Source organism: Heterocephalus glaber, unplaced genomic scaffold (assembly GCF_053883595.1).
Source record: "Heterocephalus glaber isolate CG9 unplaced genomic scaffold, H.glaber_assembly_v1.0 deba00001673, whole genome shotgun sequence".
NCBI lineage: Eukaryota > Metazoa > Chordata > Mammalia > Rodentia > Bathyergidae > Heterocephalus > Heterocephalus glaber.
In genome coordinates this window covers 8,021,660-8,082,607 of record NW_028258410.1, presented here as the reverse complement: position 1 = coordinate 8,082,607, position 60,948 = coordinate 8,021,660, and the positions used below count along the sequence as shown (strand labels likewise).

The 60,948-nt window shown below is 55.3% G+C and overlaps 1 protein-coding gene across 3 annotated transcripts; it reads right to left on the bottom strand.

The window, feature by feature from the left end:
* Positions 1 to 359: 359 nt before the first annotated feature.
* Bhlhe23 (basic helix-loop-helix family member e23) lies at positions 360 to 12,796 on the bottom strand. 3 transcript variants are annotated; one of them, XM_087197607.1, is made up of 3 exons: positions 9,268 to 12,796; positions 6,489 to 8,809; positions 360 to 4,244 (listed from the first exon to the last, which is right to left on the bottom strand). In XM_087197607.1, exon 1 carries the CDS (start codon positions 12,748 to 12,750, stop codon positions 12,133 to 12,135), a length of 618 nt encoding a protein of 205 aa, XP_087053733.1. In that variant the 5' UTR covers positions 12,751 to 12,796; the 3' UTR covers positions 360 to 4,244; positions 6,489 to 8,809; positions 9,268 to 12,132. The 3 variants fall into 3 exon arrangements, with proteins under 3 accessions (XP_087053733.1, XP_004841228.1, XP_087053734.1); XM_004841171.3 differs by having other exon boundaries at positions 11,579 to 12,796; XM_087197608.1 differs by lacking the exon at positions 6,489 to 8,809 and having other exon boundaries at positions 11,579 to 12,796.
* Positions 12,797 to 60,948: the final 48,152 nt, after the last annotated feature.

The window sequence follows — 60,948 nt, the reverse complement described above, 5'->3', positions numbered from 1 at the left end:
CCAGTGTCTCTGGAGGCAGAGGTCTCAATCAGGGAGGAAGAGGCAGAGGCTCCTTGCCTCTTCCTGATCCTGGCAGGGCCTGTCAGCTCTTGGCTTCTGGCCACATCTGTCTTTGCTTGGTCTTCACATCACTGGCGCTTGTGTGGCTCTGTCTCCACAGTCCTGCAGCCACTTTCTTACTGGGCTGTATGTACAGGATGACCCAGGGCAACCACCTCCTGGATCTTCAGCTTGATCACATATTTCACTGTACTTGGTAACAGGCACAGGTTTTGGAGATCAGGATCTGGACCTTGTTCGGGGACAACCAGCCCCAGGGTAGGACTCATGAGACTGAAGAAAGAGGCGGACAGGTCCAGGACTGTACAGGGTATAATTTATTGGAGACTCAGTGACCAAAGTGTGGTCCTGGACAGCAAAGACCAAGTGGGCCCCAATATATTGGTGACGCCATCCAAGCTGAAATGCACCTGGTTTATCTCAAGCACCCCCGGTGCCATGGCCGAGTGGTGAAGCTGCATATTCTACTCTAAGGTTCTGTCTGTTCATGGTTTGTTTGGGAACCATGCAGGAAAAGCCAGCCAGGTCCCTCAGCAGCAGTCCTGGTGATTACCACTCAGATGGCTGCACTTGGGTCCACTCAGGTCCTTATACAACTACCCTTTGGGGGCCACCATTCAGCCCACAACAGCATTTTCTTGTTTTATTAAAATACTCATGGTGGAGGGAGGACCATGCAGAGAATAGAAGCAGCACATGGGGCAGGCACGTAGGCTTCCCCCTTGTCCCACCGGCTGCCCCTTCCCTGAGCCCCACAGTGGCCAGCTCTTCATCCTCCTCTGGAGAGGCGGTGTATGTGACCGTCCTAAAGCAGAGGCTGTGCCTGGTGCCAACAGTGCATCTCCTGCTTGCTCATGTAGGTCTTTGGAGCTGTCCCTCTCGGAGCATGGGACACGGCTGGGTTCCTCCAATGGCGGCAGTGTCTCACCTGGTGGGTGTGGCCATGAGGCTGGTGACTGCCCAGTGCCCAGTAACAGACAGTGCTGCTCAAGCCTCATGCAGGGGTCTGGTTGGGGTTGGCGGGCAGAGTCCCTCAGCAGAACCTCCAGTCAGTGCTCAGTGCCTTCCCAGGAGGACAGGACAGAAATCACTGCATTGCTCTGCACACTGAGACTGAATGGACTCTGCTCCTGTGCACAGCGACCAGGGTGGTGCCCACCACGGAGACCTGTCTCCACTTCCCAAAGTCAACACTGTTCAGATGGAAGTATGCGTGAGCAAGCGTGCACATGGGTGCTGAAGCAAGGGTGCCTGTGCATGTGTGAGTGTGTGTGAACACACACTGCATGTGGGTGTGGCTCTGGGTTCTGGTCCCAGCCTGACTCACCATCATAGGCCCCCACCCCACCCGGGCACAGCCAGCTTCACAGATATGCAACCTGAGCTGACCCGGCTGTGACTCCTGGGGACCCGAGCTTGGTCTAGCACTCCCTGTCGCATCCTAAAACCCTTAATGATTTCGGAACAAGGGCTCACAGTCTTTGGTGCAGAGAGTGCGAATTCCACAGCCAGTCCTGGCCCCGGCAGGCTGGACAGGCGTGTGCCTTGTCCTCTGGAGGCGGGGACGCCGGGCAGGGCTCCACTGGGAGCTGCAGCTACTCGAGCTTTCCTGGTTAATGTGGTTTAGGGAGGCTGGGGACAAAGGCCATGTGTGTATGTGGCCCAGTGGCCAAAACAGTTGCAAGTAAAAACGCAGGATGGCAGGTTACATTTGAATTTCAGTAAAAATGTGTCCCATGCAGCTCTTAGAGTTATTTGCTGTTTTTTAGTTTCTTATTTTCTGTTACTCCTAGCTGAGCATATCTGGCCAGAGGGAGGAACCCAGCCTCCTCCAGGTGAGACCGGTCAGTAGACACCGCTGTGCCCCCACAGCCTTGCCCATGCAGCTGCTCGGTGTGGCGCAGGCTCCCTTGCCATGACGTCTGCAGGCAGAGGACTGCCAGGCCGGCTCCTTCCAGCAGTGTCTGGGAAGAGCTTCTGAGGACCTTGCCACTGGGGAATTTTGGTTGCATTTAATATGTGTGATGTGCACAGAAGCAGGTCAGCATTTCAGATCAGCGCCTGGCACGTAACGAGGGCAGCTGCTTCTGTCCATCTGGACCCTGCTCCATAGCTCTGTCCATGGCTCACAGGTCTCACCCACTGACGTCTGCTGGGGTCCATTTAATGAGTGATTTTGGATTAAAGTGAGAGCCCACAAGAGGGCACCGATCTATATTAATTCTCGGCAAAATGAAAATTGCAAAGATTTACTTAGGGTCATTACAGGAGGGAATTTAATCACAGCCTCATCCATAACATCCGGGAGGGGATTACGAACCCCTCGAGCCGTGTCCTCTGGCCCAGGAAGAGGCCCCCGCCCGGCCGCGCTGGAGGCTCCTTGAGGTGTTCTCCTCCTGACACCTTTGACTAGCTCCTGGGGGCTGGCTTTGCTGATTAAAGACTTCTCCATTAAAGAAACACAAAAAGAGAAAGGTAGAGCAAGACACGTTTTGTGTGTGGTAGTAGACAGCTTCATCCCTGGCTCTATTTTACTTGAGAAAGGTTCTCCCTGAGTTATCCAGGCTGGGCTTGGACTTGCGATCCCCCTGCTTCATCCTCCTGAGTAGCTGGGAGTACAGGCCATGGTCCCTGTTGAGACAAGATATGAGTAAGAAAAAGCCTGCCTTTATTCCCAGGTTCTGGAGGCAACAGTGAAATGGCCTCTTTCCCTGGCTCGGTTTTATCTCGTGAGCTGTGATTTAGATGCAACCACTTGTTTGCACCCTTTGTCATCTTGCAGACATATTTCCTGCTTCCTCACAGGATTCTCCTAGGAGTCTTCGTGAAAGGCTTATGTTCTTCGGTCTCTTCAGTTTTTGACAGGGCCTGGGCTCATTACCACTCAGCAGCAGCCTTGGGTGCTGAGGCCCGAGGACCACATCCCAAGTGTCCCCAGGCCGCTGTGGTCATTTCTGCTGGGTAGAGGCTCTCGGGGCTCACACTCAGACCTTTCCACAGGTAGGGTGCATGGGTCCCTACATCAGCTACAGGGCCCGACCCTTTCGCTCCTCTGTGCTCCCTGCCAGTGAGTCGCTGCCACGTTGATTCAGAGGCGTCTTTAGTATACGGGAGACTTGCGGGCTTGAGACTGTTCAGCGAGGTCCTGCTGGGCCTTCTCTGTGTCTCACTGCTCAGCCGGCCCAGAATTGCAGGCAGAGTTGTCTGTGGAAATCTCACACAGACCGGCTGGATCTTTCCAGTAGGACTGAGGTGGGTCGGTCACTTTCTCCCCCGAACGTCTGTCATGCTGCAGAGGCTCACACCTGCTTCTCCTGCAGAAGTCAAGGCGACACAGCGCTCTCAGAGTCTGCTGGGGCCACTGTGGGTCACAGATGATGGCGCCAGCATCGCTTGTGCCGCAGGAGCAGGGTTCGGACTCCCAGAGTTGCGGCATGGCCCTCTCAACACCTGGATGCAACGCTGATGGGCTAAGCACGAAGAGGAACCCTGCAGTTCCTGCAGAGCAGGAAGCCAGGTCGAAAACCTCCACTCCACTTCCAGGCTCCACCGTGGCGACCTGAAAAGCAGCCAGCAACGGGGAGCAGTGTGGTCGTCACAGGGCTAGGGTGTGGGAGGGCTTTTGGGGGCTGACAGCAACACTCTATAGCTGTCGTGCTGGTGGCCTCATGGCTGTGCATATTACCAGCATTCATGGACTGCATCTCAGAGGGTGCATTTTATTGTATGTGAATTATACCTCAATAAGTGTGACTTTAAAAATTGAATTGTAGGGAGCTCAAGTTGGAGCCCAGCCTGGGCAACTTAACAACTTAGGGAGACCCTGTCTTAAAATTAAAAAGTAAATAAGTAAATGGGCTGGGGATGTAGCTCAGTGCGAAGGCTCTGGGTTCAATTCTCAGTGTGCAAAAGAAAAAGAAAGAAAAAAATCAAACTGTAGGCTTTAAAAAATGTTCTGAAGGGGCCAGGGATTTAGCTCAGTGGTTCTGCCGCCTGCCTCGCAAGTGCAAGGATCCGAGTTTGATCCCCCCTACCAAAAAAAAGTTCTGAAGATGGACAGTGGTTGCCCAGAGCTGGGAATGTCTTCAATGCCATGGCTTATCACCTTAGGAAGAGCTGCAGTGGAACTACAGCTCAGTGGTAGGACACTTCTCTGTCACGCACAAAGCCCTGAGTTTGTTTCTCTGAAAAAAAAAGAAGAAAGAAAGGGTCAAAATGGTAGCTGTCATATAATTTTATCACAATAAAAAAAAGGAAAAAAAAATCACATCACAGAGTGAGCTGCCCTTAGAAGAGTGGTCCCCCTGCATGTCCTCCGGGCAGATAACCCTGTATCTGATGATCAGGATTCTTCAGTGGGCACCGAGCCACTGTGCCTGGCCCTCCCCGGGGTCTTCAGCAAACAGCTACACGTCCGGTCACTGACGTCACCATGTAGCCACTGGCTCGCATCTCCCTGGAGCATGACCTTCACCCGGGGCCTGCAGCGGCCTGGAATGTGCACATGTCCCACTCAGCCTTCAGTGCACGCAGCTCTGTCACTGTCCTTCCTCAGAAGAGGGAGAAGCCTGGTTTCCTGTGCAGCATGTGCTGAGGACGGAGCTACACTGTGGGGTCGGAGCCCAGGCCCCGACTCACTCTAACGGTCCAGGCTGCGCTCAGAAGTAGCTCGCTGCCCTCCCGTGTTCAGGGTGGAGTGGGGAGGAGCCTGCCCCTTGGGGCCTTTGACCTTCTTGTTCATTTGCCATCATTTAGGAAACACTAGCAGCTTCGTGGTGGAGGCAGCAGCCTGGGGAAGAGGGCAGTTAGCTGTAAGCCACCCGCTCCCTCTATGCAAGTCTGCAGGCTGTAATGAGGCTGCTTAACGGAGACAGTACCCTTGAGAGTTCGTCCATCTCCCTCATCTGTCAGCACAGCCACTTCCCAGTGAGATATTAATTAACCACAACGTCCCCTGCAGTGCCAGAGACAGGCCTATCAATGATAATGAGCAGGTTTAGGGAGCCACGCTCCTCAGAACTATGCTCTAAACCAGCCTGATTAAGCACAAAACCAGAGACAGCCTGGCTGCCCCGCGGCCCCTCCCTCTCCTGGGCTCCTTATCTGCGGGAAGGGTCTCCGTCTGCCTCATGTGAAGCCCAGTGGACCAAGAGGCCAGGGCCTGGCTGAGTGGGGAGGGGCTGGCACCTGGGTGAGAAATCAGGGCCCAGGAAGAGACCTGAGCTCAGAGAACGGGCCCTGCCTGTGGAGCCCATGCTGACTATGGCCAAATCCGGCTGGTCTCAGTCCTGTCTTCTGTCTGCACAGGAAGGCGGAGCCTGTCTTTAGCAACAGCCCACAGAAGCAGCAAAGAACCCCCTTCTTCGAGGTTATTCTGGGAGGACATTCATTTCCTCTAGGCCTTAGCTCTCTGGCCACACTTTTGTGGCGTGGGTCTGGGACTAGGTGTACAGGGTGCTGCTGTGGCCACTGGAGGAAAGCAGGCTTGAGCTCGGAACCTGAGCCTTGCTGCTTTTCAAAGAATAATCTTTCCAGAGCTGGGCTTCCTCATCTGGGAACACGGCCCATGTAATCTCATCATCCCTAGTCCACAGCTCCCGATTCCAGAAGTCTCTGAAACAGAAACCTTAAAAAGCTTGTCGGGGATTTAGCTCAGTGGTTTCACTGCCTGCTGTGCAAGCGCAAGGACCCGAGTTTGATCCTGTACCAAAAAAAAAGCTCACTTGTCAGCAAAGATGGAGTGTGGCTAGTGTCCGACTGTCCGTGGGGGGTCCATGTCAGGAAAACTCAGGTGAGCTTGGGCACTGCTATGGCCCTAGAACTGCATGCCATGCCTTTTGGACCACGTCCTCAGGGTTTACTCAGGGCCGGTTCCTCCAAAGGCCAAGGGAGAAGTCAGCAGCTGGCTGGACTCCCAAGGCCTCCTGGGATCAGGGTCCCGGCCAGGTTCTGTCTTTGGTCTGTCTTTGACCTTAGGACCAATCTGCTTGGGTGACCTGTTCATCCGGGTTCACCAACACTTCCTGGGTTTTAGAATGGAGAGGGCTGCCTCCTGGGAAACCAGGGCAGTGAGTCCCCATGGAACCTCCGTAAAACACACAAGCCCCCCGCCCCCCAACAGGAGACTCCAGGGCCGTCAGTGCCAGGCGAGGGCTTAGAAGGCAGACAGGGTCCTTGAGAGCTGGGCCTGTGCCGGGTCTGGACCGGGGCCCAGATCCCAGGGGCCTCACGGGAGAAAGCTATGTGCAGCTCCACACACCTACATGCACACACATGTACACATACCACACACATGCATGTACAGTACACACAAACACTATCCATGCATATGACGTACACATACATATCACAGACACACAAATAGCTATACTACATGGGAATCACACACGCACACACACAGACCACATGGACACACATATTCCACACACGTGTTCAGGTAGCACTGAGGCAGACAGGAGACCATGCCCAGCCTCGCTCTTGTCTGGTGTCCCCCAGCGAGAGGCCAGGCCGATGACTGCCGGTCAGTCCTTTGCTTGCCAGCATATTCTTCCAAACCAGCCAGGTCTTCCCCCAAGATGCAACTGGCACCTCAGATAGAGCAGCACCGAGCCACAAGAGGGACGTTTTAGGGAACGGGGATGCCCAGGGAGGAGGGGTCAGGATGCGGGCTGAGGCTGGGGAGGGAGGCCTGGCCTGGGCCCTGCTCCTGGACACAGCCCCTTCGGAGCAGGGCCCATGAATTCTGGGCCGATGCGTTTCCCCATCTGGTGCCGAATGGCAGGGAGGTGGAGGCAAAGAACAGAAAGCTGGGAAGTGGCTGCTTTTCTCCAAGTCATGGCCAGCTCCATGTTCAGAGAAAGATCCCAGGACAAAGGAAGAGGATTCTTCTCCAGCCCCGCAGTGGTGAAAGGCATTGACTTCAGAGATTCAGATGCTCAAATGTGAGATGAACACCTTCCCGTTTGTCCGTGGTGTTTGAGGTGGAAGAAGTGACTTCGTGGAACTCTCCACGGAGACGGGGGGAACACACTGCTGGGGGATGCGTGTGCTGTGCTCTGCCAGAAGGGCAGTCGGTGTCCCCACCCGGGGGACTGCTCTTCTGTCAGCAGCCACTGGGCACCAGACTCGGCTTCGCCCTCGAGGGTGCCCCACACTGAGCACTCGAAGTGGCACCTGCTACCAGCCTGCTGCACACAAAACCACGCAGAGGCTCTGGGAGGCTCGTCTTGGTCCCCGCTTGCACCGTGCCAGCCACGTGGAGGTTGCCGCTTGCCCCTGGTCATCATCATCTCTGCTCCTTCTCAGACTGTGGTGTGGAGCCCCAGGCAGAGGCAGGCTGCGAATGATCCCTGACTCACTGCCCAGTGTGGCCAGGGCTCCGAGAGGCAGTTGTCCCCGGCACGGGAGGCACAGCGAGCATCTGCTCCTGGGGATTTTGTGACATCGGTCCCGTGTGGCCGCAAAGCAGGAAGCTCTGAGGGTCAGGCATGCAGCTCTGATGCCACAAGCACTGAGGCTGCAGATTTCGAAATGTAAATCCATCCTGTCAGACGCCTTGTGGCCATGAGGGAGCCTTGTCTCAGGTCCTGTGTGTGTCTCCGGTGGTGGCCAAATATGCAGACTGCCCAAAGCCTCATTAGGACAGCCAGAACCATCTCCATGGAACTGGGGGACGGGCCTCACGTCAGGGCAAATCAGGGTCCCTGGGAGGGCGACTGAGTGTAGGCTCATTGCTTTGGACAAAGTGAGACCCAGGGGCAGAACGAGGCTGAGCAGACAGGGGCTGCTCCTGTGAACGCCTTGAGCCAGGTCAGGCTCCGTCACCGTGGCCCTTGGTGGGGTGAGCACGCCAGGTGGCTGAGTGTTTGGCGGAAAGAAGCTAGGGGCGGGTGCACCGTGCCTGGCTCAGCCTGCGTTCTGATAGCTGTGCCTCTCAGAGGTGCAGGCTGTGGCTGCTGGACCAGGGAGGCAGCCTGTGCTCTGGCTCTCACAAGCCGGGCACGCTTCCCTGGGACGTCCAGGGACGCTGAACCACAGCCGCAAGCATGGATGAAAGAGCCAGGGACACAGGCAGTGCAGTTTGTTCAGGGACCTTTTCAGTGTGTGCACCTCACAAGTGCTCCTCTGCTTTACGTTAGCTTCAGGAATATTTCTGATCTCACTCAGAGGGCTGCTCAACAGCAGCCTCTCTCCATTACACGGGGAAATATACCTGGGGCACTTCAGACTGCAAAGGACCAGCACAAATCACTTTCTACCACAGGGAAGAGCTGCCACGAAAGGTCGTTTTGCTAATCATTTGAACCTTTCTGCATTCATGGTAAATGGGTTTTATTCCTTTGGGGTTAAATTCGCAAATGTGTATTAACTTTGACTACATGGAACAGACTTTCCCTGGGATATTGGAGCCCCGTGGCCAGGGCTCCAAGTCCGAAGAGACAATTGTTAGAGAATGACTTAATACATTGCAAATCCCTCTATCTCCATCCCTTCAAATGGGATGCCAAAGTGATTAGACTAAAAACATATCACAAACAAATTTACATTACAAAATTGCTGTAATCATTCTGTGCCAGATTAAGCAAGGCTTAGAAGCTGCTACTTGGTTACACTCGGAGTTCTTTCAAACAGCTGATGGAGCGGCCGTGCTGGCTTTGGGGCTGGGATGGTTTGTGCATTTTACCCAACCCTTTAGGAAAACAGTATGTGTCCTTTATGAAGAGGCGCCTCTTCTATTAACGTTCCCAGCCTGCAAGGAAAACAGACATGCATATTTGGCAAAGCTTGCCTGTGCTGGGATGTTCTTTAACTTAATCATATGGTGAAACAGGCTTCCCAGTGACTGAACATCTGCATAAGTGAGAGGGAAAAATCTCATCTTTAGGATGAAATGAACAACAAAACAAACAGCTGGAAACCACCCTGCCTAATAGGAGCATCATGGGCGGAAGGAGGAGGGGTTGCTGGGGAGAGGCATGGCAAACTCAGGCCCCTGGAGTCGAAGATGGGCAGCGACCACTCTGCCCTGCCATGGCCTGGGTCTACAGGTCAGGCACGCGTCTTAGGCGAGTGCATTTCTTAGCTGTGGGCAAATGAAAGGCCTTTGGGTATGAAGTACCTTGGGCACCATCGAACCAAAAGCACTACAAACCTATTGCGTAGGTGGGAAAATCCTGTGTGGGGCAAGGCGGCAGGGTTGGGCCATACCTGCTTTAGTTACAGTGACCACAGGGCATCAGAACATGGGAAGAGAAATAGTCTGAGTGTTTTAAGGAAAGGAGAAGCCACAAGTCTCCGCTTTTTGTCTTCTGACCTATTCAGCACTCTGCTTCTGCTTGGCGAGCCATCGGGTGCCAGGGGTGAGCCGTAGGCCGGCAGCAGGCTGCTGTGGATATGGCAGACAGTGAATGAAGATGGTGTAGGACCTAGCTGGGCAGTCTGCTTTTCCTGCTTCAACAGTGGCCCCCGGGAGCTCAGAGAAGCCTCAAGCTCTCAGCCCCCATGAACTGGGCTTCGTTAAGGAGCCCCTTCTCTAATCAAGGCCAACCCAGGGAATCTTGACCTGAGATTTTAGGAGTCCACTCTACAGATTTGTCAAGCAGGCTGACTTCCACTTGTGTGTTGAGCAGGGGAAGAAGATGCTTCCGTTCAAGACTAACCCCTACTCAAGGTCAAGGAGGACTCAGGGTCCTCACCAATGGTGGTGATAATGTTTCCACCTATTAATCGGCTGCTCCTGACAGCTCCCAGGACTCGGTGTGGTTGGCCAATGCAAGGCTGGAGGGCATGGGGAAGCAGACGCGCGCTGGACATGCGGCCACCGACTCTTGGCAGAAAGCTGACAGTGGCATCTTCGTGCCACCTGCCCTGGCCCTGCTGTACTTTGGAGGGAGACTCAGTGACTCAGGATGAGAAAAGAAACAAGGCTCCAGAACTTATCCCCCAAATCAGCAGACATTTCTTGGTTATTATTAAGCAAAAAGGGGACACAAAGGGCTTGTAGGGCTCTGCGTGTGCAGATCTGGGGCTGCCCTATCCCACACAGCAGCCATGGCCACCTGAGGCCACTGAGCACTGGAGACAGGGCCGGGCTGACAAGAGGAGAGCTCTGCAGCAAGACTGCAGTCGGAGGACTGGGCACCGAAGTGTAAAAGATGGCACTAATAGCTGAAAGGCATTGATTAGACGTGGAGATATTATTTTGGATACATGGGGTTGGATAATATTTATCAATACAATCGACTTCATCTGCTTTTGCTCACTTTTTCTGTGGCCACTTGAGAATGTGCACTTCACAGAGTCTGAATTCTCCCTCGGCACGGACGCTGGCCCAAAGCGCTGGTGCGGGCGTCCCAGCCCCGGGGCGGGCTCACTACGGGACCTCAGCAGCGCTGCACGGCTTGCTGAGAGCCTAGAATCAAGCTGGTCTGGGTCCAGGTTAGCACACCCTTTCCCTACTTCACTCCTCCGCCCAGCTCCCAGGGAGCCCCAGCCCTACGGCCTGGCCTCGCAGGGTGAAGACTCACGGCACGCTCTGCTTACTGCAGGAGCCAGAGCCACCCCAGAGAGCCGCGGCCCCAGGCCTGCCCTTGCCGACTGGATGTGGCTGCTCTGCACTTGGCTCTGGGGGTGGTCTGGGACTGGGAAACCTATGTCTTTCATTTTGATAGATGGGACTGCTTTATCAGTGGCTGAGAAAGCTACTGAATTTCACTTTGAAAAACTATACCCCACTCAACCCCAGAGAAAGGCTTGCTGACATTTTAGGGGAACAATAGATAAACAGCTTGGCAATTTACAAAATGTTTAAATTTAACTTGAACTTTTATTCAAGTTAATTATTGGAGAAAATTTAGATTAATGAAGTAATGTTTTTGGAAACCTGTTTTTCACCCAAAGGGGGAAGACAAGATTTTTCTCTTTCACCTTTTTCTTATAATTTCACATATCTGCTATGAGTAGTAGCTTGGCGATCAGCGACTTTTTGGGCCCTAAAAGCAGGGCTACCAAACACGCACAGTTGTGTGAAAATCGAAATTATTAATTCAGTCACAGATGGACACTACATAATTAGATATTAAAATTTAATCATACTATTTCTGCAAAAGAAACTGAAATCCAATACTTTATTTTGGACCACACATCTCCGGTATTAAATGAAATACACAACTATCTCAAATTACCATACGAAAGTAATTTATCAAGTTGATGTGAACCTGCTTTGAAATGACCCCAGAACATCTGGGTTTCCAGTTTTCCTGCCCTGGCTTATCGATAGTCTTAACACTCAGCTTTTTGAATGCGCAGAACTGATAAACTAATGTGGGGGGTGGGGGGTGGGCAGAAATAAAAATGGAAATGAGCAGAAACCGGTATTCAGCATAAGTTTTATAAGTAAGACTTCATCACACACTTCGTTTTGCAAATACAAAAGGGCCGCTTGAAACGTATTAAAGTTAAGCGCCACGGACAGGCGCTCCGCCGCCCGAGCTGTCGCCAGGCGCCCGCAGCTACTCACCCAGCCCGGCCTCGGCCTCGGCCTCGGCCTCGCTCGGGGGCCTTCGGAGTTGCGGCGCTAGTCTCGACCGGAAGCGCCCTCCGCGGGTCGTCCGGATGAGTGCGGGCGGGGGCGCCAGGCCGGCTCCGGCCAGGCCGGCGGGGAGTCCGGGGCTTTAGGGTCCACCGCAGGCTTCACCGAGCCTCCAGCCCGACGAGGATAAACAAGCGCGGGCTCGGGCAACTCGCGCCCCGCCCGGCGTTTCCGGAGTTCGCCTCCAGCTCCGCGTCCGCCCGGCAGGAAGGTGCGGCTGGGGGGGCTGGGGCCGGCCTGAGCCGCCGCAGCCCCCGGGCCGGCCGCTCACTCAAGGGCCCAGGGACTCCGTCTGCGCCCGGCCCCGCGGCGGCCGCTCTGGGAAGCGATCGGAGGGAGCCCGGTGCCTCCCGCCACCGTGGCCCGCCCGACGACGCTCTCGGGGGATCCCAGCTCCGCCCCGCGCCCCACCGTGCCGCGGCGGTCGGCGGCGGGCCCGCACCCGCGCAAGCGGGGAGTCACGGGCGGCCGGCGGGTGGCGCTCACGGCTTCTCGCCGCAGTGCTTGCAGAACGCGGCGCACTTGTCCGGGCAGGGCCCCAGGGCGGCGCCAGCCGAGAAGGGGTACGCGGCGGTCGGGCCGAAGGGTGTCAGCGGCGCCGGGGCCACGGGCGCTGCCAGGCCCTGGCCCTGGTTGAGGTAGGCCACGAGGCGCCGCATCTCGTCCAGGGCCTGCGCCTGCATGAGGATGTAGTTCTTGGCCAGCAGCAGCGTGGCGATCTTGGAGAGCTTACGCACCGACGGGCTGTGCGCGTAGGGGATGACGGCGCGCAGCCCGTCCAGCGCGTCGTTCAGGTCGTGCATGCGCCGCCGCTCGCGCGCGTTGATGCTAAGCCGCAGCGAGCGCTGCTCCCGCGGCCGCCGCCGCCCGTCCACCACGCCCCCGGGCCCGCGCCGCCGCCGCCGCCGCTCGAAGGCGTCGTCCTCGTCGCAGCTCTGCTCGCCGCTGCTTTCCGGGGCGCGGGACGGGGGAGCCAAGGGGAGGTCGCCGCCCGGGCCCGGCGCGCAGTAGTCGCGGGCCGCCTCGGGCCCCCGAGCCGCCGCGTAGCTGGGGCTCAGCGCCAGGTACGCGTCCGCCGATAGCGACTTGAGCTCGGCCATGCCCACCCGCGCCTCCCTTCTCGGCTCCGGCCGCGCGCCGGCCCGGCAGCTCGCTCGCCCCGCTTCGCTTTTTAGGGGAGGCACCGGCTGGGTTTGGCGCCGTCCAATCAGAGGGGCCCTGGGGGCCGCCCCTTCCGAGTCCGCTCACCCGGGGCGCACAATCCGCAGGCCGGGCCGCAGGCGGCGGGACCCGGGTGCCTGCCTGCGTCCTCGGCGCCCCCGGGAGCCCGCGCGGACCTTCTCTGCGCCTCCGAACAGCGCCGCAGGGGCAGACGCCCGGCTCCCGAGGTCTGGGGCCAGGGGGCCCGTCTGGCCGCGAGCGCCTGCCTACGGCGGTCCTTTCCTGGACCAGCAGCCTGGACGGGTGCGTCCTGAGGCGGTCGTCCTCACCGAAACGCACGCAGGGATCGGGAGCTTAGGGTCAGACCTCTGGCTTCGGTTTGGTGTCTGGGGGAAAGTTCTCGGGCTGTCCTGCAATTCAGTTCTCCTCTCGGAGGGGAGGAGCGAGGCGCCGTCGGACAACAGAGCGGGGAGCGGGCGGGTGCCCGGACTCCTGCCCGCCACCCTCGGCGGCGAGGGGTGGGGTCGGGGGCTCGCCTGTCCCTGTTCCTTGAAGACCAGCAGGTGGCTTCTGACCAAGGGTGCTGCCTGGGCCCCTACAGGGGGGAAGCGAGTCCGGGTGCCCAGTTCTGAGCTGCCCGCACCCAGACAGGCCTGAGGCTGAACTGATCTCCCTGAGGGCCAGGGGCGGGCCAGGGGCATTTTAATCAGGGAAGGGGGTGTGGCCGAGGCGCCCCCTCCTGTCGGGGACTGAGGAGCTGGGCTTCCTGCCAGCCTCCCTCTCAGATCCAGCTTCGCTGCGTGGGAATCTGGCCGGCCTGAACGCCCACCTTCCCATCCTGCCCACGGGGGCGCAGGCCGGGACTCCGGGCTGCTCAGCTGGGAGGTGGTGCGGGGGGTCCGTGCCCCAGCAGGCCGAGATGCTGGGAGCAGTCAGGCGGGTCCAGGACACAGGCTGCGAGATTCGGAGCGTGGGGGTGGCTGTGCTCAGGGCAGGCGCTGGCGAGGCGGGCGTCCGAGCCTTTACCCGAGCCGGTTCCGGCTGAGGCTGTGTGCGGCACCACCGGGGGTTACACGAAACCAGGGGTTCTGAAGTGGGCGGCCCAGCCAGGCATGGAGCTTTAGGCTGGTTAATCAAGAACCTTTCCTCCAGCCCCCATCTCAGAAGGGCTAGAGGCAAGGAACAGGGGACAGGGCGGGGCTCCAGTCAGGCAGTTGAAGGACGCCCGTGGAAGGCCACCTGCTGCCCCAGGGTTGGATGGCCGGCCAGCATTGTGCCGAAGATAAACCCCCCTGCGGGCAGGGCAGCGTTTTCAGGCTGATGGTGCCATCTACTGGCGCCCAGGGAGATTTCACCCCAGCTATCGGGGTGGAGCCCCACTTTCTCTGACCCCTCCGGATTTCTGCTCCCCGGCTGCTGGTCCTGCTTCCCGGGGGTGTCAGATGTGCAGGGGATCTGTGGGGCTGAAGGCTCCCGGCCGCAGCCGAGGCGCAGAGCCCTTGCCAGCCTTGGGAGAGAGCGTGTGGAGCAGCTCCGCATTGAGGAAGGGGCTGTTGGTCAGTTGCTCAGCTCCTTTGTGCCTGTTTCTGCGTCGGTGAAGTGGGCGCTGTGTCCCTGGTCGGCCCCCGCAGGCTCTTCTGGACCAAGGTCTCCTGGCCCCCCTGTGGCCCCAGCTGGCCAATGCATCTGCCCCGGGCTCAGGTGAGCTCCCAGTGACGAGCAGCTGGGTTTTTGTTGTTTGTTTTTTTTTTTTTTTTTTTTTTTTTGGTACCGGGCATCGAACTCGGGTCCTTGCGCTTGCGCAGCGGGCTTCCAAACCAATGAGCTAAATCCCCGGCCCTAGCAGCTGCGTTTTGGTGGCCATGTCTTGGGGAAGGGAAGGCTGGCGGGGTGGCAGAGCACCAGCTGGAGCTGAGGGGACTCACTGAGCAACTCCTAAGTGTGGGGAGCAGGCCCTGAGAGGCCTGAGCTGGCTGCCGCTGGTGACCACCCCACCCCACCCGACCCGCCCACACGCCATGCATCATCGGCCTGCGCGGCTGGAAAACAACCCCTAGCAACTAGGAGGCGGAAGACCACCCGCACAGAAGGCAGCACCTGCAGAGTGCTCCTGCTTCCACAACACGCGTCTCCTGGAGAATTAAATAAGAGAAGGAACAAACCCCGGAAGAGGCCGCCGTGGTTTCCCAGGCTGCAGGCCGCCACCCAGGTTTGGACCCCTAGAATGAGAGCCGGTTGCTGGTTCCCACAGCACAGGGAGGCCTCAGCGCTGCTGTGTTATCTGAAACATCTTAGCCATTTTCTTGTAAAACATCCCATAAGGATAGCTCATTTTACACAAAAAGCCACACCGGCCAGTATTGGAATCGGAGAGTTAAACTCAGACACTGAAAGATGCCTACAGGGTATTTATTTTGAGCTTCTTTTTTTTTGTTTTTGGTACCGGGGGTCAAACTCGGGACCTCGCACTTGCGAGGCAGGCGCTGGAACCACTGAGCTAAGTCTCCAGCCATATTTTGAGCTTCTTTATGTTTTTATTGATTTTGTTTTACACCTCTAAACTTGCTTTTGAGTTATTTTTTCCTGTGATATTTCCTAATCATGAGAGGTTAAAAAGTTTGCAGCTCCTTTGCCCTCTGGCGAGGCAAATTCTGCACGGGTGAGCACCCTGGGCGGGGGAGGACAGATGGGACAGCAGCTGCGCCGCCACCTTGGCCCAAGAGCATGGCTGGCTTGGCTGTTCTGGGCGCTGAAGTGGACCTGAGACCTTGGGTGAGACTCTGCCCTTCCCCCCGTTATTTGAATGGGTGCCAGAGATGGGGCTTGGCCTCAGCACGAAGGCACTGCTCGGTAGCTCATTTTAGGGAAGCCTTCTAGTACCTTATCTCTTCCCAGAGCTGCTGAAGACTCCAGGCGGTGGCCCCTGGGGCGGACCTTTAGAATCGCCTCGCAGTGCCGCCTGCCGGCGTCGGGGGGCTGTCCCAGAGGCCAGGGCAGCACATGCCAGCACGGGCTAGTGGTCTCCCCGAACTGCCGGGCTGTGGCACAAACGTGACCTAGAGTAATAAACATCACCCGAGCGACAGAGGAGGGAGCTGAGGGGCCGAGGTGAGGATCCGGCTGCCATCTCAGCCCTGGTGGTTGCCATGTTTCTGACGGACAAGGTTTCTTTCCACCTAAACACCTGCCAGCTCCTGGGCACCAGGAGGGCTCAGTCCCCGCTTTAGGGTCCCTCACCCACACTCCCATACCTCACGCGCTGCCCTGGCACAGTGACACACACCTACACACTGGGGACCTTCTCCTTGCCACTTGGCCAGGGCTCACGCTTATTTCTGAGAACACTGCTAGCCCCAGGTTCATGTTCCCCTAAATGGTCTTAGCAGACTTCACTGAGAGAAAGCAGTTCTGGATTCTGTAAATAAATCTTGGGTAAATATGCAGACACATGAGCACGTTTTAAGTTTTATTTCTGATTTCTAATATTATCACATTATGGTCAAAGAACGATGTTCTGAGAGGGTAATTTTATTGGATATAGTTGAAACTTTCCATTTCAATATGTGGTTAATTGTGGAAAATATTCCACATGTATTTTAACCAAAGGACGGGTGTGGGATGTGGGGGGAAACAGCCACCCCTGTCCAATCAAGCGCATTTGTTCAGTCCTTTGGTCTACATTTTTGTGATTATGAGGGAGCTGTGATAATTCCCTTACTATAGAACTGACCTGTAACACACAAAAGCTGACAGACTACAGGGAAAATGTACAGCAATGCCCCCCCCGCCCCCATCACGATTATTCTGGAAAACTTACTCCCTGAAAACACTCACATGGTCACTCACTTTCTCTGCTAGGTTGTGCTTTAGGTCCAGCATGTGGTCAGTTAAAAGAAATTAATACACTTTACTGTTTTCAGAGAAGTTTTAGGTTTACAGAAAAATTGGTCTATGTGATATTTAAGTTTGTGTCTGATTTGTTTCACTTAACGTTATGGTCTCAAGGTGCATCCATTTCCTACAGATGACTTGAGTTTACCTTTCTTTATGGAAGAGCAGTACTCCATGGTGTGTAATGCCACATTTTCTTTTCCCGGTCGTTTGTTGATGGACATATAGGCCACTTTGAAGATTTAGCTATTATGAACGATGCTGCTATAAATATGAATGTGTATGTATCACTTGTATGATGTCATTAGCTCCTTCAGGAAGATACCTAGAAGGGGAATAGCTGGATCAAATGGAATTTCTAGTTTTAGCTTTTTGAGGACTCTCCATACTGATTTCCACGGTGGGTATACTAGTTTACGTTCCCACCAACAGTGGAGAAGGGTTCCTCTTTCCCCAAAGCCTGTCCAGCATGTGTTACTATTTGCTTTCTTGATGATGGCCATTCTTTCTGGGGTTAGAGGGAATCTCAGTGCTGTTTCAATTTGCATTTCTCTAAGGCCCAGTGATGCTGAGCATTTCTTTGTGTGTTTATTGGCCATTTTCTTTCTTCTGTCATTGTCTGTTCATTTCATGTGCCCATCTTTTGATTGGGTCTTTTATGTTGGGGGCCTAATTTCTCAAGTTCTTTATGTATTCTGGATATGAGTCCTTTGTTTGAGAAATTGCTAAGAATCCAAGAGTAAAAATAAAGGGCAAAATAAAAGATTCATCGTAGGAAGTATGGAGATAGATCGTTCTCAGAGGGCAAAGAGGTCAAGAGATGCGGGAGGGGAGGCAGGAAGGGAACGGGGCGCAAGAGGTGCTGGGCTGTGTTATGTGCATGTACTGAGTGCCCACGAGGAGTGTGATCATTATGTACACGCATGCCCTAAACTGAAACATAAGTGCAAAGAAACCTGGTCAGAAAGTACAGAGAATCTCTGTGTGCTCCTTCTTTGCTCCAGTTTCCGCTACGTCGGCCTCTTGTATTGGTGTGGCACATTTGAGGGAGTTGATTACCGGTACCCACACATTGTTGACTGCAGTCCATGGTTACATCTCTTTGGCTTGCTCTTTTTGCTGCATGTTTTGTGGGTTTTACAAATGTGCATGACGTGAGTCCTTCTTCAGAAGTGAGACTGCTCTGAAAGTAGCCTTTGCGCGGTACCCTTTGTCCCTCCCCCTTCCTGTGACTGCTGTGATGCCGCGTATGGTTAGGTTTTGCCAACAGTTTGCTCTGGGTGAAAAATATGTGCATACTTCCACATTTTATTATAGGATAGTACTGTCACTGCATCATGCATAGCATTGTGTAGCTGTGTATAGTGGCATAGTATTGCATAATATATAGTAATACCCTATAATAAATAGTCTCTATATGTTCTGTAGTATAGGAATATATTTTCTAGTATTCTATTGTATGTATTTACATTTATTATGGCACACTGCATTTGCTAGGTGTAGAGGTTCTATACACGTTAATCTGGCCCAAATTTACTGATGATACTGTTAAAATGTGTGTATATTTACACACATATCCCATTGCTTTCTTCTGTTAATTGGGGTGGTCTCTGATCTCCTTGCGGCTAGTGTCATCTCTTTGTCTTTACATACCTGCCAGCTTTTGCTGTATGTTTTAAAAATCTACATTATTAGGTGCATATAGATTTGCATGTACTGATTTTCCTGGAGAATTGAGACTTCTGCCATTATGCAGTGTCCCTGCTTCAAGCACAAAGCATCATTAGCAGTAAGATGTACTTTGACCCTAATGTGCTTGTGGCATTCTCTTTTGGCTCGTTTGCATGGTTATCTGTTTTCATCTTTGGAGAGTCAGTCTTCCTACATCTGTACTTTGAAACACATATCTAGTAAAGAATATGTGGTGTTGATTATTTTAAAGCCCAGTCAGGCAAAAAATAAAAGATTTTAAAAAGCTGAGCATGGAGGCACACACTTGTAATCCCAGCACGTGGGAGGCTGAGGCAGAAGGACTGCTGTGAGTTCAAGGCCACCCTGAGCTACATAGTGAGAGCTTGTCTAAAAAAGAGATGAAGGAAGGAAGGAGGGAGGGAGGGAGCAAAGCCCCGTTAGAAATCTTTGCCTTTTTGCCTTTTAGTTGGGGATTTCCCATTGATGTCTTGTGTAGTCACTGATGAACTTGGGTTTAAATCTGTCACCTAAGAACTTTGTTCTGCCTGCTCTGTGGTCCTTCCTCTCCTCTACTCCCCGCTTTAGATTGCCTGAATGCTGAATATTTTCTCTTACCACCTGAGAAGTGCCGTGCTGCACAATGCAGGGCCTGGCTTCCTGAAGCCTTCCGCTCATGGACCCTTTGGCTTCTTAGCCACTGGTGCACGAGATAGAGCCCTCTCTGCAGTGTGGGAGGGCTCCGCTGCCACCCACACTGTGCCCTCATCTGTTCAGATAATCCTCAATTCTGTGGCCGTTTGTGTGAGTACTTCAGAGTGGATTACAATGACCAGGGTCCTTTAAAAAGCCATGACACCATTATCACATGTAAAAACTAGGGATAGTCATAGCTTGATAGTTCCTATTTTTGTCTCATGATGCAAATATTTTGTCTTTTGAAAGGTCAGCATCCAAGTGAGACTCATGTGTAGAGACCGATTGCTGAGCCTTTACATTTTCCTTTCACTCCATCAGTTCTGCTCCATTTCTAGATCTGTAAAGTATGCTGTAGGTATTTTGATCAGGACCATATTAAATCTATTTAACAGTTTTGAGAATATGGTCATTTTGACAATATAGATTCTGCCTATCTGGGAGCAGGGGACATCTTTCCATTTTCTGATGTCCTCTTCAGTCTCCTTTTTTGTTTTTTGGGGTTTTTTTTTTGGTACCGGGGATCGAACTTGGGACCTTGTGCTTGTGAGGCAGGCGCCATTCAATCTCCTTTTTAAGAATGCTGTAGTTTTCTTTTTTTTTTTTGGTATCGGGGATCGAACTTGGACCTTGTGTTTGCAAGGCAGGCGGCAGAACCACTGAGCTAAATCCTAGGCCCAAGTTTTCTTTTTTTTAATTCCTAGGTATTTAGTTTTTCTTGAAGCTGCTGTGAATGCTATCATTTTCATAATTTCCTTCTCACCCTGTTCATTGGTGTACACAGGATAATGATTTTTGTGTGTTGATATTGTATCCTGCTACATTGCTGAAGTTTATTATTAATTTTAAAAGCTTTTTGGTAGAGTTCTTTGGGACTTCTATATAGAGTATCATGTCATCTGCAATTAATGATAATTTGAGTTCTTCTTTTCCCAGATGTATCCTTTTTTTTTTTTTTTTTTTTTTGGTACCGGGGATGGAACTTGGGTCCTTGTGCTTGTGCAGCAGGCGGTGAAACCACTGAGCTAAATCCCCGGCCCATATGTATCCTTTTTATTTCTTTCTCTTGCCTAACTGCTCTGACTAACATTTTAAGTGCTATGTTAAAAAGAAGAGTTGATAGTGGAAATCCTTGTCTTGTTCCCGATTTTAGTTTTTCTGCATTTAGTTTGATGCTGGATATTGGTTTGTCATACAGAGCTTTTATCATTCAAGTATGATCCTTCTATACCTGTTTATATCCTTTTTTTTTTTTTTGGTACCGGGGATCAAACTCGAGTCCTTGCGGTTGTGCAGCAGGCAGCAAAATATACCTGTTTTCTTTAGGGTATTTTTTTTTTATCAAGAAGGGTGTTGGAGTTTGTCAAAAGAATTTTATGCATCTATTGATGTGATCACATGTTTTTTACCTTGCTCCTGTTTATGGGATGCATTACATTTATTGACATATGTATGTTGACCCATCCTTGCATCTCTGGGATGAAACCTACTTGATCATAATGTATGATCTTCTTGATAATGTGCTGCAGTCTATTTGCTATTTGCTAATACCTTATTGAGGATTTTTTCATCCATGTTCATTAAGGAGATTGGCCTAGCCAGGCGTGGTGACAATGCCTATGATTCCCTGTGCTGAGGCAGGAGGATCCTGGGCTAAATAGTGAATTCAAAGCCAGCCTAAATTAGAGCAAGACCATGCCCCCCCCCCCCCCCCCGCCAAAAAAAATTCTTAAAAAAAGAGACTGGCCTATAATTTTCTTTTTTAGTTGGGTCTTCTGTTGGTTTTGAGATCAGGATGATACTGGCTTCTATAAATGAGTTTGGGAGTACTCCATCCCTTTCAATTTCTTGAAGAGCTTGAGGAGTACTGGTGATACAACATCCTTAAAGGTTTTGTGGAATTCAGCAGTGAATCCATTAGGTCCTGTGCTTTTATTTCATTGGTAGATTCTTTATTACTGTGTCAATTTCATTGCTTGTTCTTGAGTTGTTAAGCATCTTTACGTCTCCTGGGGTTAGTTTCAATAGTTTGTATGTGTCTAGGAATTTGTCCATTTCTTCAGCATTTGCTAATTTGTTGGCATGTAATTTTTCAAAGTAGTTACTATCTTTTGGATTTCCACAGTGGCTGTTGTGATTTCAGTTTTTAAAAAATTTCTAATTGCATTGATGTGAGTCTTTTCTCTGGCTATGGGCTTATCTATTTTATTGATTCTTCCAAAGAACCAGCTCTTCAATTCATTAATTTCTTTTTTCTTTTTAGTCTCAATTTCATTGATTTCCACTCTCATCTTTAGAGTTTCCCTCATTAATTTTGGTTTAGGGCTGGTTTGTTGTTGTTTCTCAAGTATCTTAAGATTTCTCATAAGGTTGTCTATTTGAGCTTGTCTTGTTTTCCTAATGTGAGGACTGATTGCAATGAATTTTCCTCTTCGAACTGCTTCCATAGTCTCCCAGAGGTTTCCACAAGTTGTACTGTCATTGTCATTAATGTCCAGAAATTTAAAAATTTCTTCTCTGACCCATTGGTCGTTTAGGGGTTCAATGTAAATTTTGTAGGATCTTTTGCGTTTTCTGAAGTTTCTTCCGTTGATTTCTATTTTCGTTGCAGAGTGATCTGATAGTATGCATGGGGTAATTTCTATTCTTCTGTATTTACTGAAGCAAGCTTTGTGGGCTCGTATGTGATCTGTTTTGGAAAAAGTACCATGTGCTGCTGCCAAGAACGTATGCTCTGTTGTACGGGGTGAAGCACTGTATAGCTCCATTAAGTCCATATGTTCAGGGTGTGGTTCAGCTCTGAAGTTTCTGTATTGGTTTTTTGTTTAGTTGCTCTATCTCTTTGCAAACGTGGGCGTTAAAAGCCCCTGCTGTGCTTGTGTTAGTGAGCCCCGGGTTCAGACGCCCAGGCCTCCCTGCAGTGGCAACCTGCCAGCTCCTGCTCCGTGACTGTGGCACTGTACCGAGGTCACTGTGGCCTGTGGAAGGCCGCTGTGAAGCAGCGTCTCTCATTTTACTGCTGCTTCCAACTGCTGGTCACCCTTTTGGTCCCAATGCAGTTCTGTAGTTCTTCCTGAGCAAAAGAGTTGTAATTTTACTGGCCTCCCAGCAGCACTGCGTGGTGCCTCCACCGTGTGACACTTAATCCTGTCTTCTCCTCTGTCAGTTCCCTCGTGGTTCCAGAATAACCTCCACTCACTGCAGTTCCTCTCCGGGCTGTTGTTTTCCAGACTCCAGACACCCTGTCCTGGAGAAGCTGAGTTGCTGGTACCCACTGCCTGGCCATTTGGGGACTCAAGCTCTGGGTGCTCTAATATTTCCTCCATGGTTTTCAGCCATTTTACTCTGACGTGCCAGAGTCTGTGTGTTTTTATTAATTTCAGATTTAAGTCTTACATCTACAGAAAAACAGAGTGGAACATGTAGAGAGCTCTGTGGCACCCTCTAAGCCTCCTCACACTTTGTTGTTGGCATTGTGCGTTGGTTTGTTGCTGTTAGAACTGAGGGGTCAGCACTGCAGCCTTGTTATTTTTTTTTTTTAACTTTTATTTCCATTTATTTTATGCCTAATTTATGCCCGTGCCTTGTTTTTGATTCTTCAGTTTCTTCTGGGATATCTTTTTCTTCTGTGCAACTTCCTCCTCTGGTTTAGGAACAGTTTGTTCCTTTTCAGTAAGGATCATCTCAGTGTGGCAGGGGGAGATCATGTATGGGTTAATCTGGCCATGAGGTCTATAAGCATGGCGGTGCATCTTGGGTGCTTTGTTCACCTGGATATGTTCAATGACCAGAGAATCGACATCTAAACCCTTAAGCTCTCTGCATTTTTAAGCATGTGCAGCAAAAATTCAGCACTCTTTTTGGGCCACTAGCCCTGTGTCCAGCCCCACTGTTTGACCATTGTCACGCCTGAATGGCACACATTGTTTCTTTAACGTGACATCCTTCAGATACTTGGTGGCCTTTCGGATATGCATACTCTTGATGGCCTGGGCAGTTTCACGGGTGTTCTTAAAGTGAACACGAAGATTCGAGCCTCTTGATTTGCATGATTTTGTGGGGTTTTCTGGGTCAAGAGAGCATGGAACCATTTTCACAGGTCAGCTCGAGACACTAGACCTCCACAGACAGAGGCAAGACAGACCATAGGGTACCAGGCCCACACGAGCGGATAAGCCCTGCCTTTCCTATTCCTGCTCATTACGTTCTTCTGTAGGCCGCCACAGCCTTGTTATTAAGTCTGTAGTTTGCACAGGCTGGAGTCTGAGGGCCACTCAGGGATGCACACTCTGGAGGCTTGGAAACATCTGTGAGATGATGTATCAGCCAGCACGGGGTCAGATACAGCGGCTTCCCTCCCCCTGGAGACTGAGCTCTGCTTGTTCACCTCCAGCCCCTGGCAACCACTGATCTTTGTACTTCATAGGGTTTATTTCACAAGGATTCCTGTAGTGGGAAACACACTGAACATTCTCATCAGATTGGCTTCTCCCGATTAATAATGTGCATTTACGTCTTCTCTGTGTCTCCTCATGACTTGATAGCTCATTTCTCTTCGTCACTAGCACCCCTGCCTCCCAGGCCCCACGAGTGTCAGTGACCCTCCTCAGACCTTCGATTCCACCCAGCCCCTGCCTGGATGTGGCCACATGCTCAGCGCAGCCCACACACGGGAACCACGAGCCACCCCCTGAGCCCATCCCCCATTCTGGCCTCCTAGAGTTGTGAGCAATGCATTGGCAGCTGTTTTAAGCCACCAAGTCTGGGGGCTGTTGTGGCAGTAGGTGATGGAGACACTCTCAGCTGGTCTCCCCATAATTCATTATCCCTGGACCATGACGTTGAAACGCATCATCCCTTGGCAGCGGCCACCCTGCCCTCTGCGGTGGCTCCCATGCTACTCTGAGCTGGGCAGATGCTTCATCCCACACAGGGGGCACCTGAGAACCTGCTCAGCCATCCTTGGCACCTGCATTCGGTCCCCCAGGTTCCAGAGCAGAGAGCAGCTCCCCAGATTCACCTGTGCAGGCAGCACTCGCCTTAGGGGAGTAGAGGGTCTCTGCCAGAGCCTGTGGGGTGGCTCTCGGGGAGTGGCAAGGGAGAGCTCTGCCCAGGCCCTCCAGCTGTCTGGGGTCAGCCTGCTGTAGTGTGGGACTGTCCTGCCAGGAAGCTGTTGACTGGGGCTGGGGCAGTGGATCTGGGCAGTTCTCCTCCTGGCCTCCAGGGGGCAGCAAGCCCCCTGGGTCTGCATCCCAAGGCCAGTTTCAGGAGAGGCTTTGGGGACAGCAGGAGGCAGTGACCGAGTGTGTCTTTGCAGGCCCTGGGTCCCCCAGAATAGCTGGGATGCAGCCAGGAGGGCAGCTGGTCTGTGCGGAGTGGGTCAGAAAGAGGAGGAGGATGGGTGGGCCTGGTGCCCACAGCCCCAGCCCCTCTGGGTGCAGCCACCCTGTGTGGGTGAGCTCTTGGGGGTGGCAAAGGGTGCTCCTCGGGGAGAGAGGCTCATGCAGTGCCTGCTGTCCAGGGCTGGGTGGGGTGCAGGACCCAGGAGGGTCTGTGCTGACCAGGCCGGCACGGGACACAGGAAAGACTGGCTGCAGGGACAGCCAGGGCCCACATCCGTGCTGGGTGGGCCCCCACCTCTCCCTCACCCATTAAATGAGAAAGCCAAGACCCAGCACCGCACGTGACTTGGTATGCACAGGTGAGTGAGGTCTGCCGAGCACTCAGGCCTCCATGGACACCCTGTGGGGCACCCCCGCAGCAGGTAGGGTTCACTAGGGGAACGGATTTACATATAAAGGGTTTACAAAGTAGGCTTACAGTGGCCACCTGCAGAGTCCGGGTGGAAGAATGCCGCAGGGCCATCTGTGCCCAGAGAGTGGAGGATCTGGTCAAGAAAGGAAGGCCTGGAGCCCACAGCAGAGCCTGGTGAGTGTCAGTGTCTGGAAGTTGAGGAATCTGCACTAGAAGCCTGGAGGACTGGAAGGCCCGAAGGCAATGGCAAAGCCTGGACCTTCTCCTCCGAAGCAAAAATGGGAGTCTTCCTCCTTCTTTCTCTGTTTACTACAGCCAGCTGCTACAAGCCTATTGGTTGGCATCGGTGTGGTCCAGGGCGGGTCAGCCAGCGTGGGCCTGGTCCTTCCTCCTCAGGTTGTGGCTTCCATACCCAGAGCTGTGATCCACAGCTCTCTCAGCCCCTGCCGAGATGACCACAGTGTGGACCGAGAGGCCCTGCTCCTCTCTGGCCCCTCGAGTGTCCCCTCAGAAGCTCTGCAGGCTGACAGAGCCCCTTGTAGAGTGTGGAGCTCTATGGCACCCAGAGGACAGGCAGGCTTCTTGGTCTGTTAGTCCCTGGTTGTGCTGCTATGGACTCTGACTGAGCCCTGCCACACTGTTCCCAGCACCACAGAGCTCACCCCAGGGGCCTTGGACAGGAGCCTGTCCCTCACCTCACCTCTGAGGGCCACAAGATGCTTAGCCCTGGGCCAGGTCAGTCTCTGCTGCCTGCTGACAGTGTCCCTGGCCAGGCAGGAGGTGAGCGGTGGTCACCAGCACTGCTGCTGTGGGAGTGGCTCACTGTGCTGCACAGGTGATGTGGACCTGGGGTCCTCAGCCGTGGCACGTCCTCATCAGCGCTGTGGGCATTCCTGCCTTGTGGATGTGCCTGCTGTCGGCTGGCTTCGGGTTCTGTCCCATGTGTCACTGTCTCCTCTCAGCACCTGTGGAACCTGCAGGTGTCCCTTGCTGTCCTCCATGAGAAAACAGAGATCCGTTGGAGAGCCGACATCTTGCTGTCTTAGTGACGCTGGATCTTCGCATACCTCTTTCTGTTTATTAACGTCTCAGTCACTTTCTCATTGCTGGGACACAACACCGAACACCCACAGCTCAAAGGCAGAGAGGTTTCTTGGCTCACATTTTTAGTCCATAGCCAGCTGGCTCCACGGCAGGAAGGCCTGGCCAAGGTTCTGGCAGAGGAAGGCCGCCCCGCAGGCAGGAAACCGGGCATGAAGGAGGAGCCGGGAGGAAGCCTCATTCCCTGGGTCATGCCCCTAGGGACCTGTGCCTTCCAACCAGGCCCCACACTCAGTCAGCGCCCCATGATCCCGTCACCCCAGACACCCTCCTGTGAGCACTGGAGGCCATGGCAGCAGCTAGAGCTGAACCACAACATTGAGGTCTTCGGTCTTCTCACTGGCTTGAAGTTTCGGAGCCCATCCCTTCCACTGCTGTTGCTGCTCCTTCCCCTCCCTTCTGTATCAGTTTGAATTAATTGAGCTTTTAGATAATTCTATTTTTGTCTTCACTACTGGAATTGCTGTGTGTCTTACTGTTCTAGAGCCTGCTTGGTCACAGCGGGCCCGCTCACCACATGAATCTTTTTCTTGCCGCACTTTGAGGAGGGATGTGTGTCCCAGGCTGGGCGTGCGAACACTGCAGTAGCTGCCATTGTCTCTGGGCTCCTCCTGGGGCTGTTGCTGCATGCTTCACGAAGTTTTCCTTGTCTGGGTCCGCCCTTTAGTCTTTCATGTAGTCTCTTCTACACGGGCTACACGGTTTTCCTTTTTCTTCTTGTAATGGGGCTCAAACTCAGGACCTCACGCTTGCCAGGCAGGCACAGTGCTGCTGAGCTACATCCCTGGCCCTACACGGTTTTTCTTCCGTCTGGACTTTCTTGTAGTGCATGTTTGCTGGTAAACAGTTCTCTCAGCCTTTTGTTTGTTTAAAGAAGTCTTCATCTGCTACATTTGTGAGGATATTTTCCCTGCATGCAGAGTGAGCACGCAGGTGGTCATGGTCGCCCTGCTGCAGGAGTGCATAGCAGTTTCCTTTCGAGGACTATGACGCCCCCTGCTGGAGGGTGCAGCCCAGCCCAGCCCAGTGCTGGCATTGTCCTGCTGTCTCTTCTGGCCTCCCGACTTGGGCAGCCATACTCCCTGTGTGTGAAAATCGGCAGGTGAAAGCCTGAGGGGCCTGCTGCTGACTCGACTCCTTTCTGGGTGGTGCTGTCTGCTCTTCAGCCTCCCTGGACCCTTCCTCTGTCTTCTCAGCCCAGAGCCCTCTGGGTTGTGTGCAGAGCCTCTCTGAGCTGCTCCAGAGGTGGCTGGGGCTCCCTTCTCCGTCCTGCACTGCCTGGCGCCTGTGTCCGGAAGCTTCTACTCCATGTGTGACCTGGGTTCCTGGTCCTCGAGTGGGGCCATTGCGTCCCTCTTCTCTCTGGAGCGTGCTGGACTCAGTCTGCACTTCCTCAGTCCTCCACCCTCCAGCTCGGGACTGGGAAGGGGACCGAGACGTTTAGTGAACCATGGCAAGGTGAGCTCTGAAAGGCACACGGCACCCTCCTCTCTTCGCCTTTCACGGCTGGGGGAACTGGCCTGCTGGGCAGGGTGGGCCTCCCGGGTTTCCCAGGGGCAGAGCCAGAGTGTGTGCCACACCTGGCTACAGACCGAATCAGGTGCTGGCCTTGAACCTGGTGCATGGGGAGGAGCAGTCCACGGAGGTGGGCATTGTGCTGTTGTGCGTGTGGGGTCTCAGGGAGCCGCGCTCGGGCCTGGCCGGTGTCCATCTCCGCCACCGAGCCTGGAGCACAGACGTGGCCTCTGTCCGATCCTGAGCTGTGGAGGGCAGGAAGCTGGGAGGGGCACAGGCGGGGCCGAATCTGAGCCCCTCGCTGCACCAGGCGATGAGGATGGAGACCAGGCACCTGAGGCCGGGAGAGGCTGGGCCTCCACCCTCCCCTCCTCAGTTGGTGCTGCGTGGGAGGCGCCGGGCAGGTGATCCCGCGCCGGAAGCTGCCTGGCGGCTTCGCTCCCTGCAGTGTTAGGGCTGCAGCACCCGGGGCGCGAATGCCCCGAGAAGCCCGGGGCTCAGGCGGCACCGACAGGGAGTGAACGTGTCTGATATTGATTCTTTCCCCATGGCTCCCATCTTGGTAGGCAAATGATTTTGTACTTCGCTGAGATTAAATATTAATACATAGGAAAAGAACTTAAAAGAGAGATTCCAGGCCTCTAAATAATTACTTACAATTCATTTTAAAAGCAAATTAAACCCCGGGCCCCTGGGAGGCTGAGGCAGGAAGGAAGATTGCAAGTTTGAGCCCAGCCTGGTCAGCCTAGCAAGGCCCTGTCTCAGAATAAAAAATAAAACGGGCTGGGGGCATGGCGGGAGCAGGTCTGCATCATTTTGGGGAAAAATCATTTGATCAGGCCTAGTTCTTCTGCCTAGAGGCCAGCCTTTGGGGTTTCCAGACAAAACTCCATTTTGGTCTCCGGTCACAGCTGAGACCTCAGTGGTCCGGTGATGCTGTGATGCTCCAGGACAAGAAACATCCTGGGAGGAACAAAATCTTCATCTACTCAGTTCCTCATTGTTCTTGGATTGTTACACCTTGTTTATCCTGATGTACTGAACTCTTGGCAAGTCATTTGTTACATCTGTTTCTCCCGATGTACTGAATAAAGGTGCGGTAAGCTTGTGGGCATCTGTCTTTGCCGGCCAGAGCAGCACTGATCAGGCCCAAAGCTCAGCTGCTCCAAGTCTCATTTTTCTACCTTCCCTGTATGATGTTAATTCGCCTTGTGCTGCTGTGGCTCGCAGGAGACTAGGACTCACTGCAGAGGTTCTGGTAACGTGCCCTGTCCCTGGCCCCTACAGGAATACAGCTCAGTGTGAAGGCCCCAGGTTCAATCCCCAGTACTGAAGGAAAAAAAGAAAACGGTGTTTGTCAGGTATGCGTTTGAGTTTGAGTTGCACAGTGCAGGGGGTCTTGGTGGGGTCCACTTTCTCCCCAAGTGGAGGTGTGTTCTGCTTCAAGGGGCTGTCCACATCCACAGCTAGGACAGCAGGCTGAGGTGAGGCCGCAGGAAGTGCTTTTCCCCGGCTGGGACTTAGTCCTGTGCAGCTGCAGGGATCCCCACTGGTTCAAGCTGCAGTTTTGGCTTCTTCGAACCAAGGATGGCTTCAGGCACAGCTGGACCCAGGTATCCAGATGAAGGACAGGCCGGGGGTCCTGCCCTGTTCTGGCAGGTGTGATCCTCGGGTGGCAGAGCTGGTGACCACTTCAGGCTGACGGCCTCTGCTCGGCGAACCTCTTTCCCTTCTGGCTCCGGCTTGGCCCGGGTCTCTCCCCGATCTCGGTCCTGGCTGCCCCCAGCCCCCTGGACCAACAATCAGAATCCCCTCCTGCCTCAGAAACACAGCTCAGCGTGAGGGGTGCCAGCCCTTGGCCGGTGTCGCGACCACCACAAAGGCCACTGGGCGGGGTCGCCCAGTCCACTGGCAGTGGTGCCCCGCCCCATCCTTCTGGGCTGGAAGGAGACCCAGGCCGGCAGGAGGGCTTCCTGGAGGAGGCTGCGTCTGGGCAGCGACCTGGGCGGAGCGGGACTAGATCTTCCCAAGCTTCTGGGCCAGCGGGGCCGAGCTAGGGAGCAGCGTCTCGCCTCCCTCTGCACTCCTCAGGCCTCTCAGGGCTCTGGCTCGCCTTGCTCAGCCTCTCGTGGGACAAAGGCCAGTGCTCTTGTCAGCCTGCATCGCCACCTGGTGGCGACAGCGTGGGCGGTGCAGGCCTCAGACAAAGGTTTGAAATGAGGCGAAGTAATATTTTTTATTACTTTTTTCTCTTTCAAGTGTTAGTTTTGGGGTTTTTGTTGTTTGTTAAATTAATTCTTGGTACACTTGATATACATAAAGATCACATTCATAATAGGGAATTGTACCTGTTCATAATATATCTTGATGATTATTTTTTCCCCATTCCTCTCCTTTCCCAAGGAAAAGGAAAAAAAAGAATGGAAGGAAAAAATAGAAACAAAGCTTTTGTAAATAAGGAGGGGGACAAGGGTTGAGGGGTGAGATCAGAATTACTTCACATTTTCCACGTGAGGTGAAACTAAAGGATGTGAAGACGGAAGACTCAGCCCAGCGCCCAGCGGTGTAAGGTAGCCGGCCTGCGCGCGCACACACACTGCCGTCCAGTTGAGTGCCGGTGCTGGGTGCTGTCGTGCGCTGCACACCACTGCCCTCCGGGCCGCCTGTGGGCCCCGTGCTTCACTGAGGCGCTGCACTAAGGGCCCCGGAGAGAGCCACTCGCCCTGCACAGAAGATGGGCTCCCTGCACACCCCGCCCTCTTGTCCACCGGGGTGAACCCAGCTACTTGGCTCCTTCCACAGCTGCTTGTGGCCCTGGAGGCCGGCCTCGGTGGTGTCTGCCCGGATTTGTGTCCCATCCGCGGAAGGGGCTTCTCGGGAGCAGGCGGGCTGGTGGCGTCTGTCCTCAGGATCTAGTGTGGCCTTTGGGGCCTGAGCGAGGGTCGGGAGGGCTCCCTGCCGTTTGTCTACCGGGCGCCAGAGGCTGGGAAGGGGCACTGTGTGTTCTGCAGCGGGTCCTTCTGGGGCCCCAGCACGAGCCTCCTCCTGAGCGGCTCCTCCACCTCCTGCAGCGCGCAGGCTGGTGCCGGCCTCCGAGTTTCAAGTCGGGTTAGCGGCGGGGCAGGGGTGACAGGCTTGGGTCGGTGGGTGGCGTGTTGCCTGTTGTATTTCTCACACTCCAAGCGTTTCCCTCCCACTGAGAGCTGGGAAAAAATAACACGTGACCTTGGCAAGATCTTTATTTTCCACATGAAAACAACAACCACCTCCAAGCAACCAGCTGAAATATTTGACGGAGAAGCGCAGGGGGCCAGGGACAGCGTGCGCTCCGATTGCCCTGCCGCCAGGTGGGTCAGGGCCCTGCAGCCAGGCGACAGCCCAGCCGCCAGGTCTCTTTCTTGGGTTTGGAGGAAGCTGCGTTGAGCGCCCAAGGCTGGCCCCACCCGCTCGGCTTTGAACATTCACCACTTCGAAGATCACACAATGTGGGCCCATCAAAATAGGTCAAGGTGTCTGTTTTAAAAGTGAGTGTACACAGTCCACTTAGAAATCCACCTCCCTGAGTTGTCAGTAATACGGCACCTTCCTGGCTCTCAGCAAACACTCACACAGGGCTGCAGGTCTCCCCGCAGCTGTGATGAAACTCCTGGGCCCAGGGGCCTTGAGGGTGACAGTGACAGAGCACTGGGAGCAGGAGAGACCTTTGTGGCCGCTCAGCTCTCACCATGGGGACCCGAGGGGCGTGGGCCGGGCTGAGAACGCACTGGGCTGCCAGTCTATGTCCCCCAGAGCAGCCCTGCTGACCGCAGGCACTTTTAACAGCAGGAAGTCCTTGTCTCCCAGCTCTAGAGCAGAGCCTGAAGCCAGGGCACGGGAGCTGGCTGCCGCGCTGCGGGTCTGCCCTGGGCTCTCGGGCGCCTGGTGGCTGCTGGCGAGGTTCAGTGCACGCATCACCCTGACCTCTGCCTCCACCTCCACTGGCGCTCTGCCTGTGTCTGTGCCTAATCCCCTCTCACAGGACACTCACTGGATCGGGACCCACCCTATTCTGCCATGACCCCGTCTCTGCCAGCGGTGTCTCGAGTGACCCTGCCCAAGCACGGTCATCCCTGGGGCCTGAGGTCAGGTAGAACCAGGAGGCCTGTGTTGCAGCAGAGCAGGCACTGGTGGAGCTCTGTCCTGGGCTTCCTTTCCGCCCTCATGCCTGACATATGGGCACGGCCTGGGGGCTGAAGCTCATCCTGCAGCCTTGGAGACCCTGCCCAGTGGTGCCTGCTCTCTGCCCAGCTTCTTCCCTGAGGTCAGACAGCCCTCACCCACGCCTCACTCGTCCCGAACCCTGGGCTGTGCCACCCAGCGACCCTGCACAGCTGTGGAGCCAGACGGTGGATGTCAGTGCCGGGCCCAGTGTGAGTCCTGGGGGGCTGGTGCCTGGCCCAGCGGGGTTCTCCTCCCCCTGTCCTGGTCCCGGGCATCCTGGAGCCTCGCTGGGACTGGGGTGGATTGTGGGAGGCCTCACTCTGGGCACATGCAGGAGCCTACGCAGGTCAACGTTTATCCCCCGGGGAGGCAGAATGTTTGGTGCCTCTTACAAAATAAAAATGCAGGAACACTTGCTCAAAGCTCAAGAACTTTTGTAGTAGCTGCAGAGGAGTGAACCTCCCGAGTGGAGACAGGGCGGCTGTCCAGGTCCCCGCCCTGTGACACCAGTGGGGGGCAGAGGAATGCTCAGAAAGCCACTGCATTCCCTGTCGCTGCCTGCTGAGCCGCACTGCCTGTGGGATGTCTGGACAAGCAGTTGAGACCCGTCACTGCTCCGCCAGCCCAGAACACAGATGGTCTCGGGGGCCAGGCGAGCGGGTGCAGGGTGCCTGCTTTCCCTGCTACCCAACACGGGGTTTGTGCAGCCAGCTCACCAGTTCAGAGGGCTGTCCGGTGCTGTTCAGCAGCTCACTACCTGTGCAGCCATCACCAGCAACCCCAGAACATCTCTAGCCCCAGAAGAAGGCCCTGCCCACTGGCTGTTCACCCCAGTCTCTTCTTCCCAGGGCCTGGCAACCATGTGCCTCCTTTTGGTCTCCGGGTTTGCCTGTTCTGGATGTTTCATAGACACGGATTCATGCTGGGGAAGCAGCTCAGTGGTAGACCACTTGCCTGGCATTCATGTCACTAATTTATTGATTAGTGTCTCTGGGGACAGAGCTCTGGAGGGGACTAGGTTCAATCACCAGTACTGGGGAAAAAGGCCCATGCTACACATGGTCTTTTGGGTGTAGATGACATACTTTTGAGCAGTCGCATCTAGGTCACCTTTACCCAAACAGTGACATCCAGGACTGGGAATTCCGGGGACCCCACCTCAGTCAGCAGCTCATTCTATGGTAATTTGTGTAGGTGACACAGAGCCACTAATGGGCACCTCCTTACTGTGCCTTTCCCCGTGAGGGCAGTTGGATATGCCCCGTGCGTTCCCCAACTCCAAAAGGCACAGTCACGTGTTAGGGCCTCCCTGCCCCGACCCCTTGAGCAGGAGAGAGCAGAGGGGAGGCAGGGGAGCGCCGGAGCAGTGTCTGGGCGCGGGTCTGTGGTGGAGAGAGGCGGAAGTGAACTAATCTGGCGACTGGTCGGCTCCTGCCTCCTGCCGGGTTGTACTCAGCAGAGGGCGTGGGCGTGGGATCTGAGCCCTTCGGATTGCTCTGGCGCTGCTGCCGCTGCATTACCCAAATGGGGCATGGAATGAAGGCTCCAAGCTGCTTAGCGGCGGAATTTCAATTTTCTTCCGCCTTCATCCTCGCTTTCTGGTGGAGGAGGGACCCGGAAGCCCACCCAGCCCTGCTGTCTCCTCCGCTCCATCCCACTAGCCCTTCCCTGGCGGAGTCCCGAAGCCACCAGCCTTGAGCTGCTCCTCCAGCTGAGCACCGACACGGCAGACCTGGAGCTGGAGCTCAGGGCCGGCTGGGCCAGATGTCCCGCTCCAGAGTTCTCTGGGCAGTGGCTGGAGCCCCTGGGCTCTGGGCTTCACAGCGGGGCTGTGCAGTTTGGGGAGGAGTCAGGTTTGGAGAAGGTGGAGGCCCAGTTAACACCTGGTGAGGAGCTCCGCCCTCATAGTCAACGGAAACGCCTGACAGAGGCTGCCCGGTCTGACAAGACGGGCAGCCAAGCAGAGGCGCTGTGGAGACACGCGGTTTGTTCCTCCTTGTGATGACTTCTGGTTTCTGACGGCTACTGCCTTGTGCACCCAGTCCCCCAGCTTTGCACTTCTGCAGCTCAAGGTGGGGTCCCAGCACATGTGAGCCTCTCTGCTCGCACTGGCATCTGGACCACAGGGATTCATTTAAATTCCACCCTGAGCACCCACACTGGACGGGGCAGCGACTCAGGTCCTGAGCCTCCGGCCCTGGTAGGCAGCAAGAGCCCCAGGAAGCCTCTTGGTTCCCGTGCCCCCCCCAGGGCAGCTCTGTGGGGGTCCAGGCTGAGTCCCCAAGGGCCAACCTGGCTTGAGGTTATTGACTAACACTCAACTCACCGCCCCAGGGGAGCTAGTCAGAGGCTGCCTGAGCACAGACACAGAAAGGAAAAATAAATGTTTCATGGTCTGGACTAGCGAGGGAAGAAAATAAATAGCTACATCCGCAAGTTAAGTGCAGGCTTCCTACTTGGGGTCCTCCGAGTTTCTCGTCCCACTCCTCCCTCTGAGGTGAGACTGCAAACCACCAGGCTCCAGTCTGAGTTGGGGAGAGGCAGGGTCACCAAAGCCATCGCCTTGATGAGGGCTTCCCGGCCCCCTGAGCAGAGCGGGGAGCTCTCTGAGGGCCACCCTGGAGGCTGATGTGACAAAGCCAGGGTGGAGAATGTACCCCAAGGCCTCTTCTGGGGGTGAGGAATGGGCAGGCCTGCAGTGTCCGGAGCCAGCCGTTGGCCTACCATCCTGGGGGGCAACAAAGGACACCGCCCCGCATGAACCACGTTTCCGAGGAGGAAATTACAGAGGACAAAAACGACCACTTTTTGTTTTTTAAAAAATAAGTTCCTTTGTCCCAAGGCAAGTATTACAAGCAAGGAAAAAGTCCATTGCACTGATTTGGGCGGGCACAGGGGCCCAGGCTGTTCTGGCTGCCAGGACTCGGGCATTCTTTGCCATCTTGAGGGTGGTGAGCAGGGTGAGTCCCCAGGGGGTAATTCTGCTCCTGGGTCTACACCCCCCTCTCCAAGCTGGGAGGGCCTGTCAGGAGAAGCAGCCCTGAGGGGAGGTCTTGGCCCTCCACGAAATAAAGGGGCCTGGACCTGAGTCACAGCTGGGGCAGTGGCCACAAGGCTGGGGCCAGAGGGCGGCAGACAGGACACTCCCGGCTGGGGGAGGCTGGCGGTGGGAAGCAAGGGGTGGTCTGGAGGAGAGCTACATCTGGGCTGGCCTTAATTGGTCCCCAGGGGCCCAGGGCCCTGTGGAATTGTCCTGTCCTCTGAGATCTCGTCTGTCCAGAGTCTCAGGCTGAGAAGAATGGCCACTCAATCAGACACCCAACCTGAAAATGTCATATTATTAATTGTGAAGTGTTTAATAATCACAGCACAATCATTGCAGGCAGCAGGGTGGAAAGTGCAAATGTAGTTTTAAAATAGTACATTTTAATTTGGTCATTGGCAGGAAAAAAGACAAAATAAATACCCTCTTTGGCGGCTGGGGGTGAGAATGGGGGGAGGCCAGGTGGTGTCCACCCATGTCCTGTAGCCAGGGCTACTTCCAGGCAGGCCTGCCCGCCTCAGGTGCCAGCAGCCACCTCCCCATGCTTGGACCGGAGTAGGAGTTTTGTGATGTCCTTGCAGTCTGCCTGGCAAGGTCCCAGCGCGGTGGCCCGCGGCTGTCGGGTGGGGCGTCCTGTGAGCTGTGTGGACAGCACGCTGGTTGTGTCCCTGGACCCTGGCTGGTTCTCGATCCGTTGGTGACTGAGTGTGGGTGTCTCAGCCTCTGACTCAATTGTTAAATAATCTGTTTCTTCCTTCAGTCCTGCCAGACTTCACTTCGTGTACTTCAAGTTTCTGTTATATGTGGATACATTTATGGTTGTGCCTTTTCCTGTTTTATTGACTTTTTATCATCAAAAAATGATTCTCTTGTGTCTACTATTACTTTTTGTCTGAAAGCTTATTTTGTCATCTGTAAATGCCACAGAATTTTTTTTTTTTTTGGTACCAGGGATCGAACTCGGGTCCTTGAGCTTTCGAGTCTGGCAGCAGAACCACTGAGCTAAATCCCCAGCCCAGTCATCTATAAATGTAATAGTTTCGGCTGTGCTGTGATTATTACTCACACGGCATATATTTTTCCTCCTTTTCCTTTCTACATTTGCATCTTGAAATTAAAACAGGTCTTGTAGACAACATATAGGTCATCTTTGATTTTTGGGGGGGTTGTACTGGGGATTGAGCCCAAGCCTTTCACACTGAGCTATACCACCCAGCCCTTTATTTATTTATTAAATTTTGAGACAGGATCTAAGTCTCTACATTTCACCAGCTTGGTTTGAACTTGTTATTGTCCTGCCTCAGCCTCCCAGAGTACTAGGATGGCTGGTTTATGCCACCACCCCTGGCTTTGCTGTTTGTTTTGTGTCTCATGTCTTTTTGTTGCTCTGTTCCTCCTTCACTGCCTTCATTGTGTTAAACAAATATATTCTAATATATCATTTTAATTCCCCTATTAATTGTTAAATACAGTGGCACCTCGGTTCACAAACTTAATTCTTTCCACGATTCTGGTTGCAAATCAAATTGGATGAGAACCGAATCAAATTCCCCATAAGTCAACATTGAACCTGACCATTGAATTTGATTCGGTTCTCGTCCAGTTTGGGCACAGATAGCTAGGCAAGAACCCAGGCTGATGGGTGGTTTGGGGGACATGGTGGATTTAGAGGGGAGGCACGGGCTAGGCTGCTGGAGCACACAAACTGGCCCTCTGGCATTCCCACACAGGCAGCACCGACCGGGAATGTGGGGAAGGGGGAAGTTGTTTGTTAGCTTGTCATACCTTATAGCTAATTATTTAATTACCCTAATTTAAAGTTTTACCAGATTTAGCATCAAAACTTAAAAATCTTGTGATTGCAGCATGAGAAAGTCATAATGTAATTAACCTGTTTGGGGTAACAGATTAACTCAGCTGAGGCGTGGCAGCCTCTATCTGGAGCAGAATCGAGCTGAGATGTGGGGACTTCAAGGCCTGGGGGATCAGAAAGCTGCCTACACAAGCGGGGGCCTTGGTCACAGCAGCACACCCTGCTCGCCAGTACCAGGAGCCAGGAGGGGTTCCTCCCATCCAAGTACTAGCCAGGCCCGAGCCTGCTTAGCTTCTGAGATCGGCCGAGACCGGGCGTGTTCAGGGTGATGGTCACAGACAGGACGGGGCTTCTGTAAGCTGAGCCCTCTGGACGAGGGAGCGTGATTCCAAGCCCATTTGCAGTTACCAAACCCCATATTAGAGAGAAGGCCACGCTCCCTCCCCTTCCTGCCCTTCTCCAATACTGTTCACAGCTTAAGCGCTCTATGAAGGCAAAGCACTGGCCAGGGCCTGCTCCTCCTGCCACGAAGAGGGTGCTCAGACACTTCTGGGATCGGCTCAGTGAAAAGCAGCTCTGGTGAAGATTCGGGCGTGAGAGGCCCACTGTGGGCGGGCTGGCTGGAGGGTGGTGGGCAGTGCACACGCTCCATCTGGGCACACAAGAGCCTTCTAGCCATGCCTGTGTCCACTCGAGAGCCGTACGCTTTGAACGCTTGCTGCAGCCATGTGGAGACAGGCAGGCGTCCTTGCAGCATGAGCTGCTTGAGCCTCGAATGCCCTGACTGCCTGGGGCCCGCTGCACCTACTGGACAGAAGCACGGATTTCAATGTTGGGAATATATCTGAACATATCACCTGAGGCCTTGGGAGCCCCACAGCCACGTCGCTTCCTCATGGGGTTAGAGAGAAGGGGTTGTTAACAGAGGACTGGAGCACAGAGCCAGACCCCACAAGGGCCCATCCTCCAAGCCAGCTGAGCAAATTCCCCCCATGAGCCCCAGGAGGTGGCTCCCATGATTCTGTGTGGCCAAGGTCACCATGCTTTTGAATTCACCAGCTCGCTGCTTTGCCCCAGTTGTAGCCATGTCTTCCCTGCTGCGAAGGTCCTCCGGAGAGTTCAGAATTTCTAGAAGTTATAGCTCCACTAATTGAACCGGGAAGAAAAAGTGGAACAAGAGGGCAGTGTTGAAGGGGCCTTGCCTGGGGCCAGCTTCAGGAAAATGGGAGCAGCTTCATGGGGGCGGAGTGTCACGAGAGAGGAGGAGAACAGCAGAAACTCTGGTGGGTGCAGGCAAAGGCAAGCCAGAATGAGGGCTTTGTTACCCAGTTCTGAGAGGAAAATAAAGGTGAGGACTGCAATTGGGTCAAGTGTCTGAGATCACCAGCGACCATGTTCATCATCACTGTTATTGTCCTCACCATCATCATCACCGATGCTTTATTTCTAGAGTGTCCCCAGTCTCGAGTGTTCAGAGGAGGGACTTTTTTTTTTTTTTTTTTTTTTTTTTGGTACTGGGGATTGAACTCCGGTCTTTATTTTTTGTTTTGTTTTGTTTTGTTTTGCTTTGTTTTGTTTTTGTTTTGGTGCTGGGGATCGAACTCGGGTCCTTGCGCTTGTGCAGCAGGCGGCGAAACCACTGAGCTAAATCCCTGGCAGAGGAGGGACTTTTGACAGGTGAGTGCTTACAGGAGTGCTACGGCTGATCTGCTGTTCGAAGGTGGGGTGGAATGACCTGGCAGGTTCTACCCCCCTCTTCTCTATTCCTCTCCCTCTCTGCATCCTGGTCACCAGGATGGGAGCAGCATTTCCTCTGCCATGTCTGTCTGCCATGCCGTTTCTGCCTTGGAGCTGGCCAACCATGGACTGAAACCATAAACTAAGGCAAACTTGTCCTCCTTTATATTCCAAGTATTTTGTCTCAGTGGCAAGGAAAGTGACTAAGACCACCCCATCACCTCTGTTATCACTGTCACCATCATCACCATTGTCACCGCAGACCAGTGGACACAGCGAGTACCAAACTACTCGAAGATAGCATTTCTGGGTCTGTGGACAGAGCCTGTGCATTTGAGGGTGCACTCTGTGTGTGTGCATGTATATGTGTGCGTGTGTGTTTATGCATTCTCTTGCGGAAGATGAGAGTGTCTGAATGGAAGAAGAGGGCAGGAGCCCTGCACTGTGCAAAGGCCCACAGCTGATAGTCAGCGGTTGAGCTGAGAGCTCCGTGAAGGGAGCTGGCAGTGCTGGGTCTTCTCTCTGGTGCATCTTGCGCAAGCCCCTGCACTGCTGGGAGCCAAGCATCCTGGCTCGCTTTGCACTCACTGTGGTGCTCAGGTGCTGTTCAGTCTGCCCTCTTTGCCAGGTCGACTCAGTGCAGGTTATCAGCAGAAACAGGTGAAGGGTCCTCAAGTCCCACACACAGGCCCGCACATAGTAGGGTTCCCTGATCACTGCAGAGACTTTCTATTGAGGCCTTGTTGTCAGGGGACTCCCACAAGGTGGTGGGTATCAGCCAATCCTTTCATAGGGTGCTACATATGTGTAGCTTGAAATAACAAGGTCAGATATAAATAGGAGGCAAAGCAATGGAGAAGAGTTACTGAAATCACCTGATCCACCTTAGGAGAGAGGTCCTGGAACCTCGAACCCCCTGGGGAGAGACTCCTGTCCCTACACATGATGGGCCTGGTTGCACATCGTGAACACCAGGTTGACCAGCTGCCTACCTCCTCGCTGCCCGCTCTGCCCCAGGACTTCCTACTTGGAGCAAGGCTGCCCTTGAGGCTGCTCTCCCAGTCCCCCTCTCCCACCTACCCAGGCTGTTGGCCAATAGCGGTCCAAGCGATCCTGTCAAAATGCATTGGCTGGCATTCTTCACCCGCAGCAAGCCCTGTGGGGGTCCTAGTGGAAGTCAGTGTGAGACGCATCTGTTTGTCTGCCCATCTCTCTGCCCACCAGCCAATCCTTCCCGACCTCCGCCCTGTCCTCAGCTTTGTGCTGCTGCCCCACAACCACAGCCTGGATCCCTCTGTTCTCCCTGTGCCAATTCCCGGAGAGGGTGCTCTGCCACACTCTCACCCCAGCACCAGGCCAGCCCTCGCAAGCACTCCGCGGCTCACCCTTTGCTCTCTCTGGGGCTCAGCACCCGACCGGTGCGGTTCAGCAGCGGCTCCTGGCAGCGAGAGTTCATGGCTGAATGAATAAGCAGAGTCCTGCCAGGAAGCAGACCCTCAAATGACTGTGGGGGAGTCATGTGTGGGGCACAGATCGGAGGGCAGGTGGCAGTACGGCCCCCTACACCACAGGGAAGGTGGGAGGACCAGAAATAAACACCCCCTACCCCACTGCCAAACCCACCAGAGGCCAGAGCCAGGGAGCCCGACTGTCCATGTGAAGGGGCAGGCGGGAGACTGGAAGCCCTGCGTCCAGCCCTGTCCAGAGCCCCTGGCCATCAGAGTCGGACCTCAGGTTGGTCCAGATGTGGACTCTGATTCCTGCCCTGGGCTCCGTGAGGCAGTGCAGCATGAGCACCACAGGGAGGGAGCAGCTGGCTCCTCACCCCGAGCACCTTGGGCACTGGGTTCTGCTCTTCTCTAACATGCTGGCAGTGCAAGTGCCTTTCATAACAGCGGCCTGGTTAATTATCCGTTTCTGAAAAACAGTTCAGGCTTCCAGTAGGCAGTGCAGGTCACCTTGGAAAATGAGAGGGCACTGAGGCAACAGAGGATGGGAGCTAGCAGCGAAGAGATGCTCAGGTCTCTTGAGTGTTGGGTAAATCAGGACATTTGGTGCCAGGCCGCCTGGCTAATTAGATTTCCACCAACCCCACAGGGAGCAGCAGAGGCAGAGTCTAGTGAAAAGCAGGCTGAGCGAGCGGCTTTGAGCCTAAGCATTTGCCAAAAGGTGAGATAGTGTTGGCTGCTTCAGCGGGCTGCGTCTCCGCTGGGCTCTGCTTGTGCATCCCCAGCATTCATTCCCTCCAGCCCTGCTCCGCTCCTGCTCAGACCCCTGCCCTCTGGAGTCTTCCATCTCCCTTCCCCCCTGGCTTGCCTGGACTTTTCCACAGAGGACAGAGAAGCAAACCCCTTCCTCCAGAGGCTCCTTGGGGCCTCTCCGCCCTCCGACCTGGCAGGCTGGTCCTGGAGGCCATGCCTGCCTGGATGGCAGCCCCACGGATTCCTCCACTCAACTTCATGCTGCTTAAAACCTGCATATTGGGGGAGACCTGGTGTTATGTCTGTGCTGAAAAACCTGAAGCTTGGTAAAACTTTAGAGTCTATGCGCTGGGAAGGACTCGTGAACTCGGGAGCATCAGAGGAGGAGGCCTGTGGGTCCATTCATGGCAGGAGCAGGGCCGCCGGGGGAGCACAGGAGCAGATGGAGCCGTGTGATTGCTGCACCCCACGTTGCCTCTTTTGGCTTCCCCATTAGATGCACCAGCGCCTGGGGGCTACCTGTCCTCGGCGGAGGTTAGGCTTTGAATCTAATGTAATTTTTTACCAGAAATGAGCCAGATTCCGCTTATGTTTGCAAATCAAGCAAGGCTGAGAGCCCTGATGAAGTCTGCCTGGTTTTGTCTTCAGTCCGGTTCTCTGTTTTTATTCACTTGAACACATCTTTTCCAAGTAAAGGCTTTAATTGCCCCAGAACAGATGACTGAGGAGGTCTTGTGGGAAGCAGGGACAGTTTCCTGGGCTTTGGGGTGTCCCAGGCGCTCTGCATCTCTAGTTCTAGGGAAACCCCTGCCTGGAACCAGACCCTGGAGGACCCGTGAGGAGGTAGGGTCTGCAGCAGGAGCCCCGGGAGGAGGCGGGGGGACTTTCACCTCCCGCTTAGACTGACTCTGGCTGCTGGACTGTGTGGGGTGGGGTGGGGGGCTCCCCAAGCAGGACAGGGCCCGGCAGCAGCACCCTGGCGCTCCTGCTTTCCCGGTCCAGATCCGCCCAGCCTTGGTCTTGACCCCTCCCTCCCCTCCCTCTGCATGCCCCAAGCACCCATCTGCAGCCCGGACTGGCGCTGCAGGACATTTCAGAGCGGCCCGAGGGACCAGCTTTCCCACAGGTGAGCAGCCTTTGCTAGCAGCCTCTGGGACAGTGGAGGTGGCCAGGGCTTCAGTGAGCATTTTAAACATTGCAGTGTCTGAGTGTCAGCCACAGCCCCCAAAGACTGAGGCCGGGACTGTCGCTGTGGCCAGGTGCCAGGGCAGGGCAGCACGCAGCGGGTGGTTGTGCTGGGGAGGGGGCCAACATAGGAGGCCGGGAGAGATGCCCTAAGGGGAGAAGGCCCATGTCCCAGGGCCGAGAAGACATCAAGGCCTCGTCGGCCGGGCCTGCCCTGTGCTGCCCCTACCCTGCGAGGTGCCCCCAGCCACCCCTTCCCTTCTCACCAGCAAGCCCTCAAAGACCCTCCCAGCCAGGAGCACCCCAGCCCTGAGCTGGGGTGGTAGGGCTCGTGCCAGCTGGCAGGGCTTCCTGGTGTCTCTCTAAAAGACTGAAAATGATGACAGACCCTGGCCACGGACCCAGGCTGGCGCGGGCAGCCGTGTGTGGTCAGGGACAGGGGCTCCAAGCCCTTGGGGAATCTCTGATTAGTAAGGGGGCAGGGAAGGCCTTCCAGGTCAAGGAGGCAGAGCCCAGAGTGCCCAAAGCCCAGAGGGAAGCAGGTTAGGGTGGGCAGTAATGGCCAAGGGCAGCACCATCCCTTCCCTGTACAGCGCCCCTCCCCACACTGCTGGAGGAAGCAGAGTTCGGGGTTTGCCATGCCCATTGCAGGTGGCATGTTTTGTGGACCCTGGAAAGGGCCCACCCCCATGTCCAGGAAGATGCTGGGGAAGGGCCCAGGGCGTGCGGTACCACCCAGGGTGAGTCCTGGTGCCGGCCCTGCCTGTGCCATCCTTTCTTTCTGGGGACGGAACCCAGCCCTGGGCTTTCCTGGGCCCCATGGCTCTTGGACAGCTCGAGCCCGCATTTCTGACTGCTGGCAGCCTGTGAGGTGGCTGGCATCCAGGGCAGCTCTGTGCCCTGGGCCTGTGGCCTGGGAGACCAGCCCAGACGCAGGGCACCCGCAGTGTCCTCTCCCCGCCGGCCTCAGGCCAGGCAGGGTTTTCGCTCCTGTCCATCCAGCACAATTTCTCGGGTTACAAAGGGGGATCTATTTTGTTTGTTAAAAAAAAAAAAGCTGATTATCATAGATAAATGTATCTAATTAGTCTCATTTGCTGACACACAAGCCTTTAATTGGGAGTTGAATAATTGGACATATCTGCATATGCAAATGCTACATTATACCCTATGTCAGTCTTTAACGTGATTCCTCCAGAGACAAATAATTCTCTCATTTCAGGAGAGAATGTGATATATTAATTTACAGACAGACAGCTTTATTTAGAATCAGCAACTCTTGTGTTTGTTTACTTGAAGCAGTAACTGGAGAAATATCAGCGATCCTGGCTGAGGAAATGTCTGGGGTACTAACCCCTGAGGCAGCCCCTGTGCACCTCCGGCTAGGGGCTTTCCTGGCCCTCAGGCGCCAGCTGAGCGGTCAGAGGCCCGTGGATGCAGCTCTGGCCCTACTCGAGCGAGGGCCAGTGTGGTGCCAGTGTGCGCGGTGCTGGGTCCTGGGCAGTACTCTTTCCCCTTCAGCGGGCCCAGGGTCACAGGGGCTGTGCTGGGGAGGCAGAGCTGGAGGGATTTGGCTCCAGCAGAAGGAGGATGTGGCATTCCCGCCTTCCAAAGGCCCCTCAGCAGCTCGTCGCCTTGGCAACCAGCTGGGAGCCGGCAGAAGCTGACACTGTCCCAATTCGCCCCAGTGATCCCCTCCCCACTGTCTCTGGGCCTGGCCAGCCAGCAGAGGGCAGCAGCGGGCTGCTGGTGGCCATGGTGGGGCGCAGACCCCGCACTTGCGCTGGGGAGAGCAGCAGGAGGGTGACAGGGATTGGCTGTTGTGCCTACACGGAGGAAAGGGGGTGTCACCATGGCGACAATGTGGCCACACCCTTCTAGGTGTTCTGTCTGTTGGGCTGAGGGGCTGAGTATGCCGAGCCAGCAGCCTCTAAGGACGGGGTCTCCGGCCTGCTCACGGCCCCAGTTGCTGGCGAGACCCAGGGCTGTGCTCGTTCTCATTGGCTCACATGCGCATTCGTGCGTGCAGTCAGTCATTCGCTCCTTCTGTCACCTACCCATGATTCACGCACTGGCTCGCTTGCTCGCTCACTCATTCACCCACGAACTCGTCACACGGAAGGCGTCAGGTGTCTTCAAGTCTCTGCTGCCAGTTTCTCCTGGTTCCGAGCTGGGTCATTTATTTTTTGAAGTTTCTTCCCCTGCCTGAGGTTAACCCGGCATCTACAGCACAAGCAAGAGAAAACATTCTTGTAGCCATATTTCTGGTTCAAGGAATTCATCTAGAGGAGCAAAAAAATATGGAACAAGAGGAAGGATGTCACCAAAAGCCCACTGGTCATTCTCTTTGAGCAGTGTCAAGAGGCTGTCAGCGGGCTGCAACGTTCGCACTGTGGTATCAGCAAGCATCAGGGGTAGCTCTCAGAAAGCTTTATTAAAATCTGTAGGCCCAGCTGAGACACAGGTCTGGGAGACAGTTAGCTGCGTCCCTCCCCGGGAGCTGCGGTTGTGATGAGGCCCCTGCCGCCCTGGCCTGGGGCCAGATGGTGGGTGAAAGGGAAGCCAATTGGACACAGCTTCAAGGCTGGGGGCCGAGGGCTCTGGGGCTCATGTGTGCGTGTGATGGCTCTGTGCACAGGTGAGGCCCAAGTGGTGTGCACACGTGCAGGTGCATGTGTAAGAAGTGCACCCGTGCACACAGTCTGTGTGTTCTCACACTGACAGGGCCTAGCCCCACAGAGTGGAGGAGGAGCCCCCCGAACCTCCCTTCTGAGCCACCACACTGGGGATGTGGTCGCATGGCTGGCTGAGCCCTCAGCCTGCCCTTGTTTGTAGCAGGCGCGGTGTTCAGCCAAGTCGGGGCACGCGGGTGCCTCTTCTCCCTGGTGGTGCAGCCTTGCAGGCTCAATGAGCCCCAGGCGGGGGTCGGAGGGCAGCAGGAGGGGCCGTTCAGCCTGTGCTCGGCTCCTCTCCTGCGGGGAGTCCACTATCCCCAGGAGGCTTCAGAGGTGGAAGAAGCCCCTTAGCTTCTGGGGCTGACATGCAGGAGCCGGGAGGTCCAGTTCACACAGGGCTATGTCCACCCCTTCAGGACAATGTGATCTCAGTGTGAGTGTGAGCAAGCTGTGCACACACCAGACACTCGGACGCAGCACACCTCTGCTCCCAGGGGCTGCTTGCTGACATCAGGTGCCAGGTGCAAGGCTTTAGCAGTACATTAGCGGCTGTCGTGTGTGCTGCCCCAGATACCCTTGATGGCAGCAGAGGATGGCAGGGCCGCAGAGGCCAGGCAGTCACCCCACGCCTGGGCACTCCTGCCCAGCCGCCTCGAGGCAGGTGCTGCATCTCTGTCCTGGTCTGCAAATGTGGAGCGGCTGACATGACATTGCCTCACCTGGCAGCTTGCTGACTGGACCAGGCCAAGCCTGCAGCTCCTGGGTGGGGTGGGGCATGGCCCCCAGGTGACTGCCACTCTCTGATTGTGACATCTTCAGTTCCACCTCCAGCCCTGCAGGACCCCTCACCCTCTGGCCCAGGAATCACTGGTTGCATTGCCATCAGGCTCCCATCAGCCCCCAAGCCCAACCAGCTTCGTCCTTTAAGGGGACCTTGGCCCTGCGGGAGTTCAGGGGGCTCTTTCCACAGCGGAGTCAGGGAGAGAGCTGGATGAGGTCTCAGAAGCTACTGACTGAGGTTGACCGGGAAAGTGGGCACTGAGATGCGAAGCTGGCCGTGGCCAGTGGACAGGCTGGCTGGCCTACCTCCGTGCTCAGGCTCCTCAGGGACGACTGCACCCATGGGAGAGAGTGGGTTACTCCTGCCCTGCCAGCGCTGGAGGTGGGACTGTATCTGCTCTGCTTGCCCCTCCCAGCCTGCCTGGAATCTCCACTGAGGGCCACCTTTGCCCAAGGGATTCCACCCCTGCCCACCCCAGGAAGAGGAGTCAGGGGCACAGACACCTTGTCACCCCTCGCCCCTTGCCAGCCCCTTGCTCAGGGATCTGGGAGAAGCAGACCAGGGCGGTGGGGTCTTCTGGAGCAGGTGGAGCCCAGCCTGGGTCTGCCCAGGAGGGTGGACATCTGCAGCTGGTTGTGCGCAAACTATTCTATTTTTTGACCAATGTGTTTTATTGTGGTAAAAGACCCCTAAATTTTCCATCTTAACTGTTTTTTTCAGTAGGACATTGGGCTCATTCCCATTGTGCAACCTCACTACCGTCCGTCTGCAGAACCCTTCCTTGGTCTCCCCAGTCAGAGATTCCCAGCCCCTCCTGGCCCCTGGCTCGCCTTCTGCTCTGTCTCTGATTCTGCTCCTCCAGACACCTCTATAAGCGGACCCCTCAGCACTGTCCCCCTGCTCCTGGCTCATGTCACTCAGTGCCACATCTGCAGGCGCCATCTGTCTGCAGGGTGCCAGCTTCCCGGTCTGCTCCCTGTCCATGGACACGTGGGCTGCTTCTACGTCGAGGCTGCTGCAGAAAGTCCTGCTGTGCGAATGGGTGTACAAATATCTTTCAGACCCTGACTTCAAACCTCTTGATTACACATACCCAGGAGTGGATTTGCTATATCACACAGTAACTGTGCTTCTAGTGTTCTGAGGTTCCACTGCCCTGGCGGGTCATTTACAGTCCCACCAACAGCACACGTGGCCCAGCTGCTGCACATCCTCAAGAACACTTCCTGTTTTGGGTTTCTATAGTAGCCATCCTGATGGTGGCAGTTGGTGTCTCATTAGGGTTTGCATTTCCCTCGGGGCCAATGAGTGAACCTCTCTCCATGTGCTTTGTGCCATTGGGAGAAATGTCTGTTCAAGTCCTTTGCCTGTTTCATCTTTCAGTTTTTTGGCTATGTTGCTTTTAGAAGTTTTCTATATATTCTTGATGTTAATTCTGCAACATATAACCTATAATTTACAAATACAACCCCCCTTTCTGGGGTGCCTGTTTTCCCTGTGGACACCCTTTGGTGCACACAATTTTACAACTTTGTCTGTGTCATCATTGTGGTTACCCACGGCTTTGTGTCCTAACCAGAGCCAATGTTGGAGTCTCGAAGGTCAGCTCTGCTTTCTCTCCAGGGAGATGGCCAGGCCGCACAAGCTGGAGCTTGTCTGGAGGGGCCCCTATAGCTTTGGGGTGCGTCCTCGGCCAGGCCTCGCTGGCCCGCAGGCTGGGCTCCAGCAGCAGAGCGGGTCCACTTGGGTCCGGTGGCAGTGCCTGGGCCCTGCAGCCCCGGCCAGGCCTGCCTCGGAAGGAGCTCAGGTCTGAGGTGGAGCCAGGCGAGAGCCTCTGGAAGCTCCATGCAGCATCAGGGCTGGTCTCGGGGACACGTGTGGTGAGACGCAGAGCAGTCAGGACCTTGCCCTCCGCCTCGAGGCTGCTGTGGCTCTCTGCTAGGACAGGGGCGAGGCAGCCAGGCCACACCAGGCCCCCAGGAAGCATCCTGTCATCTTGTGGGAGCCAAGGCCCGGCCAGACTGGGGGAAGTCAGTGACAGGGCTGGGGACTTGGCACCTGTGCTGTTTGCAGTCAGACGGCCAGGTCCCGCCACCCCGGCACCATCCTGAGCTCAGCCCGCAGCCTGAGAGGTGGTTTTAAACACTTGCTTTTATCTGTTTCCCCAAATGCGTGGAGCCACCTAGGGGTGGAGCTGGAGGCATTTTCTCTTCAAATTCTGTCTCACACAGTTGCTGGATCAGATTTCATTTTTAAAAATGGAACCCACGCCTTTTGTTATCCACTCCGTGTATTTATGGTGTCCACCCCGGTGTAGCTGGGCAGCTTGCCCATTGTCGGTCACAAGAGGGAGGCATAAGCAATTTACGAGAATTAAAAGGGCCATTTAGAAAAGTATTTCAGCCAGGTGTAGCGGCACATGCCTGTAATCCCAGCATTCTGGGAGCCCGAAGGCAAGAGGGTTGTGAGTTCAAAATCAGCCCAGACAAGTTAGTGATTTAGCAAAACCCTGTCTCAACATATAAATGAACAAATGAGTAAATAGGCTGAGGATGCGGCTCTGTGTGAAGGCCCTGGGTTCTGAATCCCCAGTTCTGAAAACAAACAAATATTTTGAGGGCAGGCAGTGCACACAGTGGGAAATCAGACTGTGGGCACAAGTATGGGGGGGCCAGTTCCAGACACCAGGCATGGCGGGAACGGGCAGTCCTGGAGCAAGCCTCTGGCTGGCAGCATCTGCATGGCAGGGTGGGGAGAGGTGGCCCTGCTGGCCCGTGTTTTGGTTCATCCTTCATCTGGCTGAGGCCTCTTTCTTGGCATCTGGCCCTGTGCACCTGTCCATGGCCCAGCACATCCCCTGTCCAGCAGGAGCGGTGGCCTCCCGGAAGCAGGGAGGAGCCGTGGGGGTGGCTGCCCCCTGGTGCTCCTCGCAGGCCAGGGTGTCGAAGGCACAGACATCACGGCAGAGTTTCTCTCAGCTGCAGCCTCCTTGAGAGCTTTATGGCCCTGGCCCTCGCTGTGTCCCCTAGGAAGGACCTGGGATCTCGGGGGGCCCTTGGCGCTCTGGGGTAGAGAATCTGCTGAGGTGGGAAAACACCGGGCAAAGGTGGAACATTAGACTTTATCTTCTTCCCAGGCTGGTTCCTTCCCAAACTGATGGGACCAAGACAACTCCAGAAGTCTTTGTCCATCCTCGAGCTCTGTGGTTCATGGATAAAAGACCTAAATATTCAGGTCAGGATGGCAAGGAGGTGGTGGGCGTGCAGATGGATCTCCAGTGGAGGATCCCAGGCTGAACATGCTGGGGGGGAAAGGTGATGTTGGAGGGATGCCACATTGCTGGCATGTTTGCTTCCGTGTCCCCCTGTGGCCTGGCAAGTCAGGACCACTCCTTCGCTGGGAGGGGTCTGTGTGGCTGCTATCCGCTAATGACATGCCAGCATGTGAAGGTCACCTGTCAATCGGGTGTTAAGCAAAGACAGGTTCTGGTGAGGGTGCTCTGTTCTCTGTTTTGGTGTGGGACTTCAGCAACTCAGAGCTTGGCACTTTTGGCCTGGTTTTTGACAGCACAGTCCCCGGGCTGCACTCGGGGGATGCTGCCTTTCCCAGGGTCCGGGTTGGGAAGGGTCACCGCACACCTCTGCCTCCTCATTGGACCACAGATTCTGTGCCAGCCACGCTGGAGCCACATTTGCTCCTGCTGTCTCCCAGTGTCCTCACTGCCTCTCCTCTCATGGTTCTGCGTTTTGTAGGAATCACTGAGCCTGAGCTTGAAGCAGCTCAGAGACTCACTGGCAGGATACACACGCCAGAGCTGGTGTCCATGGCTGCTGCCAAGCCTTGTCTCCAGCTGGCCAGCCCCGTGGAGGAAGGGGTGGGGAGGTCACAGGCACAGAAAACGTCCATGGTGCTGTGCCCTGCTGCCCCTGAGGTAGTTTGGCAGGGGCAGCCCCTGGAAAGAGCCTGGCTTTGTATATGGCCTTTGTGTCCCCTCCCAAGGCTGTTGAGTTCCCAGCCACCTCCCAGTGATAAGCCTGGGACATCACGCCACATTTGTAGGGCCTCAGACAGCCACTTCCCTTACACTTTCCTGTTATTCTAACTGGAATGATACCTGCTCAGCATCGAGGCCATTCTTAGTCACACTTTTTGCTCAGATTAGATAGTAATCAATTTTGTGTTATTTAAAAGTGTGGAACAGGAGGTCAAGCTAAATGGATGCTGTTCTGTGGATTCCACCACACTGCATACCTCTTCCTCCTGCTGATGGCTTTCTGTCTTGGGAGCTGGATGGTTCCTTTGTCTCCTTGGGTCCTCTGGGACCGGAAGGACTTGGATCTCATCTGCCTGGGCCCTGTGGGTAAATTGAAAGGTTTCCGGAATTGGTTTAAGAAGTCAGTAAATAATTTGGCTTCAGAGGGGCCTGCAGAGCCCACGTGGCCAGCAGCAGGTTGTTCTGTGGATCACAAGAGCGTGTAGCTGGTGACAGGGCCACAAGAGGCCCAGGGTGACAGTCTCTGCTGGTCCTCACGGTGCTCACCCACTGGCCCTGGCCCCTCCAGGTGAGACCACCTCTGTGCTGGGGTGTGTGTCACACAGTCCCTGCCAGCACTGCAGGCCCACTGAGGCACGCAGCCCTTTTGCTTTTTAGGTAGCAAGATACAGGCCTGGATCAGGTCCAGCTTGCCAGGAACTTACCGTGAGGGCCTGACACATGTTAACGGGGGCTGTGGGGTTCTCACCGAGCTCCCCAGGACCTGCTAACCGGGAGGGAGATGAGATGCGTGAGCAGAGGCCCCTCCTGTGGCCTTGGGGTGGGGTAGGAGGAGGCACAGATGCTGTGGGGTCACAGGCGGGGAAGCGCTCCCTGGAGGGACAGTGGCTTCAGACAGGAGGTTCCCAGCAAGAGCAGCCAGGGCTTGGCCGGGCAGAGACCCTGCATGTGTCTGACCTATACCCGCTCCTGCCTCAAGGTGCCATCCAGAATGATCCTGGGCAGCCTGCTCACCAGTGCCTCCCTGCCTCCCCTGGCAGTCCCGGGCCGTTTTCATTTACTCATTCATTCACTCATTCATTCATTCACTCACTCATTCACTCACTTGTCCAGCCTCACGTTCACTCGTTCATAGCATGTTCACTTGATCATTCAGTCACTGACTCATTCATTTACTCACTCCATCTGCTCATTCATTCATTCATTCAATCAGAACTCACTCATACGCTGGCTCAGCCCTTCATGTGCTCATTTGCTCACTCATTCCTCAAACAAACCGACCTGGCAGTTATGGTGGGTGGGAGGGAGGGGGCTGAAGCCCTCTCAGGCCTTGTTGAAGCCTAGAGTGCATCCCTCAACTGACTGGCAGGAGCCAAGCCCCGGGGTCACGTATGGAGCGGGGAGCGGAGCCGGGAGCTGGGGATGCGTGGACCCGTGTCCTTCCTGCCTGCCCCTCCCAGGGTTGGTGCTCATTCTCCTGCCTGCTCCCTGTGCCCAGCCTGCCCCACAGTGGCAGAGGTGACTCCACCATGGATAGCCAGGAGCAGGAGCTGAGCAGAGCCAGAAGAAAGGCAAAATGAAGGATTTCTGCACACATGGCTGCAATGGCAAGGCAGGTGCGCTATGTACCTCTTCCCTCCCTGACAAAACAAGCTCTTTGTTCAAGTCAGTAGGGAGTTTCTGAGATGAGGGGGTTTAAAGAGGGCAGCTAGTAAGGATCACATGCTAGATGGGGGCAGGATGGGATTCTGAAGCCAGACATTCACGCATTGAACGAAGCTGCACCTGTGCTTTCCAGGAGCAGGAGGGAGGGTGGAGACCACATGAACAGCTCAGCTGGGTGAGGCTGGCTGTGTGCCCTCTCCTGGGTGGGGAAAGGCCTGAGACACCCAGGCAGAGGTCCCCAGGAGGGTCCCAGGGGCCGTTTCCTTCATTCGGACCTCTCCAACCAGCGCCTTCATGGGGGCTGGCTGGGAACACAGTGGATGAGAAGCTGCCTGTGTTCCCTCAGCACCCACACCAGGGGGCATCTGGCAGCCATCAGGATCAGTGGGTCCTCATGTGGGACATTAAGAGGGTGGCTTGTGCTTTCTGATGAGGAAGAAGAGGGGCCCTGCCAGAAAGCTGGCACAACAGCAGCAGACAAGCTGCTCTCTCGGGTCTCTGGGTTGGTGCCTGCACCAGCCAAGCCATACGTGGTGGACCTGTTGGGATAGGCTGTACGGGGAGGACCCTGGCTTTAACCGACAGTAAGTGCAGAGCAGGCCTCCTCTCTCTGCTACAGCCACGTGGTGCCACCTCTAGCTGCTCTCGGGAGCAGAGCCAGCAACATCCAAGGAGGCTGCTGGGGGGTCTGGAGGGGACCAGGCCCTCTGTCACCCAGCAGAGGTGGCAGCTTGGGAGCATGGGGCCCTCTCCCTGTGTGCATCCTTACCAGTTTCTCAGGTGGCTGGAATTGCTCAGTTTGTGAGCTCTGGTCTTTCAGAAGTGCTGGTTAGAGGCCAATTAAAATGCCTGGCCCAGAGAGGCCCCTACTTCCCCAGGGGAGCGGAGCTGTCACTGCTCATCAGAGGCATGTGTCAGAAGGCTCTGGTGGAGGACAGCCAGCCCTTAGGAAGTGTGGGGAGGTGGGCTGGGCCTCGAGTCCTGGCTGAGGGCCTGGCAGAGCCTTTTAGCCATCTGCCCCTGCACCTCCTGGAGAGGGGCTGGGCCCTGTGCACAGCAGCCCCTGTAGGGGTTGGGGGAAGCCGCCCAGTTTGCTGTTCACAGTGCTAGGAGCAGCCCCTGAGCCTGGGCCCTCTCCAAGGTGCTGACCACACCGCTCCTGCCTTCCTTCTGGTGGCCTTGGAGACATCCAGTGGCTCCCAGAACCTCTGGCTCCACTGGGCCTGACTCACAACTAGGATGCTGCTCCGCCCTGGGTCATGGGAGCACCTCTCGCTGTTAACCTCAGTCGGACTTCGACCCTTGACTAGACCCCCCCACCCCATGGCTAGTTCCCAGAGGAGCCAAGTGTGCAGAAGTCCCCTCTATTTGGCCCCTTGGGGACAGTGTGGTGGGATGCCAGACTTCCTGCTGAGAGTTGGCGCCCTGGCAGGTGAGCAGAGCAGATGTACTCTGGACCTGTCCCCAGAGTAACCCCAAACCCCACCAACCCAAGGGGAGGCTGAGTCCTTTGCCTATGGATTGGTCACAGCAGCAAGTTTATGTGGAAATATGCAATCCCAGTGGCCATGCCACCCCCCTCTGTCCTCATCCCACTCAGTGAAACAAGATTCCTAGTGGAATAACCAGTAGCCATCCTTATACTTTCTGAGATCAACACAAGGCCCTTTGCAAATACCTGGGATTTATTCCATCGACAGGAAGCAAGACAGTGTGTCCGGCAAGGTGGTTGCAATTTGGCTTTTTGTGCTCACATTCAGCGAGCACTTGCCTGATGCTGAGTGCCCAGTGTCTGGTCTTCAGGACTCTGCTCCCAGTTCCTCAGCTTTCAGAGAGGCTGATGCAGAAAGGGGCAGACCTGAGGGTGGGCTGGGGCAGAGGGGACGCACATGGGAAGAAGCTGGTGAATGGAGGTAAGGTTAAGCCTGAGGAAAATGAGGTAACCAATTTGGTTATTAAGGGTGCTTTTTTTCAGGGGTGTGACTGACAATATTGTGATGCTTATGTGAAGATTAAATGTTATAAATATGGAGCCTGTAGGGTAATAGAAATCAGTAAAGTGAGGGCTTTACTGAGGAGCTACATGTCCGAATAGCTGGTATTTATCCTGTGTGAGCAGTGTGGGTAGGGTGTTTTCTAGCTGTGTTTGGCTTAGCCCTCTTCTACCACTGACTAAGACGTGTTAAGGCTGAAATTAGAATTGTGGTTGGTTGATGCTGAGCCCTGGAGGAAGGCTGAGGTTGGTGCTAGGTAACAGAGCCCCCAAAGCCTGCAGGCAAGGCTGGATTTGGAGTCAGACGGAGTCTGGATGCAAGGAGGCAACCTGGCATGGCAGACAAGGCTGTGAGCCCTGAATAACTCCTGTCTGAGGTAGCACTGCCTCTGCCAGAGGGTGTGACCTCCAGGGAACCCAGAAGTCAGATTGCTTATTTTTAAGCCATTACTCATTCCTCAGTTTCCCCACCTGCAAAGTGGGTACATTATTAGGGACCTACTACTAAGACTTCTGGTCCCGTGGCAGAAATCATGGCTCTACAACACACCTCAGTCCCCCTGGGGACAAGCACACACCCAGAGCCCATCAACACCCAGGGACCATGGGGGCCACAGAGCCCATGAACCCCAGCTCTGGGCGGACAGGCCTAATGAGCTGGCCCCCCTGGAATTCCCACCATAATTATTGGCTAACACTGTCTCAAGGGGGTTCTACTCCACTCCTCCCCTTCCACTAGGCAGGCAAGGCCTTCCTCGTGTACCACCTGTGTTCACCCCAACCCTGCCCGGTGACAGAGATCTGCACAGACCCTGAGATCAATGGCCATTTGACCCTAAGCTTGTCTCCACCTCTACAAGGTGATCCCAGGAAAGTGCTTGTTGCCCCCGCCTTGGACCCTGGGACACCATTCAGGACGGGCCTGGGTGGACGTGTGAACCATGCTCCTCCCCGGGGGCCCCTCCTGGTTCTGCCCTCCTGGTGTCACCTGCTTCTCCCCTGGCCACCCTCTGCTGCCCCCTCCTTTCAGGGAAGGACTGTGGACACATTTCGCACCCATTCTGAGATGTCTTTCGGCATCTCTCGCAGGCCCTGTGTCTGTGCAGACCCAGGACCATGGACAGTCAGACTTCAGCCCTGCTCACCTACTGCCCCGGGCAACCATTCAGGTCCCCTGGAGCATTTAACCCAGTGAGGCAAGGGATCAACTGGCAGGCCTCATGCTGCAGTCAGTCCTGGGCATGGCGGCCAGGCCACCTCCTCCACCACCTGCCAGGCTGGCCCTGTGCCACCACCCTCTGCACCCAGCACGCTAACTGGACTGGATGCAGCCTGCGAGTGGCTGGCTGTCCGGCTCGTCCAGGGGCAGTTGGGCTAAAGGACCTCCTTAGCCCTCCCCGGGCCAGGGCCCCATGGTGGGGTGAGGAGGGGGAGAGGCCCAGGAAGGGGGCTGTCAACAGCATGGCAGAGGCCAAGGCTGTGAGGCGGAGGGGCCTGCAGGGGTGAGGAGGAGCAGGTGAGGGGGAGCCCAGGCTGAGCCAGAGCAGGCCCTGCTGAAGCGGGAGCAGGACAGGTGGCGGTGGAGAGGGACAGACGCTCATGGTGGGGGCCAGGCAGGCAGGAGCAGATGGCCCTCCCCAGCCGGCCACTTTCAGAGAGCGTTTTCTCAGCTTTTTTCGGGGCCAGGCGGGCCCAGTGGGCCTGAGAGAGGAGGCACTGAGGCAGGAGCCTCAGTGGCACTGCAGACACTGCAGGCAGGAGCTGTGTCCTGCAGCCGCCCAGGAGGAGGCCCACAGTCAGGACAAGGGGGACATGGGACCATCTGTATTCTCAGGCCTGAGGAGACTTGAACATCGGGGTTGTGCTGCGATGCTCCTGGCAGAGGAGAGCTGATGGGAGGACCTCAGGGCCCAGGGAAACTGTCTGGCCCATGATCCTTTCTACACACCTACAAATCAGAGAGAAATTAATTCAGATGCTGCTATTTCTCTGATAAACATAAAAATATGTAAATATCGAACCCTTTTCCTTCAGTCACTAAAACAAATGGAAAACACATTTATTAGCATAGAGATGAGTTTAATCAAATCAGCCGAGTACAAATTAGCCATAGGAAATGTAATGAGCTGGGAATTAATTAGAACCATAATGATAATAACTTTGCCTGCTGATTACCTCAGGCCACGGCTGTCCTGGCCTCCCACCCCTTTGAGGGCTGCCCTGTGTGGGCACTGCTGGGTGTCCCTGGGCCCTGCGAGCTGGGAGCAAGGACCCAGTGTCCTGCTGTCCCTGGGGATCAGGGCTCCTTCCCAAATGAGGTCCTGTGTAGCATGAGGTATCAAGCATGCATGGCTCAGGGAGGGGCCCCTGGGGTGGCGGTCTTGCTCATGGGAAGGAGTCCCAACATAGAGCCCGCAGCCCCATCCCTCAGCGACTTGAAGCCTCACCTGGACTGGAGGGGTCCTTAGTGGGGAACCCAAATGGCTATGGGCTTTTCACATCTGGGGGAAGCTTCAGACCCCTAGTCTCTTGCTCGGAGACCCCAAAGTTGCCTGAATCTCAGCTCTAGCAGGACAGTTGGTGACATTTTGGGGTTATCTGCCCACTGTGGGGGTATGGCTGGCGTAGTTGCCCCCAGAGCTGGCTTGACTATCCTTGAGGCCAGTAGGTGTGAGTTCCCTGCTGCTGACAGGAGTCTGGGGTGGCTGGCTGGCTCCTGATTGAGGTGGACAGTGCCAGCCTCAGGGTCCTGGTGGGCTCCTGGGTTCTCTTGAGGAGGTTTCCCAAAAGTCTCCTGGAGAGGTCCTCCCAGGGGTCTTCTGAGGTCCTACCAGGGGTCTCCTGAGCATTCTTCTTGGGGTCTCCTGAAGTCCTCCTGGGGTCTCCTGAGGTCCACTTGGAGGTCTCCAGATGTCCTCCTGGGGTCTCCTGAAGTCCTCCTGGGGTCTCCTGAGGTCCTCCTGGGGGTCTCCTGAGGTCCTCCTGGGGTCTCCTGAAGTCCTCCTGGGGTCTCCTGAGATCCTCCTGGGGTCTCCTGAGGTCCTCCTGGGGGTCTCCTGAGGTCCACTTGGTGGAGTCTTCTGAGGTCCTCCTGGGGTCTCCTAAAGTCCTCCTGGGGTCTCCTGAGGTCCTCCTGGGGGTCTCCTGAGGTCCACTTGGGGGGTCTCCTGAGATCCTCCTGGGGTCTCCGGATGTCCTCCTGGGGGGTCTCCTGAGGTCCTCCTGGGGTCTCTGGATGTCCTCCTGGGGGTCTCCTGAAGTCCTCCTGGGGTCTCCTGAGCATCCTCCTGGGGGTCTCCTGAGATCCTCTTGAAGGTCTCCTGATATCCTCCTGGAGGTCTCCTGAGCATCCTTCTGGGGGTTCTCCTATAGAGGTCCTCCTGGAAGTTTCCTGAAGAAGTCCTCCTGGGAGTTTCTTGGAGATGTCATCCAGGGGGGCTCTGGAAGAAATCATCCTGGGGGTTTCCTGGAGGGAGATCTGCCTCTGCCATGGGGGTTCTCTTGGGGGCTGGCTTAAGGGAGCAGCCACAGCTCTTCTTCATAGGACAGGACACACAGGGACACATGCTATATGGAGGCCTGGACTGTCCCCAGAGCCTGTCTCTCATCTGTCATGAGAAAATGATGGAAAGTGGGGACTTTTTTTTTTTTTTGGTACTGGGGATCGAACTTAGGTCCTTGCGCTTGCGAAGCAGGAGGCAGAACCACTGAGCTAAATGCCCAGCCCATGTGGGGACTTTTTCTCTGCAGCTGTGTTTTTTTTAAAATTTAATTTAATTTTATTTTTTGGTACCGGGGATCGAACTTGGGTCCTTGCGCTTGTGCAGCAGGCAGCGAAACCACTGAGCTAAATCCCCGGCCCTTGCAGCTGCGTTTTGCAAGGTTCCCTCTGTTTCAGAGGGGGCACCTGAGTCTTCAGTTTCCACGATGGGTTCCCCCGAAGCCCCCGCAGGAGCCACCCCCTCAGAGTAGTCTCTTTGGGCAGTATTGAAAGCCAGGGCCGTGGGAAGGTGGGGACATTGGGAGCGTGTTGCCTTTGCAGTTTTTGTGTGGTACAGAGGTGCCCGCAGCTGGCCAACATTCACACAGGTGTTCAAGGCACACTTGGAGCCAGAGGTGGCTTTGAGGTTCACATCTGCCATGGCCTCGTGGGCACTGCACTTGACTCTGGAGTGGATGGAGACATTTGCTAGCTATCCTGTCAACTTCGCAGATTTCACAACACCTGATGAAAAGGGCTCCAGCGACATCTGGGGAGACTTCAAAGTTTGTCTCATTCCTGTTTTGGTCCCAAATCAAATCCACAAAACTAAGGTGGCTCAGGTGGCTCGCCATGGCGCGAGCTCTGGCCATATTGGTGAGGAGGGGCAGCCTGGCCTTGTCTTGAGAAGTCCTCAGCTGAGCCCTCTTGGGGGTCAGGCTTGGGCTCCCCAGGGCCTTCGGCTGAGCCTCCAGGAACTGAGAATGCTGGCAGGTGCTCAGGATGGGGGACATAGATGAGTGTGCTTAGGAACAGCAGGACCCCAGGTTCTGAGCCCTGGCCTTGGCACACAAGGCTGCTGTCTCCTGGGTGGGTCGAGGGGGGAAGAAGCCCGGTGACCCCAGTGGAGTCCATTTTCATGTCTTCTACAAACTTCCTTTCCTCCATGGGTCCCCGCTGCAACTATCTGAGCCTGGAATTCTGGGGTCATCAACTCCCCAGAAGACACAGGAGGCCTCATGGGGTTCCCAGCACAGCAGGGATTCACTCGTCCAAAGCAGCAGGGGTCTCACCCGGGCTGAGCCACAGCGGCAGTGCCTCAGTGGGCACACTGGCAGCAGAGCCTGAGGCCCAAGGATCTTCAGAACTTCCCCAAGGATGCGCTCAGGCCAAAGGGAAGAGGCCCTCCCCAGCTCTCAGGGCATTGCTTGGTCTGTATGCATGTATGTATTTAGTACTGAGCATTGAACCCAGGGCCCTCCCTAAGCTACATCCCCAGCCCTTTGTTTGTGTTTTGAGAAAGGGTCTCATTAAGTTACTAAGTTGCCAGGACTGGGTTTGAACTGACAATTAATCCTCCTGCCTCAGCCTCCCAGAGTTCTAGAATTACAGGTGTGTGCCACCAGTTTGCATTCTCTTTTACACACCAAGGTCTCCTATTTTTCAGACCTGATATTTGTATTCCACAATTTCCTTCACAAAATCTAGATTTCTAATCACTTCCTTTTGTGAAGACTTGTCCTGTGATATGCGGCCGGGCACGCAGGCACTGGCTCCTTGGAAATGGTCCCATTGAGACGGTGACCCCAGGTGTTGTGGATCCCCGGCCATGCCTAGGCCATTCCTGTGATGCCAGGAAACAGCTGCACAGATGTCTCGCTCTGCGCGTGACCAGAGGGAAAGCATGTCTCTCCCCTGGGTTAAGGCCCTGGGTGGCAGTGAAGTCATCAGGGACCCTGCCCAAGGCACCCACCTGCACTGTCTTCCTTCACTTCTCAAAAAGAGGCCCAGGACAGAGCCTGACTTAGGGTTGCCCCCTTGCAAGTGGCAGACGCTGAGGCAGGAAGCCCAGGGACTTGAGTCACCCACCCCAATCCCAAGTGGGGTTGCAGTGTCCCCATTACCTCTCCTCATAGCAGGGGAAGCTTCTCGCCCTAGAGGACTCTTCTGTGCCCCTCTTGGGTCACTGTGGGTGGTCGGACTCAGCGATGGGCCCCGGCCCAGGGCTACGAAGGAGGTGCCTGAGCATCTCCAGGCAGAGGAATTGTGGGTGCAGAGGGAATGAACATTACGGAGATGAGCTCTGCAGTGCCTCCCTTCAGGCCTGGGTAGGACCAAGCACACCAAACTCTGCTCCAGACCCGGGCCCAGGCGTGTGCAGCCCCCAGAGACGAATGCCAGTCACTGTGTTTGAGGACACCCCCCGCAACAGTGGAAGGGGGAGGAGGGGTGGGTCGGTCCACTCTGGCTCTCTGGGGACCAGCCTCTCTCTCCACGAGTCTCATCCAATTCCCGAACCTCACCTTTCTCATGAACAGTGTGCAGCTCACTCTGCTGCCTCTGCGCCTCCACACGGTGCTGACATTGACTGTCACCCCCTTAACAAAGAGTGCCTGCACACTTGCCTTGGGGTGGTTCCACCTGGGGCTGGCCCTTCTCTCGAAGGCTCCGTCTCGACGATGACTGAGGGGCCTGATGGGAGAAAGCACCTGACATCAGTTAGTCGACTGACTGAGAAAGTCCACCCTCTGAGCATCCAGGGGCTCAGCCTGGGCCTTATTTGGAAGTAGGTTCATGCAGATGCACTGAGTTAAGATCAGGTCACCCTGGATGGGCACATGCTTAGTCCAGTGTGATCAGGGTCCATGTAAGAAGAGAGGTCAAGAGCCCCAGAGGAGGCCACGTGAAGACAGAGCTGGAGACTGGGGTGACATGGCCACATGGCAAGGGACGCCTGGAGCCCCCAGCATTCCTGAGGGCCTCCAGAGGGACCCCCCTACCCCTCCAATGCCGGATGTTGAACCTCTGGCCTCACAACTATGAGAGAGTGAACCGCTGTCATTTGTCCTTGGTTACGACAGCCCTGGGGCATGCGCCATCCCTGTGCTGCATTACAACAAATCCCAGGATCCCCCTGGTCCGGTATCTGTTTGCACAGATTTCCGGATGGATCTGGTCCACAAGAGCAAGTGAAGACAACTCTGTACACTTCTGTGGTCAGGGGACAGGAGAAATGGAGCAGCAGCCAGGGAGTGTGCGGTCAAGGTAGTTCTGTTCTTTAAGGTCTGGGACTCTGAGTGCATTTGCGTCCTGCTGAGAAAGCACACGGGAGAATGGATGATGCCGGTGTGAGGGAGACGCCCAAGGGCAGCTGCTCAGTCTCACCCAGAACCCTTCAGGCCCGGCCCTCCTGTAGGTGGAGGGTGGAGCCCAGAGGCAGGAGGAGCAAGTGGGTCCACTTCACCCCAACTCCAGGGAGAGGCACCCTACGCAGACATAGAGTGAGTCCTGTACCCCGGTCTCCCGAGTTTGCCCTACACAGCTTTCAAGTCAGACCTCTGCTGCCTGGTCAGGAACCTCAGTGTAGGGACCTCGGCTCCCCTGGGCATTGGACACTGAGCAGCAGGCCCAGAATGAGGCTCCAAGGAGGAAGGGACATGTCCACTTGGGTCGTGTTTGCATCACAGCTCTGGGCTTGGCATCCCCAGACTCCAGCCCTGGATTTCCAGCAGCTGGAGCTCTGCACAGAGTTCTTCCTATAGGACATTTTGTGGACATAATCAAGAAACAGGGCTCCGGGCCATCACTCTGAGTGTCCAGTGCAGAGCTGCTGGAGTGGTCACTTGTGGCCAAACTCTGAATCCTGGGTGAGGAGCAGTAAGCAGGGAGTGTCCCATTCCACTCAGAGCCTCTGTCCCAAAGGCAGGTGAGGCTTCCTAGGGCTGACAGCAGGGGCAGCCCTGTCCTCTCCAGCAGGAAGGAATGTTCTCCTTTGTGTCCACCTGCAGGTTTGTACTCAGATCTGCCATGTGGGGGGCCTGTGGTCTGACCTGCCCTTCTTGCCTCTGGGGAGCCCTCCTTCGAGGCCCCTGCAGAGCCCCATCCAGCCAAGGCCTGGCCTGCTGCACGCAGAGTGCTCTGGGGAGGAGGAGCCTTGGGCTTCCACGTCACGGGGACGGACGTTGTTCCCCAAGGCAGCTGCTGCTGCAGAGAGGAAGGTGGCTCCTGTGTGCCAGATGCACAGAGGCGAGCGGGTGGGTAAGTGTCCTGCCTGCCTGGCCTCCAGGGGACGACTGAAGTGCATTCACTGTGGTGTCTCAAGGAGACCCCAGGAGGCCAGAGCCCTGGTCCCTCACAGAATCTCCTCCATTTCTTCCTCCTGGGTCTCACTCTTCCTGCCTGCCTCACTTTGGCGTCACATTGCACACAAACGGCCTTCACCCAAGTCCCTGTCGCAGTCAGGGTTTGCTTTTGGGACACCGAAGCCGGCCAGAGTGTGTGATTAATGCCAGCAGGAGTGGGGGTCCTGAGGAGAGAGAGCCAAGGCAGGGCCTCGGGGGCAGCCTCAGCCAGATGGGACAGAGGCAGGAGGCTGACTGCACGCAGAGGCTGCGTGCCTGGCTGGCCCCCAGGTGCAGAAGGCATAGTGGGCTGGTGCAGAGGAGGGCAGTGGGGCCTGCCTGGGAAGTCAGGGGCCACACATGTGTGTGCCTCACAGCCTGTG

Bases quoted from the DNA above. Each gene is read 5' to 3' on its own strand.
- Bhlhe23 (XM_087197607.1), bottom strand. From the start codon at position 12,750: ATGGCCGAGCTCAAGTCGCTATCGGCGGACGCGTACCTGGCGCTGAGC.